Source organism: Amblyomma americanum, chromosome 1 (genome assembly GCF_052857255.1).
Source record: "Amblyomma americanum isolate KBUSLIRL-KWMA chromosome 1, ASM5285725v1, whole genome shotgun sequence".
Classification (NCBI taxonomy): domain Eukaryota; kingdom Metazoa; phylum Arthropoda; class Arachnida; order Ixodida; family Ixodidae; genus Amblyomma; species Amblyomma americanum.
The window spans coordinates 169588389-169659208 of NC_135497.1; the positions used below are offsets into that span (position 1 = coordinate 169588389).

The 70820-nt window shown below is 51.3% G+C and overlaps 2 protein-coding genes across 2 annotated transcripts; both read right to left on the reverse strand.

The window, feature by feature from the left end:
- Positions 1-22217: 22217 nt before the first annotated feature.
- LOC144093471 (uncharacterized) lies at positions 22218-31860 on the reverse strand. The gene is made up of 3 exons (XM_077626885.1): positions 31761-31860; positions 27541-27949; positions 22218-22720 (listed from the first exon to the last, which is right to left on the reverse strand). The coding sequence occupies exons 1-3, from the start codon at positions 31829-31831 to the stop codon at positions 22454-22456; spliced, it is 747 nt and encodes a 248-aa protein (XP_077483011.1). The 5' UTR covers positions 31832-31860; the 3' UTR covers positions 22218-22453.
- A 27283-nt stretch (positions 31861-59143) lies between these two features.
- Positions 59144-62105, reverse strand: LOC144114802 (uncharacterized). Its single transcript, XM_077648775.1, has 3 exons — positions 61529-62105; positions 60423-61099; positions 59144-60370 (listed from the first exon to the last, which is right to left on the reverse strand). Exons 1-3 carry the CDS (start codon positions 62103-62105, stop codon positions 59144-59146), a joined length of 2481 nt encoding a protein of 826 aa, XP_077504901.1.
- Between the last annotated feature and the right edge of the window lie 8715 nt (positions 62106-70820).

The following is a 70820-nucleotide window of genomic DNA, read 5'->3' on the forward strand; positions in this document are numbered from 1 at the left end:
CAGCCGATTCGACCGCCGTCAAGACCTTTCCAGGAGGTCGGTATGGACCTACTTGGCCCCTTCCCAACATCAACGACGGGCAACAAGTGGATTATTGTGGCGACCGATTATCTCACCAGGTACGCCGAAGCAAAGGCCCTCCCGAACGGCACAGCAGCAGAAGTCGCCAAATTCTTCGTCGAATCCATTCTTTTACGACACGGCGCCCCCGAAATACTGATAACAGACAGGGGGACAGCGTTCACGGCGGAGCTAACCCAGGCCATTCTGCAGCACAGCCATACAAGTCACCGGAGAACAACTGCGTACCATCCGCAGACAAACGGGCTTACAGAACGCCTCAACAAGACCATCGCCGATATGCTTTCTATGTACGTAGACGCAGAACACAAGACATGGGACGTCATTCTTCCCTATGTGGTGTTCGCCTACAACACCGCTGTGCAAGAGACCACCCAAATGACACCATTTAGTCTCGCCCACGGGAGGGAGGCCACGACCACACTCGACGCCATGCTGCCCGACGTTACCGACGAAAGTAACCTCGACGTCGCCGCCTACCTGCAGCGCGCAGAAAAGCTCGACGACTTGCCCGTGAGAGAATACAAGACCAGCAGTGCACCGACGCCCGACGCTACAATCTTCGAAGACGCGCAGTGCAATACAAGCCAGGCGATAGAGTTTGGGTTTGGACGCCGATTCGCCGCCGCGGACTGAGTGAAAAACTTCTGCGCCGCTATTTCGGCCCGTACAGGATTCTTCGCAGACTGGGTAATCTGGACTATGAAGTCGTCCCTGACGGAGTTACAGCATCCCAGAGACGCCGCACACGCTCAGAAGTTGTCCACGTCGCCCGTCTGAAGCCTTACTATTCGCGGTAATGGCTCTTTGTGTTTACATTATGAGTATTTATTTTGTATGCTCTGTATCTTTATGTCCGTTATCCCTGTTTTTAAGCATCGGGTCGATGCTTCTTTAAGGAGGGAGTAATGCCGCGAAGCTTGCTTTTTGTCTGATCTTCTTATCGCGGCAGGCACGCCGCATTATCAATTTTCTGGGACGCGAGACGCGACCAGAGTTATCTCGATTTTTCCTAGCCTCGCGCAAGTGTGCCTACTATGTTCTGGGACTTTGCTTGCCGCCTTTAAAATCGAGCACGGTTAAGAGCGGCGGGCATTCTGTTAGTCGACGACCGCCGAGCACGTTCGCTGCTATTGCCGCCGCTGAGTTTTCAGAGCTGTTCTTAGTGGGCGTAAGCCAGCCTATTAAAGTATTCGCTTACGAGCTGCTCTGCGCCTTCCTCAAGACCGGACCCCAGTCGGTGCTACGTGACCCCGGCGGAGTTCCCGTCACCACTTCGTGACAATATGGATGCATGCACAGTAGACACTTGTTCAGGGAACTGAAATAAGAGAGGTCTATTTGGCTTATCGAATGCTTAGAAGCTAAAGCAACAAAACTCTAATCATGTCAGAATTGCTACTGCAAATTATAAAATAAATTAAACACTGTCACAGAAAAAAAAACCATGTTGGAAGCCTGTTGGCAATGTAAAACCTACTTGTGTCAAGGACAAAAAATCACCTCTGAAGATCTGTAATTGGGGTGAAACTCCTTTGTAGTCTGCCCTGGCACCTAGCTGTCTCCCAAGTATGGCTTTGGATTGAGGTAGTTGGTCTGTTTGCAGTTCATGCGTGGTTCAATGGTTGGACATAGACATCCAACACTGGATACAATGATGGATACAATATCGTTCAACTAAATTTTGTGAAAAATTGAGCTACGTCTACAGTCTGGTGGAAAGTGCCGTAGTCGAGGGCCAACACACTGAACTCCTAGCTATAAATGTGCCTTGTGTCCCTTTCTTCACCATCATTGCCCTTCCAATCAATAAGGCCCAAAAAATGTCAACATGTTTACCGCAGAAAGGTGCCAAGAAAATTTTTTTTCTGCTTACCAAATGACTATTCCATGAAGCACACTAAGCAAAATGATTAAGTCTTCCTTCGTGCTAGCCTGCAAATTGTCGAGAAATGCAGAAGCATAATGCTTTTAGGATCATGCAGATACTGTCGTACAGCTTATGGTGTGTTCACCACCCACAGTCTGTCGCTAGTAATATTTTCTAGAAGACAGCAATGGCTGCTAAATATGTGGCAGTAGTGCATTGGTTCTTCTTTCGTAATGGCAGATAAGAAGTATGGGAGATTTCAATCTTAAAAAAATAAAATGAAGGGAGAGCCTCAGTCCAGCGACCAACGTTCCAACAAGAGGACTTGTCTTTGTCAGGTCAAGTGCGGTCATCATTGGCGGGGGTTATATAGGCCCATCACTCTAAGGAGGATGGACTGGGGTTATTGTGGGGTGTGGAGTGAGGAGGGTGGGAAGGTGGCATGCTTCGTGTTCAAACAGCTCTTGTCTGGCCATGGAGGCGGTCACCTACAGGTAGGAGAGAAGCAGGTTAATAGCCATACTGACATGAAAAGAATGCAAAAACAGACCCCCCTTTTTAAAAAAATGCAACAGAATCAAAATAAACAATGGCAATAAAACAGTAAAGGGTAAAAAAGCTAAAGGAAAAAAATGCCATGGAGGAAAGAATAGAGGCGTTTAAGTGGTTATCAAGGTTGCATTCTTTTCCTTTATAATCTACGCAATCCCCAGCATATAGTGCACAGTGGTCTACATGCTTTCTAGTGGCTGCATGATTTTGCCTACACTGCTTTCTTATGTTTAGTAACATCTGTTTTTCTTTTTTTTTGACGAACCAAACATTTTGGTAACTAGTTTTCCCTAATTAAAGTATACGGTGCATGTCATCATATCCTTTGCTGTACATTTTTACCTGTCACAATGGCTATCAAGTCACATTTAGATTTGGGACATGCGGTAAACCCCCATACTACTTACCAGTATTTTCCCTGCAGATTGTAAGAAACTGATCATTGTGTGTTGAACCTTGACTTTTTTTTCTCGACCAGCTTCTCTTTTGGGACCTTTGGCAAACTGCTGCTGAGTGGTGGATGAGATTCTGGAGCAGTTGTCCTCTGCTGAGGCTGCATGCTGTCAGCCATGGCCACAACTTTGTCGAGGAGGCGATTGACATAACCTGTGTGTGCATTTCATCTTGTACCTTGTGCAATATTCACTTTCTTCGTGATCAAATAAACTAGGTGGTGCAAGCTTACCATGAGTGGGTGGCTCCTTTACTGGACAAGCTGTTGGGTCACCACCTGCTGCCTTTTGGTAACGCACACACCATCGAAGTGTGCCATCCTTTGTGCGTGCCTGACCACGTCCACTGTTCTCGTTGTAGTGAAGTACAGCGAGTTGGGTCCTGAAAAAGTTGCACAGGACAGTGTGAAAACGTGTTACCTTGTAACATATGTAAACAGTCCAACTGTAAAGATCATGTGACAAAAGAAGGTCACTGATGGGCGTTGAGCACAACACCATGTTAGCAATTAGTGCTTGAAAGCACAATGAGCACGCGTGATGAAAGTACTGAAGGAGCAAAGTACTACTTTTGAAGAGCTATGAGAACAAAGCATCGCCTCAGTTGCCGGGGTGATTGAAAATGAAAATGCAGTGCTTGCATTGTGAACACAGCCGAAACTAAATGCTCACAAAGTGTCGGCATGTAAAATACCTTACGATTCGGTCGATTGTGTTTTTAATTTCTGTTTAGACGACATTAGAAATGATACAGCTATTGACAATTCCAGTAAGTGTAATTTAAGATGGGCACCTTTTCATATAGTTGTGGCACGTGCCTACATGCCTTTCACTTTTTCTACAGATACATGTTTAACATATGTTTTGTTTGACACAATTGTTTTGTGATATTGATGGCTTCTGACTAAATGTAGAGAATAGAAGATAACAGCTCACCTGGTCCTCATTCCCCAATACAAATAATGGTAGGACTTCGGTGCAAAATGCACTAGAAGGCTATTAAAAGCCTCTAATCCATATGTTTGATGTCCAGTAGATAGCCGCGGCATGTCTTGCTGAAGGGCCTTAGAATTTGCAATGTCTTGAAGCTTCTGGAAAGCCTGTGATTCTAAAAAGAAATGGCCGTTTTCATCTCTGTAAAGCTCTAAGTGTGCGGCTTGCTGTATACTCTGCATCAACCAGTTAAAAAGTGTTTCAGTGCACCTGTAAATAAACTTGTGTTCAGTAATGCACATCTTATAAGTTTCGATAGATTTAATAAACTGGAATTTGAGGTGCACTGTAGAAAAATGGTATGAAAGAAACTGAAACAGCCATTATTTACTTAGCTCGTGAAGCTTTTCATTGAAATCCTGCTGCACTGCACAGGTTGCTGAAATCTTGGAATCCTGTCTACTACCCTCAACAACCATAGGTTTCCAGCCTCTCCATTGCATTCCCTTCCATTTCCTCTTGATTTCTACTAGGATGTCATTAACTCGTTTGTTCACTTACCCACTCTGCTCTCTTCATATCATAATGTTACACTTTTCAATTTCACAGCTTGCAACATTGTACTCAATCTAAGTTCAACCTTCTTTGCTAATTTTGTTTCTGCGCCATAAGTGAGTGCTGGTAGGTACAGCTGTTGTACAATTTCCTCTTGAGGGATACTGGTAAATTACCATTCATGATTTCAGCATACTTGTTAAATGCACTGCTCCTTATACTTATCCTATTTCTTTCACTCTCATGGTCTGGATCTGCGGTCATTACCTACACTAATTAGACCTCTTCCCTTCCCTCTTTTAATGCTTCGCTGCCTATCATAAACTACTGCTCGCTTCAGAGACTGTTGGACGTTGCTTAAGTTCTGTGCATTAAGTTTTTAGACCCACTGTTCTGCTTTGCCTGTCGAGGTCATCGGTCATGCTTTGCAGTTTGTTCCGAGCTCATTTTTCGAAAGCGCTAAAACAAAACGGACAAAGAAGGAACACACATGAACAAGCGCTCGTCCCTGTCTGTTCCTTCTTTGTCCATGTTGTTTTAGCGCTTTCGAAAAATGACAAACAGGCACCAACTAGCCCGATCTGCCACTCTTCTGGAGTTCCGAGTTCTTTAGCAAGGCAACGTGATCACCAAATTTCATTAACTCTTATTGCCAGTTCTTCTCATTTGAGGTCTGTGAATACCTCCTGTAAACACGCAGTGAATAGTACTCTAGAGATTATGTCTCCCTACCTGAAACCCTCTCTTATTGGAACTTTATTACTTTATATATCATAGCTAGATGTGCCTAATTATGCTTCGCTAGGGCCTTTCACATATTTTCATTACAAAATGTAATATACCTTCTCTGAGCCACTGCTTGGGTTCGATGTCACCGTGCAAGCACGTGGGGAATGATGCCTGGTCGTGTGTGTGGATGTCCCTTATGTGGTTAAGAAGTGACAGCCATTTGGGCACAATGAGTTCTGCTTTGCCTTCGCTGGATGCTGCCGCCCAATACATATGGTTGCACACAGACTTAATCCAGGGTGCAAGTTCCTTGCAGTTATTTTGTTTTGCAGCTGTGTGCAGTTTCTTGGTGATACCTAAAATGCATATTAAAAAATATAACTAATGTAATATATTCCATAAATATGCTGAAAATAACATTTTATCAGCCACCGTAAAGCCGCAGCTGCTAGATACCTTTTGCCATGTGCCACACGTCGAACTCATGGGTGATTGCAGCTTTGTTGTTGCGGAGAAAGCACTTGATCTGTGTATGACGGTCGGTCACCAGCACTGCTACCTTGATGTTCTCACTCTCCAGAAAACAAGGCCTAACTCCATGCGACAGCAGCCACCAGCATCATTAGACCGTGGAATGATAATGACAAATGATATTGAGTGATGTGCTGCATGCCTACCAATTAAAAAAAAGACTGCATGTATTGAGGTCTCTCCTTCCCAGCTGTAACTATTTTTACGAAAATAAATCTTTGTATTTCTAACAATGGTAGTGCTGTGCTGATGCTTCATCTACCAGCACAGGGATTCAAGGCTAAGCCAATGATAATGCATATGCTGTAGAAAGAAGTCATGATATTTAAGTGTTGCATTACCGTTCATTTGGCAGCATTAGTGAGGTATAGAAATTTACAGAGCGTTGTAGCAAAGTGGAAACGCACCTGCACGACTTCAAAATGCAAGATTTTGTGGCGTTCAACGTCCATCAGAGTATATGTGCCATATTTAGCACTAAATCCTGGTGAATCAGCCCGTCCATCTCCAGCAAGGTTCACCTGTTGGCCTTGCAGCTCTTGCAGCAGACTTTTCTGCTCTTCTTTTCAAACCTGAAAAAAAAAACAGTGCGCATTGAACCTTGACCATGCAAAGAAAGCTGGAAACTTCTTCACAATGACTCCTTACCCTGTCAATTGCAGGCCACATATATGAACGCTGGATTCCAAAAAAGTACCTGTTGCTTACAACTGGCACACCAATTGAAGCCAGCATTCTCAGTGTAGCTGTTGGGTTGCTTCCAGAGAAGTGCTGCGCAAAGCTGCAGGTTGAGCATTGGCTGCTGTTTTTCGACGTCCTAATTACACCAGTAAATGAAATGGCCAGATGCACACACCCCATAAATTTCTAGAAGTGTGTCTTCACACTCGAATCTGACTGTATGAGGTGCGAGGCACTCTGTGCACAGTTGAAAAAGCTTCCAAAGGTACTTCTCGTGCACGCAGGCAACAGGAGGAACAACGCGCGCTGAAAGCACGTTCGGTTGACTCGGAGGGTCTCCGGTGGTTGATTCTATGGGTTATTCAGGGAAGGGGGTACTGGTCCCGACGTATGTTGGCCCTTAGGGCATCACTCTTGGCGACCAGGGGAAGGGGTAGGGGGATGTAGGGGGAGGGGAGGGGGAATTGGTCGCTGCCGTGTCCGGTGGAAGCCGTGGCCAGGGGTAAGTCAGGGGTTCTTGCGGTCAGGCCGCCGCAGCAGAGACTCTAGCTCGCACCTGTGAGGGGGAAGCCGCGGTGCACTGGGAGTGTGTGCAAGCATCGGGCGGGAGGGGGAGAGGCCTGGTGCACTGGGATAGTGTGCAAGCACCAGGCGGGGGAAGGAGCCTCGGTCCTCTTAGAGCCAACGCCCCGTGCTAGATGGGCGGATCCGAGGTCCAGAGGAGGACGCTCAGGCCAGTCTCCCCAAGGAAGGAGAAGAGGACCCGGTGAGCCTTTAGTTGGTTGCTGGCCGGGAAAAGAAGGTCGTTCTTCGTGGTGGATGGGAGACCAAGTTCCCGGTAGCCCGACTACAGGCTTCGCCTGGGGAGATCATGGGTCGGGCACGCCAGCAGAAGGTGGCCGAGAGTCCCCGTGTCACCGCAGGAAGGGCAGGCAGGGGAGGAAGCATTGCCACGCACGTATAGCCTGGAGGGCGTCCACGTGCATCCGGAGCGCATACGATGGAGGAGGGCTCGGTCCCGCCTGCGCAGCTGGTCCGAGAGCCGGCGAAACGGCTTTCGGGCCGCAATTCTCCGGTCCGGGTGAAGGGTCTGCACCACCTGCAACAGGAGATGGCGGGCAAAATCATGCTGGGTCACTGCTAGGGAAACTGGGGACCCGTCGGCGTGAGCTGACTTGGCCGAAGCATCGGCGAGGTCGTTGCCCTCAATGCCGGAGTGGCCCGGCACCCAATGCAGCGTGATCCGGCGGCCCGCATCCTCCAGGGCGTGCAGGCGGGCCCTGAGCTGGGAGGTAGTGGCCACGTTGTTGTAGGGCCTGGACAGCAGCTGGAGGGCTGGCCGGGAGTCGCAGAGGACTGCCACAGGGCCAGCTGGGATAGCCGCAATCAGGTCCTCCGCCAGGTGCAGCCCCGCCAGCTCGGCCGCAGTGGAACTGCCCGGCGGGAAGGAGAGCCTGCAGGTCTTGGTCACGCCCAGCTGCGGGGCCACGAGAGCCGCAGCCGCTCGACCTGTGGCCGTCAGCACCGACCCATCAGTGAAGAGGAGGGTGGAGCCTCCGCACTCCTCTAGGAAGGCAGCAGCAGTCTGCCTGATGGCTGCAGCCGGTGTGTGGCGCTTGGACGTGCCTCCAAAGTCCAGGGAGACCTGCAGAATAGGACGCGTAGGCAGCGGGGGGAGGGCCAAATGGCTGTTAGGTCTGCCCAGGGACTCCAAGTAAGCACCGGAGAGCATGCCCATCCGGGAGTGGGGGCGTCCCAAGAGGCGTGCAAAGAGGGCTTCACCGTCAGAAACATGGTGGAGCCGGTCCGTGTGCGTGAGGCCCCTCTGTAAGAACAGGAGGTTCAGCGGGAGCACCCCCGCTTCGGCTAGGGTGGCCGGGATCTGTGTGTTCCGTGGGACTCCTAAGAGACGGCGGATCCATTTCCGCCGAATGATCTCGAGGCGGCTGAGCCGGGTGGTCTTGAGAGTCACCAGAGGGAGGACGTAGAGGACTGCCGGAGTCACGGCAGCCTCGAACAGCCGGATGGCCAAGTTAGCAGAGCAGCCATTCCCACGTGCCAGGAGGCGCTCGGCTGCTCGGCCGACGCGGTCCAGGTGGAGCAGGAGAGGCTTCTCCGCCGGGATCCAAGTGAGGCGATGGTCGATGGTGAGCCCAAGGTACTTGCCGTCTCCAGCGCAGGTCGGTGCCATCGATCTGCACGGTGCGGATCCTGGACGTGGCCCGTGCACCTTCTGGGTGGACGAAGAGGGCCTCCGACTTTTTGGCGGAGAGAACCAGGCACTTGGAAGTCAGGAAGGACTTCACCGCGTTGAGGGCTCGCTGGAGTGCCTGCCTGTCGGAGATGATGTGCCTGCGGGGGGCGCGAACCCAGAGGGCAATGTCATCTGCGTAAAGAAAACAAAAAACCCGGTGGCGATCCTGCTGGATGGCGCTCGGGAGGCCGGTAATGACCAGGTTGAAGAGGAAGGGGCTGAGGACAGAGCCATGTGGGACCCCGGCGGTGATGGGGCGGGGAGAGCTCAGTGTGCCCCCAACCTGAAACTGCATGAATCGATTGGAAAGAAAGGCGGTTACGAAGCGGCGCAGCCGCCCGGTCACTCCGAGTTCGTCCAGAGCCTGCTCGACGGTGGAGTGGGGCAGGCTGTCGAAAGCTGCCTGGACGTCCAGGAGGGCGACTCCTCTATGCTGCTTGGCCTCCTCCAGGCAGGAGACCACGTAGGCGATAGAGTCTGCCATGTAGCGGTGCCTGCGGAAGCCCGTCTGGCACTCGGAGAAGTCGCTGGCCCTGGCTATCCAGGAGATGCGTTGTAGGGCCACGAACTCCACGGACTTGCAGGCTGCCGAGGTCAGCGAGACAGGTCGGTAGGAGGAGAGAGCCCTGGGGGTTTCCTGGCCTTCCGGATCGGGACCACGATTGCCGAGGGCCGGGGGGGGGGGGCAGAGGGGGAATGGAAACCGTGAGCCCAGTCGAAAAATGGTCAGCCAGCTGCTCAGCCATGGCCAGGTAGGAGACACCCCTGGCGATGGCTGCACCCAGGGCAGGGTGGCGGCTGGTGGTCACCTGCAGAAGGGACCGGAACAGTCGCCAGGCCCTGGAAGACTGCCGAGCGGACTGGAGTGAGCGGCAGATGCCGGCCCAGCTCTCTTGTTCGTCGGTTAGCCTGGCGGCGGCAGGTGGCGTAGATCCTGCGGTAGGCCTTCCAGTCCTCGGGGGACCACGTCCTCTCCTCCCTGCGTTCCGCACGGCGTCTGGTAGCACGGAGACCCAAGAGGCGGAGGTCAGGGACAGGGGCCTGCGCGTGACACGACACAGACACCGTGGCCGCCTGGGCGCAGGACTTCAGGCAATCCAGGAAGTCACCTGCGAATGGGATTTCTTTAGTGAGCTCCCTGAATTGGGGCCACTTGATGAGGCGATACTCCCTGTCCTTTTGACGCTGCTGTTGGCCAGGGCTCAGGAAGATGGGGAAATGGTCCGAGCCAAGGGAGTCTGCAGCCCGTTTCCATGAGTATCGGCAGGCTTCCGAGTGGAGGGCCAGGTCGATGACCGTGGAGTGACCTGGGTGGATGAATGTGGCCGCCCTGGGCCGCAGGAGGTGGAGGCCGGCAGCCGATACCGCGTCCAGGAGCTTCCTGCCGCGGGTGGTGGTTGTCTGGCCGCCCCAGTCTCTGTGGTGGGCATTAAAACCGCCACAAATTAGGGCATCCTTGCCTAGGCGGGAGTAAAGCGCGGTTAGGCAAGAAGGGTCCCAGGGGACGCTGGGGGAGACATAGACCGAAGCCACCGATGTGTCCGTGTCACCGAAGCGGACGCGGATGGCGGAGACTTCCATCGGACCCATGTCTGGGGATCGTGGTGGTGAAAAGCCTTTATTTAATGAAAGAGGTGAGGCTCTTTAAAGAGCCCCGCAATGGGTGGAGTCCTTATTCCGGGACCTCATTGGTCGAAGCCGCCAGCTTAGACCCCTTGACCAAAGCCTTTTGGTACTGAAGGTCCGAACAGCCAAGCAGGGCCGCCTCCCATTCCTCTCTGGTAGGGTTGGAGGGGGGGGGGAGAAAGCTGAGTTGCGCTGGCAAGCCCAAACCATGTGGTAGGTGTCAGCCACCTCCCCACAGTGTTTGCACCTGCCACTGAACGCGGGATCGAAGTGTTTTAGTACTGCCGGGCACTGCATTGTGTTCGTGAATAATCGGAGTAGAACCCGTTCGTTTGCTTTCCCCAGTCCCTTTGCAGGGGCCGGGTAGAGGCGATGCCTATACTTATAATAGGATGTGATACCTTTTAAGGAGAGTAAGTAGCTACCTTCAGGTTCCAGGTGCTCAGGAGCCAATGGGAACGCCCGGGGAATGAATGCTCGGACCGCCGCGTCTGCAGCTTCGTTTCCTGCTAGGCCCTTAATGGCTCGGAGTCCAAACCAGGCAGCGGGGTGTAGGATCGGTATCCCGGCTGCAGTTCCTTAGTATTCGTTCAGCTAGTGGAGTTATCCAGCCAGCCTCACAACTGCGACATGCCGAACGCGAGTCTGTTATTATGTGTTTGGATTTTGAATCAGAAGCAGCTAGGGCGATGGCAACCTCTTCAGCTTGTGTTGTGCCTGGGGCTCGAAAGGAAAGCCCATCCACCTGTATTTCTTGATGTATGACCGCGGCCGTGTACCACCCCCCGTGGGTAGGCCCAGCTACATCTACGTAAAAGACACCATGTTTGTTCCCATAGTGGTGCGCTAAGGTTTCTGCCCTAGCCTGACGACGACCACTATGATCCTCCTTGTCCATCTTATGGTGACTTCCAATCGCAGAGTTGGAGCAGTTCTGCAGCAACGTTTCCTGCTCTTTTCGGAGCAACTGTATTCCAAACGCAGATCTGAGGCACGGATCGCGTCTTCCTATCGTAGACAGGGAGCGGTTGCGGCGCCGAGATTGCTCCGTGGAGCAGTCGGGACTGCTCCGCCAAAATCGGCGGATCCGGCCGGAAGTTTGCGTGACGTTCTTTTTCAGCGGCGCTAGCGGCGCCCTACATGCTCTGGCCTGCATGCTCTGGCCAGAGCAAGTGTACTCCAATCGCAATTTCAGGTCGCGCGCTCTGCGCCGGATTCAGGCGCTCTGTCACAGAGCGTGCAGACCGCTCTGGGCCTGCGATTGGAATTCACCATTAGTGGGGAGGGGTCGAACTCTGATGGCGCATCTCCAGAGTTCGGGCACTCGGACCCGCTCCTGAATGTGAAAATCATGTTGGGTGTGAATGCGGGCTAGCAAGTGCCGACCCGACTTCGTTTGGGATAGCCTCGTGTATTGATTTTTGAGATGGGCTTCCTTGAGTTCCTGAAAAGTGTTCGCCACTCCCAATGCAAGAAGTCTCGCATTGGAGGTGGACACAGGAAGGTCAAGTGCCCTCTTCATCATTTGCGGAGTATTACCTCAAATTTGTCTTCGTCGTGTTTCCGCAAGGGTAGATAAGGGACCGAATAGAGGATTCGGCTGATTACGAAAGCATGGGCCAGCCGCACAGCATCCCTGCTTCGCAAACCCCCTCTCTTGTTGGAGACGCGACGGACCATACGGTCTACTTGGTCTCCAACTTTGCGGAGTTTGTGCAATGTTGTGTCTACTCTTCTTTGGCTATGGATGAAGAGCCCGAGTATTCGAATTTCTTTGGCCTCGTGTATGGGGCCACTTGTTAAGGAGATATGTATTTGGGTAGTGTCCTTAGGGGATGCCCTAAGGTGCACAAATTCAGACTTGTTCTGTGCGCATTGGAGACCACAGTGCCCTGCGTAGCGATCCACTACGTGAGCGGCTGTTTGCAGGCATTCCTCCATGCGCCCTAAGTTTCCCTCTGCGGCCCAGATCGTGATATCATCGGCATACAGCGCATGCCGTGTGCCTTCGATACCATTCAACTTGTCTGGGAGATGGAGCATCGCCAAATTAAAGAGTAGGGGGATAGCACCGCGCCTTGTGGTGTCCCCCGCGTACCCATTTGATACGGACCAAATTCTTCCTCTTGGATTCTGATTAGTGCGGCTGGATCGGTCAGGCAGTCTTTGATATATTTGAAAGTGTTGCGGCCACAGTTGGTTTCATTGAGGTGTGTCCGTATGACGCTGTGTTTGATGTTGTCGAAGGCTCCTTTCAAGTCCAAGGCCAGGACGACCTTGTCGTTGTGTGGGTGTTCGACTGGTTTTATTATGTCTCTGTTGAGCTGGAGGAGTACGTCCTGTGCCGACTTATGTGGGCGAAAGCCGAACATAGTGCCTGGAAATGTGTTTCGTTGCTCCAAGTATTCGGAGAGCCTATCCCGCACCATGGTTTCCATCAGCTTGCCCACACACGAGGTGAGCGAGATAGGCCTCAAGTTGTCTGTGTTGATTTCCTTTCCCGCCTTGGGGATGAAGGTTACTAGGGCTGTTTTCCAATCAAGGGGGAGCGGATTCTCGCCCTCCCATATAGTGTTGATGTATTTCAGAAGAGCCCCATACGCCTGGTCAGGGAGATTGGCCAGCAGTTTAACTGTGACCTTGTCCCGTCCAAGCGCAGTGCCTCTCCTCATTTTGGTCAGGGCTGCCTTGAGATCAAATAATTGGAACGGTTGGTCCAACTCAGGATTATTTTGCCTGCGTAAAGATACTCCTGACCGCGAGGGTCCTGTTTGCAGCAGAGACACTTGTCCCTGAGTGTCTCTGCAAGTTGTGTTTTGCTGCCCTTGAAATCATGAAGTGCTCGTTGTAATTGGCGCTGTGTTTCGCCCCGGGTCTGCGCGGGGTCTATAAGGCTGCGGAAAAGCCTACAAGTGTTCTTGCCGGACATCTGTCTGGCAGCCGTATTACAGCGATCTATCCAGTTGGCGTCAGCAAGCTGCGAGGCATACTGAGCTGCTTTGTGAGTGAGATCTAGGATGCGCTTCTTGAGTATTCTGTTATGTCTCTGTCTTTTCCAACGTTTGGTTAGGCGGCGGCGGGCTTCCCAGATATGTAATAGATGGTTGTCCACTGCCGGACAGTCTTCCGTGGTCTGCATCTGTGTTTCGTGTTGCTTGAGTGTTGTCAAGAGTGTTTGGGCCCACTGATCGTATCCATCTTTAATCAGGTTGGCTGAGGGCAGGGACTTTCTGAAAGCCTGCCAGTCGGGGAGTCGAGCTTGTGTGAGGGCTTTTTGAGGGGCCGCGTGTGAATAAGTGTGTTAATGATGCAGTGGTCATTGCCTAGTGTCTCTTCCGTGTTGTTCCATTCCACGTGTTGGATGTGTTTGGAAAGTGTGAGATCAGGACACGTGTCCCGAGTCACAGTTTCCCATTCGTGTGGGATGCGCTGGGTCGGTCTGGAGGGTGATACCTAGCGTAGAGATAAGCTCCGCTAGCTTTCTATCTCGCGCCTCCCCCTTTTTGTAGCCCCATAATTGGCTGGGGGCATTGAAATCTCTCACAATCAAAAATGGGTCCCGACCCGCTATCTTCAGTGCCCAGTTGAAGATATCTGAGAAAGTAATATGTTTGAGCTTGGGAGGACAGTATATGTTCAATATGTGTACAGGGGGGTCAGAGCGTCGCATAGGTAACACGGTGACCATAGTGTAAGAATATGTTATCTCTATGTCGAGGTCTACCTCCTGTGCTGTGTACGACTTATGTACAAGAATACAGGTGGATGGGTCCCTCTGAAAAGTGTTGTATCCAGAAATTTTGGCCGATGCCCCAGGTTCTTGAAGCGCGACAATGGCGGCATGAAAGTCCAATGTTTCAAGGTAAAGGTGTAGGTGTGCTCGTATCGCGCGGTCGCGAAATCCTCTACAATTCCATTGTATTATGCCCAAAGGTTCCTGTTTTATTTTACAAGGTGTCCTCTTAGTGCCCTGAGCCATGATGAAGGCTAGAGGCTGGCTGGCTCACCCCACCCACTGCGCTAGTACCTGCATGGTAGCGAGGGGGTTATCCTGATTTTCTTCCTCAATAGTTTCGCGGCAAATTTTGGATGGACGGCCTACTTTTCTTACGGGTCCTGCCCGCCTAATCAATTTTGGGTTAGCCTGTATCCAGGCTTTAATGTTTTGTGTCACTTGTTGCGACGGACACAGTCAGTTGCTGAGTAATGCTTGTTACCAGCTGCTGCATTTGTGTTTGGATGACTTGTGTAATAATCGCTGGCAGTTGGATCATGTGATCAGCCACATTTTGCTCAATAGCCGTCATGCGGCTTTCCAGATTTGCAGTGAGCGGAGCACCTGACAATGGAGCGACGCTCGAGCACTCAGACGCCGATTCATCAGCGACCTCCATTGTTTCCGATGGAGGTGGCTCTGCCCTAGCGTTTTTTAGTGCGTTCAATTTGGATTCTAACTGCGCGTTCTGGTTTTTGAGAAACGCTAGCTATTTTCTCAGCTCAACTTCGAGGGGGCAAAGGGGAAGGAGAGGAAATAGAGGCGACGCCCGCCCAGCTGCTTACCTTTGATGTTGAAGTTGGGCTGTTGCCAAGGGGAGGAAAATCCCCGGCTTGGAAAGCTGGCGGCTTGTCACCGGTCCCGAATTTCGCCTTTTTGGAAGCGGGAGGTGGTTGTTTCCTGCTACCTTGTTTCTCAGCCGCTTGGCCGGACTTGCCCGTCTTGTTCCCAGGGGACTTGCTTGACTTGTTTGGTTGCTCCCCTTGGTGCTGCTGGGCTAGCGGTCTCGATCGCTGGAGACGCCGAAACTTGCCCTTGCAGTCAGCGGAGCCAGTCAGGTGGGCTTGCCCGCAGATCATGCAGCATGGGGTACAGTCATGTTAGTTAAGACCCTGCTCGGAGGCACCCACATGTTGCCCGCAAAATCCACATCTTCCGATGTCCGGGTGTGGGCAGTTGTCAACCCGGACGCCGATGGTCCCGCAGCGGAAGCATGCAGGGATCGTCCGTTTGTATTCTCGCACAAGCGTGCATTCACAATTCTAGTGCACGTAGCGCGGTACCTTGCGGCCCACAATGGTGAGCACCGCTATATTTGATTTTCCCAGTTTGCGCACAAAGGCTATCTCACCTTCGCGCCACTTCACCTTGTTCTTGAGGGAAGCCGTCGTCTCATCAGCCCGCACCCTGATCACACCTCGGCTCACCTCACCGTTAAGCTTTACGTGGCCCCGAAATGGATGGGAGTCCGCTCCGGTATTGAGTTCAAAGTCTTTAGTCAGCTTATTGGCTGCTTCGATGTGTTGGGTCACACAAACGACGAGGTTCTGGGTCCAGACTGGCCATATGATGAGCGCGGCGCCAGCGTCTCCTCCCACGTACTGGGCAATAGCCGCTCCCAACTCGCCGTGCTGGAAAATTTCCTTGAGGTTCATGGTTTGCCTTGGCTTGAGAACCACGATTATATCTTCTGAGCTCATTTTTGGCGTCTCTTTCGGGCGCCATAAAGCAGCCTTGTTATCCAGCGGCAGCGCAGCGCGATCGCTGCCGAAGAAGAGGCGGCCGTTGAGCCCAGCTGCCTGTGTTTGCTTGAGCGACGCCATCGTGGAACCGTCCTTGGATGTCTTGGAACGCTGGGTCCGCTTACGCATGGAAATCAGCGTAAAGAGTCCTTCATCTTCAATGGGTTGAGACCTGTCTTCGGGTTGTTGAATGTCGATTTCAGCCCAAGCCCTTGCAGTGGGATCGTACCCGCGTTGAGTAGTGGTCGCCATAGCGTTCCGCGGCGTGGCAATGATGAAAAATTGTCATATAACAGCCCGTTTCGGGCCTACCTTCTCCGGACCAGGACCAGTAGGTTCCTCTCGATGTTGGGGAGGTGATAGTGACGGTTTCGATGGGGTCACACGAAACGTTCCAAGTTCCTGGGGCAAATAACAGGAGCCGATACGGCGCTCGTCTGGTCGCTTCGCGCGCTCGCAGCGCCGCCCCCCCCCCTGTCTGGGGAGGCCACGTCCAGGACGGTGTGGGGCAGGTTGCTCCGCACGTAGATGCCAACACGGGGCCTCTCCTGCGGGTGAGAGCTTTCCAGGCAGGGGGCCGCACTGCAGGTCTGCAGTGCGCAGCTGGAGCAGCCTGCATAGCCCGTGTACCCAGGGAGGCGGGCGGTATCGACTGGGACGCGGGTCTCCTGCAAGGCAAGCACATCAAAATTTAATGTGCCCTGCAACAGGAGGTCCCTGAGCTCGGCGTGGCGCGCACGCAGGGAATTCACGTTCCACTGAAGAACGTGCGGCCGTGCCCCGGGACCGTTACGCCTGGCCATGACTACCGTATGTGGGGCTCGCTCCAGCGAGAGCTGCCTCACACAGCCGACATGACCCTGAGTTATGGGGGAGCTGTGGCAGGAGGGTCTGCACGGCCATCAGCAGGGCAGCAGTCACCGTCTGCTGGGCGTCCTGGACAGAGGCCTGGGTAGGGGCTCGAGCCTGAGCAGTAGGGCGGGAGGGCCTGGAGCTCCGTGACCGCAAGGCCATTGCCTAGCTGAGGCCGCCGGTGGTCCTGGTTGACGGGGACCTTTGATCCCTGTTGAGCTGCTGCTGGCGCACCTCTGCCATGACTGCACGGCGGGCGGCAGGGTTGACTGTCCCCCGGAGGGCAGTGGTGACCTGGCTCTGCTCCTTCCAGTGGGGGCAGGTGTGGTCCACTGCGCTGTGACGCCCTCTGCAGTGGAGGCACCTGGGAGTCTGTGCAGTGCAGGACCTGCGGTGGTGAGGGCCGCTGCAGAAAGTGCAGCGCTGGGGTCTCGTGCAGGAGGCAGCCACATGATTGAAGCAGCCACACTGGGAGCACAGCAGGGGCCGGGCCTTGAAGAGGCGAACCTGGAACGGCATCCCAGCGATCAGGACCTGGTCAGGCGGCGCAGCACCAAATCGGATGGTCACAGCGTCGCCGCGGCGCCGAATACTCTGGATATCGACGGTGGCCTCGATGGTGTCCGCGATGTCCCTGTCCGGCACAGCAGAATCCACGCCGCAGACGGTCCCGAGGCAGCCATCTGGTCGAGATGCCTCGAAAGGCCTGACCGGCATGGTGAGGATCGATCTTAGGCCCATGAGACCGGCCAGGGACTCCTCACAGGCGACGTCGGCAGCGATGATGTTACGCCGCCGGTTTATCCTGACCTCCAGGACTCCCGGCAGGGAGTATAGGAAGGCGCTGTAGTCCTCCCTCACCACGTCACGGAGAGAGAGGGACCTCTGAAGGGGCTGGAATAGCACCGTTGAGTAGCGGGGACGTCTCCGAGCCGCTGGGCGCCTGGCCTTGCGCTGGACCGGGATCCAACCTCCCTCGCCGCGGTGGTCCTGGCTGCCTGCTTCAGGATGGGAGGAGTGAGAAGGGGCAGACTCCCTGCCCCTCAGGCTGGGCCTCGCACGGTGGTTGGGCACTGGCATTAGAGGACTGTGGGTGGAGCTGCTGGGTGGCCGCAGCCAGCAGGGACTGCAGGGCACTGGAGCGTTCGGCGCTGGCAGCAGGGGTTGTGCTTGGGGCAGCAGCGTCCGCAAGGCTGACTGGCTCTGCAGGGGGCTGGCCTGGGTCCTCGTGGGAGGCTCCTGCAGGGGCAGCGGTGAGATGGGTGACTTCCGCAGAAGGGCTCACTTGCTCCTTGTACTGTTTCATTGCTAATTATCATTACTACGATACAACATATTTTGGCGACGAGGATGCTGTTTTGATTCGGGACCTTCACGTGGCCTGCTCACCATCCGTCATGAGCTTTTCTGGTCTTCAGCCACCACCACCCTTCCTGCCGACTCCTGGTCGTCCTGCCCTTCCATGGGAGTAATGGGAGCTGGCGTTCCGGAATTACATGCTGGCCTCTGGTGCCTCTACTCTGGGCCCGGACAGGCGGAAGGCCATCCTGCTGAATTGCCTCGGACTGGAAGGTCAGCGCATTTTTTATACATTGGCGCCGCCATCGTCCACTCCAGCGCCTACAGCTGCGGCTTCGCACTCCGGTGACGAGGCGCCCCGCCTTGACGAATTTGATGCGGCGATATCCATCCTGTCGGAGCATTACAAATCGTCCGTGAATGTAATCGCCGCACGTCATCGCTTTCGCCGTCGAGTTCAGGCTCCAGGAGAGACAACCGATGAGTACGTCGCTGTCCTTCGCAGCCTTGTCGGCGACTGCGGGTTTGGGACCATGGCGGACGATATGATCAGGGACGAGCTGGTGGAGAATACAGTTCGGCTCGACCGTATGCTACGTGTACTGTTTCATTGCTAATTATCAGTACTACGATACAACACTCCTGTGTGTCCGCCGTCGCGTTATTGGGCCTGGGCTTGGCGCCGCGTGGCTTCTTAGGCTGGCGCCTGGGAGCTGGTCTGGGTGCTCCTTCAGGTATTGGGCCCGCTGACACGTCACCATCGGGGAAGGAGAACGGGACGGGGGCCTGAAGGCAAGGGAGGCGTCCAAGGAGTCCTCGTCAGCTAGGCTGACCGTTGCTGGTAGTGGAGAGTTCTTGGGGGGCCCGGGAAGTTGGGCGTTTCGAGGGCTCGTTGTCCCTGTTGTATTCCTCCAGGAGGAGTCCCACCCGCAGGCGAAGGTGGCGCAGGATGAAGCGGGATTCACCCTCCTCGCTAGCTAGCCGCTGGTGGTAGGGCGTGCGCCCCAGGCTGCGGGGGGCGTGGCCGGTGTTGGGTTGCGGCTCGCTTCCCTCGGAGTGGTCCTCAATAGTGGTATGGGACCCCTTGCGAGTGAGAGTAAGCGAGGCACAAAGAGAAAGAATCCCAAGAGAAAAGGCGGGAAGGGAAATAATCAGTGAAAAGGATAGAGAAAAGGGGTTAAGATGTGGGGAGAGGAAAGCGTGGGCAAACTAAGCAAAGACGAGGCAGTGGAGTGGGAAAGGTCAGAAATGCACGAAAAGAGAGAGAGAGACACGGAAAAGGAAAAGAAAATGCGGAGAGAAGTACCACGCTGAGCGCAACGACAAAGAACAGCAGTGAAAGAAATAACAAAACAGGAGAGAACTGCCCAGGAGAAAAGCGGGAGGAGTATTCACGAAAAGCGGAGGTGTGAAAGGGAAAGGGTTTAGAATGCGTCTCCGGCTCCTCATAATGTCGTCTCATGGGCCGACAACGAGGAGGTTTTCCTCTCTGCTGTTCTTCTCTCCTGCGCTCTGTCGGGACGCGGGAGATTTGAATGGCGCGCATTCAATCTGTGATTGTGGCGGTGCTTTTGCAACAATTGAAAAAATAACTTCACAAGCATGACAACAATGAGTATACTTCAAAAGCCTAGAAGGCTAGCAGATTTGAAAACCGCCTCAGTTCCCTTAACCACGAACTATAGCATATATCGATTTGTGAACATCTTTATGAGCATCTTGTAATCATTTTTCTGTACTTTTTCCCAAATTTAATGACCAGCAGTTGTTTTTTAATGTTGTCAGTTTATTTCTGCAGGTTACAGAGCATTCCAACCTGCAGGAATGGTAGTGAATGAAATTATATGATATGCTAGAATATTTTTCATTGTCTCAAAAACCTTGCAGTATGAGTTGCAACATCATAAATATGGCAGAAGCTCAGTTCCTGAAGCAGTGAGAGTCTGTAAATATATGAAATTAGCTGTGAATAAAAAGAAAAAAGCACACTGAAATTAAGTTGGGTGCATTACGTGAGAAGCATTGATTTACTATAAAGCAGAAGGCTCAGTCTGTTCGTACTCATACTTAATCGGTTCAGGCATATTGAGTGTGGAGTGCATTTTTGCATGACTGCACTAAATTGAATGGTAGCACTTGCTATTTACCTTTGCACTGAGATCACTATGAGGGTGTATTTCATAATAAACGTAATTTTTGTCTCTTAATCTTCAGGCATTGTGGCTACACACAGCTGGGTTCAAGCTGCCATCAAGACAATGGAAGACATTTCACTTTTTCACTTTCTAGGAAAAGATGCACGCTATGACCCAAGGGGCCTCCAGCGTGACTCAGCCAGTGCTTTCATATACCGGTAAAGCTAAGGGTGCTGTTGGGCAAATGTGAGCGTTTTTTTTCTTCTTTCAGTACATGCTTGCTCTTCATGTTTGGCAAGAGCATGAATCACGTAATTATGTGCATGCTCCTATCTACTATTGTTCTCAAAATTAAGAGACCTCTGTGAGCGCGTACCAAACTGTGGCAAACTGCATGCGGGTGCCGCCTGACGAAGCAGTCCTGTTGCTGAGACCGACGCCCATATGCAATTTGGCACATTTCAGCATACACTTGTGGTGGTCTCTTAAAGGAACTATGCAATAAATTAATTGAGGTTACATAAAGCAGGAGAGAGATAGGCATTTTATTACTCGTCACCCCAACGCAAGAATTTTTGAGCTAGCATCAATAACAAGGAAGATATAGACGATTAAAAATTACGCTTCTCTTCCCCCTCAACTCGTACACGCGGGGCACTAGACAACAAAAAAGAAAACAGCTCTGGGACTGGGCCCCGCCCATGAATACGCCCTCCGCTGACGTTCCTTTTGCAACTTCCGGTTGTCGCTCCTAGCACACCAGCAGCAGCGTCGGCGGCGTGATTGCCGCGCACGTCGGGTTTATTTGCTTGTCGTCTGATCGACCCGGACCTCGAGGCGCGACTGCTTGCTCTTACGGCCGCGATGGGCATCGAGACCTACGGCTGACCGCCAGCGATGACGACTCGGCGAGCCACTGCGAGTGGCTCCAGAACTCCCGACAGTAGGAGGCGGCGCAGTAAAATTGAAAACATATGTGCGAAGGTAATGCCCTGGCTCGCGCATGCCCGAGAAGGTCGCGCGGCGGCACGAGCAGACGATTTTCACGGCTACCGGAAGTGTGCCCGTGACGTCGTGGCTCCAGCGAATGAGAGCATGTGGTGGCCTGGTGACGTCATGGGTACAGTGACGTCTTTTTTTCACGGTTTTAGTTTCAAATTCGGTCACTACGAGCACACCAATCGGCCCGCGAATTTTAAAAAACACGGTTTTTAAAAATTCATAATAAATTGCCGGCTCAGTTTCGAAGACTCATACTTGGTGTGAATGCTTCTTAGCATCATTTCTAAGCAGTGAAAACATTTACAAGCGACTTTTTCATTGCATAGTCCCATTAATTTTGTTCATGATGGTATGTCCAAACATTGAGAATCACTCTAAAGACATATTAGGTAACATATTTCTTTCTGGATGCTTGCTTTCTTAGACATAACCAAAATGGTACACCGACCACACCAGGAAACAGGAAACGAAAGCTCGCCAGAGCTTGTATGAGCCGGCCGGGTCCCGGCCACACCAGATGAGAACACACTACACCACGTCACAGAACCCATGTATGAAATCCCGGTCTTGCAAAACCAGACACGATAAATGCCAAATTTCTTTTGTGCAAGAGTATCACAGTATTCTAATTTATGATCACCACACGCACACAGTGGATGCACTATTTATATAGCTTGGAACACTGTGGCAAGGTAATAAACACCCAATAAACTATCGACCGGATGTATTTACACCTTTCCATAAACAGTCAATTAAATATGAACTGCAGATCAATTAAATAAAAATGGCATGTAATAAACTGGCAAATAAATATTAACTTACAGGCTATTTAACATGAATTGAGTGTTAATAGACATGCATATAAATGTGAACTGCAGGTTTATAAACAGTCAGTTAAATGCGTATTGCCAGTCGATAAAATCTCGATTTGGATCTATCGAGTTGAGTTATTAAACAGTCAGTGTGAATACGGTGGCCAATTTTAAATTGTAACTAAAGAAAATGTCTGTAAGTTCTCAATTGTATCGCGAAAGAATTTATTGCCGAAAGTCAATAGCGTTTATTAAAACTAGGTAGAAATTTTTGTAATTAATTATATATATATATAAGAATCATATTATTAATATTGTGCTCGTTAGGTCCCGGCGGTCAGAAGAACGAGCGTCTAACCGGCGCCAGCTTGATCGAGGAGCCGTGCCTCAAGACGATGTCGATGGCCTGGGGCACAGTGTTTACGCAGTTTTGGAAGACGCCATGCAGGGCGTCCAGGTTCACGGTAGCCGCGTACTGGATGTTGATGATGAACTGGATTCTCTGGTCTTCCTAAAGGTTCACTGTGAATGTCCGCTCGCGGAAGTTGAGCTGGCAGCGCGTGTACAGGTTCTTACGGCCTTCGAAAGCCGGGATGCAGTTTGCCAGGTCTTGCCGGTACTTCTTTACTAGGAGCTCGATGACTATCCTGTTGATCTTCGTGCTGATGCATCGGCTTCGTCTCCATGGCAGTCTCCGAGAAGATGCCAACGACATAGTGGTAGACACTGCCGGTTGGTATCCCAATGTTGAAGTGGTTGGCATAAAGTAGGATGGGCCGGCCCAGATGGCCGTGGGCGGGCCGCCGCGGGAACTGAGAGGCCACAGTGCGCCCGAGCTCCTGCAACATCATTGGTGGTAATGAGAGCACGGCACAAACTTTAAGTATGCACACACGCATTGTCTCGTGTGTTGAGCATCACATAGGTTTGGCCGAATGGTCTTCGATCTACACTACAGTGCAGGACTGGTTCAGGGGGTTCTTAACGGAAAAAGCCTCCTGCATTCCGTGTGTTGTAGCGAGTCCACTAAAGGACGGCACTTCATGAACATCCACCAGTGAGAAGGTTTTAAATCTTTTGTGCAAGCGAATTTACCTGTAGTCAAAATTTAAATTTCAGCGTCTTCGAGCCTTTCCATCTTTCGTTCAACGTTTCTTGCTCACTGGTCGGCACTTTTCAGCCAGCCCTGCCCACTCGGCCCCACCGCCGGCTGCTGACCCGTTCGGGGATTCCCCCGGTGTGTGTTTGTGTGTGTGTGTGGGGGGGGGGGGGCTTCCTGACCCGCTGAACCGACGCTTAATACTGGCACCGGCCATAGTAGCTGCCTTACTCTTGAATCTAACCGAAAGACAGATCTGAACAGAAATACGCACGAGAGCGAGGCGGAGAAATGCGCGGGCGTGAAAAACTCGCTGGAAAGAACTCGCCAAACTCGCTCCATGTAGAAATATTTGGTTCAGGTGTTTGTGACGAGAGAACGTAGTGGTTGAGCGAGGCTATGTACAGGGTTGAACAAGAGTTCAGGGGTCATAGGGTTTGCTTTGATATGCGGCATATTGTTGCATTGTTGACAATAAAGCTATCAGGGTTCGCAGAGTATAGAACGATATACCTCTTCCGCCCTCTACGGATATTTTGAGTCTTTGGGGGTGTCATGTCTTCCTGATTATGCAGCTCAAAAACAAACCCTATGGCCTGAAAACTTCTGACCGACCCTGTACTTTCCTCGGAAGGTATTTCAGAGCCTTGTGCCATCTTGAGCACCTATGACAGGGACGATAGCAAAATAAGGAAACCGCACTGCGTGGTCGGGGTCTTCATCAAAAGCGAGAGAGTAATTAATAGTTCTTTCTCTGCCTTAATTTATTTATTCAGGGATCCAAGGTCATATGGCGCCACGGCTGTAGAAGCATTTCTTGCAAAGTTTCTGAACCACTCAAAGGGCAACTGTGGGTGAGTTTTAATGTGTTTAGACGTGGTATTGTGTTCCCATTCGCATCTCACATCCCTTAAGAGTCTCTTCTCTGTGCCTCAAAAACCGCCTTTCAAAATCCTGAGTAGAAGCCCTTTAAAACAGCAAAAACAAGGAACGCGGAAGCCAAAACTGGGTTTCTCCTAAAGAATGGCGTCAAAATAGAAGCTTGTCGTCATCCATACTGTCACAGAACCTCTCGGCGCGTTGACTGACTAAACTGGACACTGTAAGCGACAGACCACTGTTTGTGTGAAATGACCACAAACAAAGGTCTTAATTTTCCTCTTGAGCAAACTCCGAGCAAATATCGAAGGGCGCGCAGCTGGTGACGTCACACGTCCAAGGTCGCCCACAGAAATCGTTCCGATTGGGGCGAAAAAATCTGAAAAATTTAATTGTTCGTGATGAAACAAACCGGCGCCCGCTGGCGAAGATCGGCACAAGGAACTACCGTGGAAATTTCGACATTCGTGGAGGTCGGAAATACGCCGCAGGCGCCAATTAATAGCGAAAGATGAATAACAAGCAGGAATCTTTCTGTGAAATGAGAATGTGCAGACGTGTAATTTAAAAGAATCAACAGCTACAGGCCAAGGAAACATCACTTCGCCAGAGTGTATGTTTGGGCCCGGCGGTGCACCACTTCGCTTGGAGTAAAAGCGCATTTAACGCATGATGAAAAAAGACAATACACTCATAGCGGTGGCTCAGTGGTTAAGGCGCCCGGCTGCTGATCCGGTGTTCCCAGGTTGGAACCCGACTGCGGCGGCTGCGTTTCGATGGAGGCGAAACGCTAAGGCGCCCGTGTGCTGTTCGATGCCACAGCATGTTAAAGATCCCCAGGTGATCGAACTTATTTCGGAGCCCTCCACTACGGCACTTCTTCCTTTCCTCTTTCACTCCCCCACCCTTGTCCCTTCCCTTGCGGCGCGGTACGGGTGTCCGCCGATATGTGGGAGAGGTACTTCGGCATTCCCTTCCCCCGCCCCAAAAAAATGTGCATTATCCCAATAATAATTATAACTGTTTTTTAGGGAAAGGAAATGGCACAGTATCTGTCTCATATATCGTTGGACACGTGAACCGTTCGGCAAGGGAAGGGATAAAGGAGGGATAATAATAATTGGTTTTTGGGGAAAGGAAATGGCGCAGTATCTGTCTCATATATCTTTGGACACCTGAACCGCGCCGCAAGGGAAGGGATAAAGGAGGGAGTGAAAGAAGAAAGGAAGAATAGGTGCCGTAGTGGAGGGCTCCGGAATAATTTCGACCACCTGGGGATCTTTAACGTGCACTGACATCGCACAGCACACGGGCGCCTTAGCGTTTTTCCTCCATAAAAACGCAGCCCACCGGGCACCAGTCATAAAGGAGGGATAGAAAGAAGAAAGGTGCCGTAGTGGAGGGCTCCAGAATAATTTCAACCACCTGCGGATCTTAAACGTGCACTGACATCGCGCAGCACACGGGCGCCTTAGCGTTTTGCCTTCATAAAAGCGCAGCCGCCGCGGTCGGGTTAGAACCAGGGAACACCGGATCAGTAGCCGAGCGCCCTAACCACTGATCCATCGCTAATCCAGGATATACAAAACGAGATTGAGGTCTCCACTGACCCACGGAGCCGGTTGTGCGCCTTTCTTTTCGTGAAAATGAACGGTCTTTGCAAAGTTGTCAACGCCAATGAACTCTATGAACGCCTCGGCTCACTTGTTTTGTTTGGTTTTTGAGGAAAGGAAATTGCACAGTAACCGGCTCCGATCTCGGTGGACACGCGTACCGCGTCGTGAAGGAAGGGATAAAGGAGGCAGGGAAAGAGGAAAGAGGAAACAAAAAAGTTGGATTTTGAGGAAAGGCGCAGAGGTGCGCAGCGGCGGAACACCTGCGGCTCGGTACTACTAGTGGCGCAGTAGTGAGTAGGGAGCGAGAGAGAGAAATGCGCCCCGTGTCGTCACTGCTCCTCGTGCATGCGTAGCACGGTTCTCCAGGAATCGCGAAACTGCTCAACCTGTGCCCAGTAAAGCTTTCGCTTTAAAAACAATCTCACGTTGGCAACACAACACTCGGCCGCCGGTGTGTAAGTACTGAACCCAAATGCTAAACATGACGACGCACCGCTTGAGCCACCCTTTATCCAGGCGACGAATGAGGCTCTGAACCTCACGGAAGAAACTGTGAAATTTGAAAATTAGTTTTCGGGGAAAGGAAATGGCGCTGTACCTTTCTCACATATCGGCGGAAATTGCCCCGCCGCGGTGGCTCAGTGGTTAGGGCGCTCGACTACTGATCCGGAGTTCCCGGGTTCGAACCCGACCGCGGCGGCTGTCTTTTTATGGAGGAAAAACGCTAAGGCGCCCGTGTGCTGTGCGATGTCAGCGCACGTTAAAGATCCCCAGGTGGTCGAAATAATTCCGGAGCCCTCCACTACGGCACCTAATCTTCCTGTCTTCTTTCACTCCCTCCTATATCCCTTCCATTACGGCGCGGTTCAGGTGTCCAAAGATATATGAGACAGATACTGCGCCATTTCCTTTCCCCAAAAACCAATTATTATTATTATTATTATTATTACACCTGAAACGCGCCATAAGGGAAGGGGAAAAGGAGGAAGTGAAAGAGAAAAGGAAGAAAGAGGTGCCGTAGTGGAGGGCTCCGGAATAATTTCGACCACCTGGAGATCTTTAACATACACTGACATCGCACAGCACACGGGCGCCTTAGCGCTTCGCCTCCATCGAAACGCAGCCGCCGCGGTCGGGTTCGAACGACTCATCTAAATACGGTCGTTACTTCACAAACTTCGCTTTTATATTTCACGCACTCGCCTTGTCCTCCTCTTGTTGGCCAAGGAACCCGTAGCGGTTCCGAAACGTTGTTGTTGATCTTGACTTTGTCAGCGGCTAAATCTTATGTTTCACTTCCAGAGCGCCCTATACGTGATGCACTACCACGATGCTTGCTACCCACAGCACTTTTCAGTAGTAAAAACTAAGCCCTGCATAGTCGGCTGCAACTGCTGAAAGAAGCGAGGGATGCCCTACGAAGAACGCTTTCCAGCCAACGGCGCTGACAATCTCATCAAACGGTGATTCATCTCCTTTCATCTGCCACTCTCTGAGATGTCACACAGGTCCAAGACGATTGACTAATCATGGCGTCATGAGAACCAGTCGACGCCATTTGCTGGAGGGCTTCTTTCGAGAGGCACATGCCGCTTCGTTCTTGAGTTGTATTATACCGGGGTTCGGTTTTTATACTTTCCGTGTAAGTCGATGTTTTGGAGAGGTGAGGTTTCCTCTAGCCTTGAAGGTAACAGTTGAACCTCTTTGTAACGAAGCGGTTTATAACGAAACAACTGACATAACGAAGAAATTATGTGTGCACGTGAAAGCTCGGTAAATAGGGGCTATAACGAAGCTACAGCTATAGCGAAGTAATCGCCGGAAACCAACTTCGTTGTAGAGAGGTGCTACTGAACATGAACCGCTGGCATTACGAGCTGTACAGCATGGATTATAACGAAATAATGGATGTAACGAAGGAATTACGATTTCCCTCGGAAGCTTGGTCAACACAGCATATAACGAAGCAACAGCCAGGAACGAACTTTCTCCTTTGTTATAACGAGGTTAAACAAGCTGCATGGCACTGAGCGAGGTGAAGCCCTTTTCGACAAACAGTACGCACCTTGATCTTGACATCGTCGCCGGGAGTGTCCCGGTCGCCAGCTTCGGGGGTGTGCTCTGTCACCGCAACGGGCGGCGCGCACGGCTGCGACGGTGGTAGGGCAGCTGCTGCCGGCTGACTGCCACTCACGGCGGCTGCTGCGGATGCAGGCCGTGGACTGCTGGCAGCTACGTTGGCGGCACCAGCGGCGGCGGCGGCGGCCCCGTAGCTGGGTCGGGAGCCGATGGGCTCCGCGCTGTGCGCCACGGTGGGCTGAGTGCTCGGCGCCGCGATGGGCTGAGCGCTGCGCTCCGCGGCAGGGGTCTGGCTGTCGCTGTCGGCGCGCGGCTGCTGGCTGGCCGCGACGCCCTGCTGCAGGGCGGCGGAGCAGGAGCGATGGCTTGGTTGCCACCGCTGGCCGAAGGCACCGCTGCGAGCCGAAAATGCCCATTTGACGTCGGCTTGATATATCTGCTGCGTTTTCGATCAGAGCGATCGTTACGACACGCATATGTACACCGCCGAAAGCAGAAGACTGGACAGCAGTCGCTCTAGCTCAGTTGGTAGAGCACCGGACGCGAAATTCAGAGCTCGTGGCTTTCGGGTCCCACCGGTGGCAAATGGTTTTTCTTTTGCTTTCTAATCAATCCTCTTTAAAATGTTTCGTTTTTTATGGGAGTTTAACGTCGCAAAGAGACTCCTTAATAAGTTATTGCCCTATTAAGCCTCCACTGATGGACACCACAAATTATTTTATAAAAACATCCCCAATGCTTCTTGGTTCGGTCACTGTTGGCTTGAGTCATGTATGTCATAACGAGCACCTCTTTTCCCTTCCCTTGTCTGCTCAACGGGAAAAGACAGCTGGTGTAGAGTACTTAGTCGAGGCTTTGACGAAATGCCATCTGGTCATGTCAGCAGAATGAATCTTCGGTTTACTTAAGATGTGAAAGTGGTCAGCTGACTGCAATTCAAGTATTTGACATGTCAGTGACCGAAAATTCAGTATACTGTGGTTGAGAGCATACGTTGCAACAGCCGTCCAAACACAACAGCCGTGCAACACCGGGCTTCGCGTGAGCCACACTACAGGTTTGCCACAGCTGCGCAAGCGCGAAACCGAGTGACGTCACGTGGTGCGCAGGTGGTCGCTGCTGCCGCAGCCGTCGTAGCCACCGCGCGCTGCCTCCGTCGTCTGACCTTTCGCCATGGAAGGAGGAGAAGACCCAGAAGTGGTAGCATGGGAGTTGGCTCAAAAGCAGCGAAGATATGAAAAGTGCAAGGCTAGACAATCGGCTAAAACGACAGCATAATGAGAAGCACGCCTTGCTAAACGGTGGCAAAAGGATCAAAAACCAAACAAAACAAGGGAGCCGACAGCGTTCATAGAGTTCATTGGCGTTGACAACAGCAACTCCGTTCATTTTCACGATATGAAAGGCGCAAAACTGGCTCCGTGGGTCAGTGGAGACCTCAATCTCGCTTTTCGCTTTGTATATCCTGGGCTAGCTCGGCCTATTCATTTTTTTTTCATTTATATATCTCCCGCTTTATATATCTTCCCCGGTAAGAATGGTGCATATATATATATATATATATATATATATATATATATATATATATATATATATATATATATATATATATATATATATATACGGACCTTTCTTACCGCGGACAACGCTTGCTGTCACGGAGAATGTCAGCACATGCTGGTTGTGAGAGACGTTTTCCCAATTTCCTTCCTTTCCTCAAAATCGACCGAGTCCAGAACATCGTGAACGCCAATGCCAATGATCACAATGAACGCGACGGTGGTGGCTGAGTGACGTCATAGCTGTCACGTGAGGTTCAAGGTCAAACTCGCGTACACGGCGAAGAAGCTACGGAGGGTAGTAGTGAAGCCTTCACTTCACGGGAAGGGGACGAGGAGGTGGCTGCCTGGCCCTACTGAGCTCGATGTAGGAGCTCTCGCACATGTCGCGAGGGCTGCTTGTCACCGGGGGTACCTGTTGCTAAACCGTCGCTGTCGCTTCAGATGACGCGGTTGTTGCGACGCGCGTCCTTTCTTCCAATCTTTCCTATCATATATCTCTCCTACTGTCTGCCCGTGGCAGAGATTATCTGCAAGTGGCAGCTGTTGTGGATCGGCTTCAGCCAGTGCGTGGGGCCGTGAACTTTTCATTATTCCCTCAGTCGCAACAACAACAAAACCCTGCCACTCATCGCGCCACACAGCGGGACGCCAAGTTGTTAAGCCGGCTTGATTTCACCCGGCTGCCCCATAGAGTGCACACTCTTACCTAGGAGCAAAACACACGCAGTCGCGATAAATAGCGACCACAATCCGGGGAAAGATAGACATTAGCTGAAAATTGAAAATTGGTTTTTAGGAAAGAAAATGACGCAGTAACCGTCTCGCATATCTTGGTGGACACCTGTACCACGCCGTAAGGGAAGGGTTAGAAGGACGTAGAGCCGAAAGAAAAAAAAGAGGTGCAGTAGTGGACGGGACCGCAATGATTTCGACCACCTGGGCGTCTTTAATGTGCACCGATATCGCACAGCACACGGGCACCTTTGCGTTTCGCTTCCATCGAAACGCGGCCGCCGCAGTCGGGTTAGAACTCGGGTACTCCGGATCAGTAGCCGAGCGCCTTAATCACTCAGCCACCGCGGTGGATAATGCGGATAACCCAAGCAAAAATGCAGAGGAAACAGAGTAAGGACGCTGAAACACGATACCCGAAAGACGCGGTTTCTATCCCGACCGCGGCGGTCGAATTTTGATGGAGGCGCCATGCTAGAGGCCCGTGTTCTGTGCGATGTCAGCGCACGTTAAAGAAGCCCCAGGTGGCCGAAATTTGCGGAGCCCTTCTCTACGGCGTCCCTCATAGCCTAAGTCGCTTTGGGACATTAAACTCAAATAAGCCGTAACGAAATCGTAAATGCGCTTAGGGGATTGGGGTGCGGAGCTGCGGAAGGGTTGCTATGCACCAAGAAGAACCGACTAAAACAAGAGAGCAGGGCTCGGAAGCGTGCCGTGGGTCAAGGCACTGACCACGCGGAAGAGGGTTCCACAGCACCCGCCCCGTGTCAGGTCAGCCACATGGGCGGACCACACAGGCGCACGGGCAACGCGTGCAGAAGTGCGTGCTCGTGGAGCGGCGAGACGCACAGTGCGCATGCGCAAGGCGAAAGTTCGACAAGGCATTCACGGCAGGAACGCGCCGCCGGTCACAAATGCGCGGCTGGGCTGGACCCCCTCTTATTGGTCCTCTCAGAAAAACTTTAAAAAAACATGACGTGAAGCGAAGCCACGCGATCCTTTGCATTGGATTTGCGTTTCGGTTAGGGACTTCACATACCCGTTAGCACTGACGTTCGTAGCATCCCTAGAATTAAGTAATTTAGTTCATTCCGCATACATCCTGTCGTATAGCAATGCTACCGCTAGATCATATATTCCCGAGACTGAAGCGTCAATGCAAAACGTTGGTGGTTCTAACAAGAGAGACGAATATTAATGATATCGAAAGAGTGCACTGTCTACAACGCAGGTTCGAGATTGAGCAAGCTGAAGGCTTTGCCATTTCACTAAGCGTGCGCGCTTTGTTCGAAAAAAGCAAGGCTCTTCGCAGCCCGAGGGCAGCGCGCACATTACCGGCGTTGCATATGGCGACACTACGAAGCACGAGGACCGGAGACGCGCAAAGAGTCGCGCGAGCCATAAGCTCGAGCGACGTACTCAGTCCAAAGGCCACTTCACATACAAGCGAAAACGCTAGCAATTTCTGCCGCCGCGGCGCACGAAGCCGTTTCGGGCGGTCGCGGCAGGTCAAGCGGCCAGAGTGAACAGGATCCAAAAATTTGCACATTTTTTGCTGCAACGCGCCGCTCAATCGCTATATGCGCTCTGTTGCTTGCACGTGAACCGACCTCAACGCAATTTAAAGGCTGGCGAGGTCGCTTCGGCTCAACAAAACCAAGTTTTTTCTCTCGAGTCACGGTCACTCACGCTAACATAAAAACGACGGTGCATAATAGAGAAACAAACCGGCTAGCCAAGCTCATGTATTTCGTTCAACCCGCTCGCAAGAATATAATGGTTTAGAACACAATCATCATAGCCTACTAGGTTAGGCCTAAAGCAGCAACCAAGTGACGGCAGGTGAACAAAGGGAGCACACAAACCGGACTGCGGCGAAGGCCACAGAACCGAAAGGAAATTCGCTACGTACCTGGACTCCCACCAGCTGAGTCGCCTTTCTTCTTGTCTTTGCGCATTCCTTTGCCCAAGCACACCTGGCATTCACGGGAGCAGAGGTATCACTTGACTACTTGCCGTGCCCCTGGAGAATGGTAGAAATGCTGCGCTGTTACTCTTTCATAGTGACCTTCTCCGCTCTGCGATTGGCCCATATGCGAAGCGTGTTTCGTCGTCATTGGCTGCTCTTGGAGACGTCATGCGCGTGCCGGCGCTTCGAACTGATTCCAAGAACGCATAAAAAAAACTGTATAGATCCAAATGGAATTCTCTTATGAGACCGCATTATTACTGCTCCTTATGGGAACGGAAAGCCCCGACGCGTCTCGAGCACGCGCGCTGTGGAACTCGAAGACTACAAGTGGAGGGTAAATCCGCTTCGAAACCCAACTAGTCCTAGAGGTTGCTTTGCTGAGAGAGACTAGTTCGGAAAAATACAGAGGCGCATGCCAAGGTCAGGGACGTAATAGTAATAATAATTGGTTTTTGGGGAAAGGAAATGGCGCAATATCTGTCTCGTATATTGTTGGACTCCTGAACCGTGCCATAAGGGAAGGGATAAAGGATGGAGTGAAAGAAGAAAGGAAGAAAGAGGTGCCGTAGTACAGGGCTCCGGCCGTACAAAGTGAGAAAATGGGACGAATGCTACTAGCATTCATTTCCCATTTTGTCCAAGTCCGTGGTTTTCGCTCAGAGATCCAGATGACTGAGCCACCAGAAAGCGGAAAATAAAGAACTAGCGAATTCTCAAAAATTCTGGCTTTTATTTACGTCTCTATGTATTTGTTAATGCATCCGGTTAATTCATTTTATCGCCACGTGCTAGCATGGTTAAGTCTCGAAGTAAGGAGTGTGTTTCGCTGCCCACATGTGAGGCGACAGTCTGAAAAATTGGTTTTTGGGGAAACGAAATGCGCAGTATCTGTCTCACATATCTGCAGACCCCTGAACCGCGCCGTAAGGGAAGGGATAAAGCAGGTACTAAGAGAATGAAGGAAGAAAAAGGTGCCGTAGTGGAGGGCTCCGGAATAACTTGGACGACCTGGGGATCTTTAACTTGCACTGACATCGCACAGCACACGGGCGCCATTTTCAGAATTTATGTCCTGTCATTGCGGTGGCCATTGCTCTCAATGAAGGTCTCGATGCACGGTTGGCTGGTCACAACCATAGCACTCGCTCGGTAAAGAGGAGCCGCCAAACTTTGACGTCTCCGTGTGTGCGAGGCGACAAAAAAAAGTCGGCGACATTAGCCTAGGCTGAGCTCAGTCGGAATATCTGATACGCGTCTCGCTGGCAATCTCCAACGCTGGCGTTTGGTAGTATTGTAAGATTATCGCAGACATCCATGTCCGAAGTTATACATTCCCTAAGCTATCCATGTTGTTGCGATTACAGGACGATAGAGGAAAGTGCACGGGCCTGCCGATGGGCTCCAGCTATGCTTAACCACTGCCGCGTGCAAAGGACAGTTCAAAGAGGTTTGAGGGGAACTACTGAAAGGAGAATGGTGCGTTGCATCAACTGCGTCCGCAGAACCGACGATGGCTGTTTCAGCAAAAGATGCTCTTTTTCACCCCTGCTCTATCCATGCCCGACGCAGCTGTAGCGTAGGACATTTGGAACATTAGCGCTGCGTTGGTATCCATTGCATAGGCGGACCTTGGATTGTTACGCTGCTCAATCGAGTAGCTCTGTTTATTCCAGACACCTCAGGGGACCTTTATATCGCGAAAAATCCCGTGTGTTGTGCAACATGCGTGCTCGTAATGAACGCCAAATCCTTAATTAGATTGAGCATGAAGAAATCGAATTGAAAATCAAGGAAACAAGCGGTGCGAGTAGAATAATTGAATTTTGAGGTTTGATAAGAAAGCAAATAATTTTGAGAGAGACGAAGAGGTAACGAGAGGTTAACACAAAAATCTCCCGGTTGCAATGATATACTTGTGGAGTATCTGACACACCTGCCAAATGGCATGCCCTCTGACGGTTGCACCAAATGAGAGGAGGACGGGAAGAGTAAACGGCAGACCTAATTGAGCGAGAGGATTTACCAAAAACTGAATGGAGTTCCACCATCATCACCACCATCGTCACGTGGCGCTTCCTTAGTAGTAGTAAGTGGTTTTTATTAAAATAATAATAAAAAGGAAGGAAAAGATTTCTGATACCTTCGACATCTGCCATCGATACTGAGGCACCTGAACTGGGCAGCGGAAATAAAGGATAGAAGGCACAATGGAGAAATAAAATGAAAGAGGTGGGGGGAAAGGAAGAGAGGATAGGAGGAGACGTAATATACACATACTATTTACACAATAAGAAATGTGTTCAGGTTGTGCGCGTGATTAGTTGGAGCTATAGAAACACGCGCACACATGTTGACTATACAACTGGAGTAGGGCGTCCAGTTGTGAATCGTCCAAAGTGGAACTAGCGGAGCGTTCGGTCACTGCGTGTAACTACCTGGCGGAGAACAGACGGGACGTCAAGCCCGTTTGTTCGAGGAACGCACAGAGGCTCACCAAGATTCGCTCACGGGTACACGCACTGCCCTGCGGCCACAATAGCGTCTTGAGGGAGTCTGGTACTATGCCCAGCGCCCTATAGTTCTCAAGCATATCGCGACGAGCATTCTTGGAGCTGGCGTTGCTGCGCACTTCCTGCGCTTCCGGTGGAAGAAGCACAGGCTTTTTCTGTTCTTCAGCTAGAATCCACCGGTGTTGAGTTCCCGTGTTTTTTTTTCTTTTTTATTAACTGAATACAGGTGAATAGCCACCCGATTCTTGGCCGATCCCCCAGTGTGGGTATGTGCGTCTTTTGATAGGCTAACAACAACAACGTTGCTGTGGTCCGCAGCAGTGTTGAACCCAGCATCGCCTCTGTCCCGAACACAAGGTAACTACAAGCGTTTGGTTGGTTGGTAACAACTTTATTTAAAAGTCCTACAGAGCTTTCGCCGACGGGGCCTTAGGTCTCCCACGTGGGGACGTCGAGGTGTTGCCTCGCCGTCGCCTCGCGGGCCTGCTGGACGGCAGAGAGTTGGTCACCGAAGCTGGGGCTGCGCAAGGCAGCGGCCCACCGCGGCGGGAGGGTTCCGGAGATAGCACCGTCAGGGTTTTTGCTACAGTCTCAGAGCATGTGGGGTAAAGCTGCTATTGCAGTGGGGCAGACCTTGCATGTATTCGTCGGGTATATTCCGGGGTAGAGTCTGAGCATGGTGTTGTGCCGGGTTGGGGTACGTGAGCGTCTGCAGTTGTCTGAGGGCCACCGCGTGCGCCCTGTCCAGCTTGTCGTTGGGCGGAGGGAAGGTTCGGCGGACAAGGCAGAGGGCCTCGGTAATTTCGTTGTAGCTGGTCAAACAGTCTTTGGTGCTGTCCCATGGACGACGGCCGCCGGCGCGGTTCGCGAGCTCGCGCGCCTTGGCGTGTGCCGTCTCGTTTCGCTTGCGATATGTGTTCGATACTTCTCCCATGTGCGCCGGGAACCACTGGATTCTGGTTTGAAAAGCTTCCTCCCACTGGACTTTTCGATTGCTCAGGATTCGGGCCGCTGTCTGTGAGATCCATGCTTTGGCGAAGTTTTTGACCGTTTGTCGCGAGTCGCAGATGACTGTGGTGCAAGTCGGATCCGTGAGGGCGAGGGCCACCGCCGCTTCCTCCGCTTCTGCGCGCTCGCACGCTACACTTGCCGTTATGCGTGTTTCGCCACTCGAATCGACGACCGCAACCGCGAATCGCGAGCGTTCTGTGTATTCCGCGGCGTCAACGAACCTTGTCCCCGTTTCGTCTCCGTGGCTGTGAAGGAGAGCTCTGGCCCTGGCCACTCTTCTTCACCGGTTGTGTTCTGGGAGGACGTTCCGTGGAATCGGGTCGACTCTTAGGGTTTGTCTGATCGCGTCCGGAACAACGACTTTCTGGCAATGTTGTGCATGGTAACGGATGCCGACACTTTCCATGATCTGGCGTCCTGCTCTCGTGCCCGTTAATTTTTCTACTTGTGAAGTGCGCTGCGCCTCGGCGATTTCGGTAAGCGTGTTGTGAAGTCCGAGCTGGAGCAAGCGTTGCGTGGTATAGTGGACTTGTACCAGTTGTGGAATGCCGCGGCGTACGCAATATGGCTGATAGAAAGTTAATTTACCAGAATATTATTAAAACTGAAGCAAGAAAAATCAATTCGCAGCCAGTTTCTCACAGATCATTATAGAGTGAATATGTTCTTGACTTATATGACCTAGTACAAAAATAATTGACTGCACCTTAATTGAAGCTAAGCAACAAAAATCAAATTTACAGCCGATTTCTTACTGATTATGGAGCCAACCGCAACCACAGCTGAAATGATTCCCATTTCAGCTGAAAAGATTTTATTCATGTTATATCAGCTATGGGAGCTATGTTATATCAGCGCCTGAATCCGGCGCAGAGCGCGCGGCCTGAAATTGCGATTGGAGTACACTTTCTCTGGCCAGAGCATGTAGGGCGCCGCTATCGCCGCTGAAAAAGAACGTCACGCAAACTTCCGGTCGGATCCGCCGAATTCGGCGGAGCCGTCCCGACTGCTCCATGGAGCAATCTCGGCACGGCAACCGCTGCCTGTCTACGATTTGAAGACGCGATCTGTGCCTCAGATCTGCGTTTGGAATACAGTTGCTCCGAAAAGAGCAGAAATCGTTGCTCCCGAAGAGCTCCAACTCTGCGATTGGAAGTCACCATAAGAAATTTTTAATCAACTTTTAACTAGTAGAGCTAGGTGTCTAGCTGCAATTAGATATTTGTAACTGGTCGTTAGTATTAGCCATATCTGTTTTTAAAATTTCGGAAACGCGATTACCCTTGGCGCTGCGGCTCGACAAAATTTGGCTTTTTCGATAAGTTACGTGCACTGGAGGGTTGCTTTGCCTGCATGCTTTCGAAACCGCACGTATTTTCGCACAATGCAGCCGAATTTTGTCCACAAACAGCGGCGAGGGTAATTGCGTTTTCTAAATTCTAAAAACTTATATCACTCTCACTATCGACCAGTTAGAAATATCTAATTGCAACCAGTTGCCTATCTGAGATAGCTAAAAAGTTAGTTATCAGAAATTAGTAACCAGCTTACTTCTCAAAACAATTCAGCAGCTTTCGTTGTCCCCGCCACCGGTAATACTATGCAGCAAGAGCAATAGTTTTTCTCCAAAAACTTCTATTTGAAAATTTTTGAATCTTCTCTGAAACACCTGGTATGATGGCATCATCTTGATTGGTGCATGGTGTAAAAATATACATAATGTCAAAATGCCTCGAGAGACCAATATTCAGCACACCAATTGAGAGACCAATATGCAGCATACCTACTGCAACCAATATGCAGCATACCTATTGCAACATGTACCCCGCGACCGCACCTCGCGGACCTCCTAACGCCACTTACGCCGTTCAAATCAAGCGCACAGTCTGGCGGGTCACGTGGCTTTACGCGTCATCTGGTTACTACGCGACCACGCCGTCCGTTCAGGCGTGCTGCTGTGCCGTTTGTGTTCTGACGTTTGGAGGTGGTTTTCTGTTATTGGTTTCAAAATCGCTTCTTGAAGCTCGTGTTTGTGTTGGCTGGTGATGGTAGTTTTCAGCGCCACTTGAAGAACAACCTCCAGCCCTTCGTGTACTTCCTGAAAAAGTGACCGCGCCGGGAAGCCTGCTGCCTTTTTGTCTTGACTGCAGTACGTAGTACGTTGGACCTCGACAATGGAAGCCGCTGCGTCTTTTGTCTTACCGGAACCGCATTACAAAAGAAGCGGAAACTGGAAGGCGTTGATTCTTCGTTTTCAGGCAAGTACCATAATGCTGCGCAGGAATGCGCGCAATTTGCCTCCGCGCAAATTAACTAAGGACAGAACGGAAAGGTTGAGGCGCTGTCGCGTTTGCAAACCCGTCGACATTGTGCACGGTTATTTCTGCGGTGGCAAAATGCACTCTACACTTAGTCACTAACTACCTGGTCAATCTGTGTTCATAATGTATGTACCGGTTTCGACGCGAACGCCTTGAAAATAACTTAAAATCAGTGTTCGGCGTGGCTGTGCACTGCTGCCTGCATGCATGTTTTTCTTCATTATCCGGTCGCAGCGGTTTTCCGATAGCGCACGCCGCTTGGCCTGTTTAGCGTTGCATTATGTGCTGCGCGTATACGCGTCAATATAGTTTCATAATGTGGCTTAGTGACATTTGAACACACCTCTGCGAGATGGTTACCGACTGTCGAGCTGAGCTAACCGCCCGGCTTGGTTGCCGGTAGCGCGCGCCATTCGGTCTCTGACGCTGCATGAGTACGCGTCACAGGGCTTGACATCCGATGTACTCTGGTAGATACGACTTCGACTCGTGTTCGCTGCAGCGGATTGTGCAACACCAGGCCAAGCGACATGGCACTGTGACGGGCGGTTAGTCGCGTTGGAATGAAAAACAAAATCAACACATCGCACCAAAGGCTGGACAGTTAGTGCAATCGCCTCGCAGTGATGTGTTATAAGCTCAAGAAGCCGCTTACAGTAACAGGCTATCTGGACACGTATTAGCGTAAATGGAGGAGTGATGCGGCTTCCCCAACAAGAAAACTGCCTATTCGATTATCAGTGTAGCTGTGAAATGCTGGTGGCAGGCGACCGTAAAGAAAAAAAAAATCATTGTTGGACATTGAAGAATAACCAGCCCAAAAATAGGTGTGCATTGTAGACTTTTCATACAGCCCTTTCAGGTTAATTATTTTTGAAGAACCCTAAACACTGCAGAGCTTATCGTGGAGGCAAGTGTGAGCAAGTGAACTCTCGTCTGTTTAAAATTTGCCTTGTGTTTATGTGAAAGGCCAGCAGTATGAATCCTTACCCATAAGTGCAAGTCACTGTGGATACTTCATCTTCCAGAGAATACACAGACTGAAATTGAAATTATGTTATTCAGGTGAAGTGCCTGACTGTTCAATAGCGAACAGGCCTGAAAAGAGCTGTCACTGAAGAGGATGTCTCCGCCGTCCAAATGTGGGGCTGTTCTCCTTGTCTGTGCCCGTTCAACGTGTATTGCAGAGCACATGTATGTATTGAGTTTTCTAAAATGTGTTCTTCTAGGCCTCGATGTTGAGATCAATGTGTTGCACTAGTCTGCCTTGAACCAGAGCGTTGACTGCATATGTTGGCATTCCCCTTTTAAATACTATACATGCGTTTCTTCTCAATAGGGCAACATCAAATCTTACAACTTTTATGCTCAGTATAAAGTGATGGGCTGCAGAGCAGAATTGTAAGGCGATATTACAGCAGGAGTACAACCTTGTCATCGTTCTACTCTAATACCTGTGTCACATAGCACTCCTCATAAACAGTTGTAGCAGTAGGATAACTGTCATCCTTCTACTATAACGTCAGTTTCACATGGCACTCCTCAGAGACCTTTCCAACAAAGCATCTGATTTCACTTGAGGGGCAAGAAATGAAAGGCATCATAGGCAGCCAAAAAAGTAATTGAACTATAAGCCTTACTCGGACCCGCTTTGCTGACAACTTCTCTCGTAATGGGCCACAGATTTTATTCTGGCTACTATGTATGGACTCTTACTGTATTTACAATATCTTTACTGCCCCCAGATCTGAGTGTGAAGTAAGTACTGTCTACTGTCGAGCAGTCTATGCACAGAAAAGCTAAATGTGGTAAATGGAAAATGGTGCATATTAAGTAGTCATATTTGCATCACTCTGCATGTTCACCTCAAAACATTCCCTCAGTGAGGTTTAGTGCTTCTTTTCTATTTCAGTGAGTATACTTGTTCTAATACACATACATTCCACAAGAAGCTTGTAGTGGCCTGGTTTGCTCAGCTTTTTGGCTTGCTACCTGATGGCATGGTTAAACAAAACTCGAAAAGAACAGCATATAAGGCATGAATGCATTCCCTAATATATGGGTTCTATTGCCCATACTCAGAAATAGAATAGAGCCAAGTACAAAGAAAAGCAAACCGAAAAAAAAACATGCTAAAATATTACCTGTTTTTCTCATGCACCTAGCGGCAATGGTCGTAGTGAAAAATGGCATAGCAATAACGAATCATTTTACGTGTAACATGGACACATTTTTAGAAATACTAGAGTATAGGTGTGCTTCTGCCACACTAAGAAACTGCCTTGTCTTGCTTGCTCTGCATCTTGATGTCAGAAGAACCAGCGCTAAAAGAACAACAGACAAGATAGAGAAGGAGGACGACACAGACAGAGCCGGTAAACTTTCAACTTTGAAAGTTGAAAGTTCAGCGCCTCTCTCCGTGTCATCCTCCTTCTGTCTTTTCAGAGGTTCCTTTTTGCGAAGGTTCTTCTGAGATCATAGCTTACCAACTAGCTCAACAAGTTCTGCACCTTGACGTGACTAAGGCCATCATATTTTGTTCTGATTGCCAATGTGTTGTAGCGCTGGTTATTGCATTACTGTTTCTACTTCCTCTTCCTACTAGTATGTCATTTGTGTTACAGTTTCTGCTTTATCAAATTTAAATTTCTTTAGGTATTTCACATTTCAGTGCTATCAATTTACAAAAACAGCAGTGTTTATTGCTGCTTGCTGTCTTTAGGTTGGTCACCTTTAATGCATTCTTTGTATCCTGTTTTCATGTGTGTGTTTTTTCATTGTGTCGCATAGTGCACCGTTCCACTTTTCCATTTCTGTGTCCCTTTTCTCTTTTTTCCACAAAATATTCACAAGTGGCTAGCATATTGAGGACATGTTACATTACTCGAGGTTAAGCAGCATTAGTGCCTTCCTTGATAAGGGCATCTGGAAGAGCTGGAATTGCAGAATTGCTCTTAGCAGGCCAAGCCTCTTGTGTGAAACATAGCAGTGCTCCTACTGTTGCATACTCTTTTTATTTCTAAGTGTTTGCTACTACACACGCTAATCTGGGATTTTTCATAAGCATGAAGTCATTTTCTGAATGATTTGTACAGTTAAAGTTGCAAACAAAGAAAGGCAAAGCACGCAGTTACCTTTTGCATTTCTCTCTGCTACCAGAGTGTACTACAATTCCATGACACCATAAATATCAAGGTGCAAGTTTTGTATTGATTTAAAATTACTAAATGTTTTTTTAGTTCTGTTCTTCAACAGGCATTAAAGCGTAGTGCCATATGACACTATGCAATCAACAAATGCAATTAACGTTTCCATCTTGACTGTGAATATAGCATCGAATTTTTATGTTTGTGTTCTTTTTCCTGTAGGTGTGCATTTATTATTTTGAGATGAGAAGCCTATATGCACACCCTGAACGGAATCCCAAAAGATGCAGTACTTCTCAAGACGGCCACCACAATGGTCTGGTCAAAATAAGCAGTGGCGCAACGCAGCTTCATTGGCAACTGCTCAGGAGGGCGACATTGGAAGGCAAGGAAGAGGCTCTGCACAAGGCACTCACTCAAGTGAAAATGGATGCACTCACAGGTGATTACTGGTTTTAGCTGGATTTAGCACAGAAGTATATATTCACTCCTTCAATGTACTCCAGCATTGCAACTCAGGTTTTGTTAGTAGTTTATTAAGAAGCGCAAGACAAAGAATGACGAGCACCATATGGGGCAGGAGCTAGTGACTAATTCATTGTAGGTATGTCATGTGAAGGTTTGTGCGCAGGAGGTTAATTGATAGGCACAATTGGTAGCTCGGGTGAAGGATAATATAAACAGCTTAATGGATGAGGCTCTGAGAGTAATTGGGCAGTGCATGAGCTGTCGAATTAGCCAGGAATTAACAACTTTTCATGAACACTTAGCTGTCATGCTTTAGAAAGAAGGCTTGACAGTCATGTGCTGTGAAGCTTGGGATTTTAGAAGCGTTGAGACCTAAGGGATTCTGATTCAGTGTGGGCATTCATAGGTTTTGTCACATTGACCATCTTCCTTAAGTGCTCCAGTTGTTTCTACTTAATCTGTGACAAAAATGAGTAAACCGTACAACTTGTAGCTATCACTAAGAGCATTTTCCAAGAAAATTAGCTTGAAATGAATGTTGGCTGGCCTATTATCTAGCTCTTATACGTGCATTGTTTCAATTCATGTTCTAATTACCTTGGGCTACTTCAGCTTATATGTCAAAAAATATGCGGCTAGGTTTTACTCAAGTATATTTGTGCTCGAGCCATTGCCTTGCTATACTTCAGGACAGCTTTTTGTGGCTAGGCAGGCAAGGAGATGAACGGGGCATTGTTCCATTGTCATGGAGAGTGGCCTATCTCAGCTTTGGCCACATTCTCCAACCCACCCCCCACATTTCGTGGACAAAGGTGTGCCTCCTTCCCTTTCCTGCCTACTTTGGCTGCATACCCACAAAAAACTGTCTGCGAGTATAGCTAGTTCTGCTGTGCGCTTTGTAAAATAGTTTTTGCCATTATATATGGCAACATATCATGGCCACTTTGTGCTACACTTAGCAGGGACGTCCCAGCGTGGTTCTGTAGAGAATCAGCTGGAAAACGCTTGGGATACCTGATGTATATGTTGGGGGGTAATGCTACTTTTGCGTCATGTACTTAGCATGACAGTAAAACCACACGGGTCCCAAAGTGGCACAATTCGCGGGTTCCCAAAGCGACACAATTCGCAGCTTTACTATAAGCCTTGCTGCAGGATGTGCCCTCGTGCAAGTGATCTGCCTGCTCAGAACCAGGCAGCCACCATGTTAAGGTTATTCATATAAGTTTATTCCACTCAGACACTTTTTATAGCTCAAGCCTTAACACATCGATGGGCCAACAGAAGTTCATCTTGCTGCAAGGCAGGGAGTGCCAGGCACCATAGCGGATAGTGTCCAGTAAGCGTACTCTTTTGTGAGGTTTTGTATGTGTGCAAGTGCCTGCAGGTACTGTGCAATGAACTGCCCAATATGCTCTTGATCTGTACAACAGGCTATACCTAAAAAAACTGGATTGCTCAGGCAGCTTTGGTTTGCATATAGTCTTCGTAAAGAATGATCTGTCAGCTTTGGTTTGTACATCTGCTGTGGTTTTCCGACTGTCAGGGTTCAGAGCAGCTTGTTCAATGTGCATTCAGTTGCGTAGAAGCAAGGTTTCCTTTTCACTGCTTAACATTCTAGCCTTGTTGCTTTGAGTGTGGCACAATGCTTGATATAAATTTGCACAACTTTACTTCTATATTCCTCTAGTCAACTCTTTATGCTTCTCTGCCAAAATAGCAATGAAGAATGGTCTTCTAATAGAAACAGCCAGCCAGCGCTTTACTGTTCAGCACCCTGTGCAGATGCAAAAAAGTGTCAGTTCATGGATTTTCTCGCCATGAAATGTACTCATATCAAATCTGTCTTAAAGGGAGACTGAAGCACTTTTTGCGAAAAATGGGCTTGCAGCGGCCCCATAGAGTTTTTGATGCTGCAAATTCGAATCTCGAAATAAAATTGGGTAAAAACAAGCGCTAATTGTTGTTTTTAGCAGAAATACGCAGCCGGCGCCTTGGGGCACATTGCGGGTCTTGCCGCCGCCACTGGTTGACCAAGAATACGTGACGACATTTCGAGGACCGGTGAAGCTGCTGATATGGCTCTCGTGCTGCGTAGGCTGCGTTGTGGGCTGATTGCAGCTCTTCGCGGTGTTGTAAAAGTGATTATAGGACACCTTTGACACTCACGTGAACATCGGGGTGCCACTGTATGTGCTCATACCAGTTTCGCACACAAACAACGCAGTATCGCCATTGCGGGGAGCGAAGAGCAGCCGGGAACGTCTACTGGCATTGGAAACTTGCTCTGGTACGTAGTACGTCATTTTTCGAAGTTGCATGTCGTTATAGGCAGAAGCTTGACGACTGTCCGATAACTTTCTCGCGATAAGCCACTTCGCACAATGCCTTTCGGACTTTGAGAAAAATTTGGAAGATCGTGACGGTGCGCCTATAGTCCACAGCAATGACTAAACCTGAATGTGTTTGCTTTCGCTTGCCCTACGATGTGTTCTTGATCGTGCCGTGGCATGGTGTGTGAAAAGGCCCGCGACCACATTTTTCTCGCCTTGCAATAGCACCACGTACAAAGCGTTGCATGGAGTAGAAAGTATTATGTTGCTGCACAATTAATTGTGCGTGACCCGAGTGCGTTCGTCTGCTGTGATGTGATTCGAAATATTGCTTTGGTTACTCTGGAGAGCGGCAGTTAAACCCAAAGCTTGATGCAACGGAAAGGCGAGTTCGCTAGCTCACATGTACTGCGCCAAGACTCGCTGCCGTCGGTAGAGGTCTCCCTTTCAAAAGGAGCCATCCACAGTGCTCTCGTAGTTGTGCATGTGCCGGCCAGCACCATTCGCGAAAAAATTTCCGGTACGTGTCTGATGCCGGTACGCGATTTTTTCGCATGTAGGGTGGCACCCAGTTGTGCATAACCGTATTTTCGCTGTGGCTGCAATATTACTCATTCATAGCAGGTGTTTGTATGCATGCACACAATGGAATATGAGTACTTCTGCTGCATTTATTATCAAGTGCCAGAAATCGCTAGGAGAGACCTGCTCTGTGCGGCTACTGCGAAAGTTATGATAGACTGTGGTTTAACGCACCAAATCTTGAAAAAAAACAGCAAATGCTCCACTAGTGAGTGAGAAATTTGAATCAACCCAGGGGGAAACTTTAACACTTTTCATTCACAGGCTACAGCGAAATGCAGCGTACTTGCTGTTTGGATAATCTGAAAACAAATGAGAAACAGTCGACGCTTTCTACCAAGTTGTCTCCTGGATACAGTCTGAGAAAACCAACTTTTTGATGGGTTTCTGCAGGGAGAGGTTTCTAAAGAGGTGCGTGTTGTTTTCAATCCTTGAGGCTTTTGCAAAGTGAGAGCAAGAAAAAGGGCTGTTTGGAGTGAGGACTAATTTAAATTAGCTGGGTCTGGTGAGTTCTGGCTGGTTTTCTTGCAATCACTGTGCAGGAACCTGACACTAATGTGATTGACATGAAGAAACCACATGGCAAAAAAACAGAATTTCATTTCGCTTTGAAGCCAGGAAAAAGTATTTTTGGTCCTCTAAAAATGTTAATAAGGTGCATTAATTTGTGAAGATTGGTAGAACATCTCTTACCATTCAGAAAGGTCACACAAGATAATTGTGTCCCAATACCAGCCTGCAAGATATGACAGCAGGGATTACACAGGTTGTAACTTCAGTCTGACCATTGCCATTGATGAGCAGTCATGTACAAGCTGGCCGAGCGTTGTTCTGCTATAGGCAGTAGGTGACAACCTCCTGGCATCCAGCATTTCAGTGTCTGCTTGTGATGATCCACTACGCCAGCAGCAACAAAACAGTTAGGCAGATGTTGAACCAATATCAAGTTGCATTTTACTACACTGAATAGCTGTAAGCAAGTATGTCCGAGTTAGCAAAACTTCATTCTTTTAAGGGGGGTTGATGACGCTGCCCTAAAATTCTCGATCACATGAGGCTCTTCAGTATGACAGAAAAAATAAGGCAGGCTGAACTAACACCAACTTGCAAGATGCAGCTGCAGGGATTAAACAAATCATAGCTTCTACAGCTGAGTGAGTTCGCAAGTTCACTTCAAATAAGATTTTACGTCAGCTAAATTATTTTTTTAAATCTTGGGCGTAAATTCAAATATGAGGGTTCCATGTAGTAATTATACGCTAGCAGCATATTGCCGCCAAGCTTGCCTTTTGTCTGGTCTTCTTATCGCGGCAGGCACGCCGCATTATCAATTTTCTGGGACGCGAGACGTGACCAGAGTTATCTCGATTTTTCCTAGCCTCGCGCAAGTGTGCCTACTATGCTCTGGAACTTTCCTTGCCGCCTTTAAAATCGAGCACGGCTAAGAGCGGCGGGCATTCTGTTAGTCGACGACCGCCGAGCACGTTCGCTGCTATCGCCGCCGCTGAGTTTTCAGAGCTGTTCTTAGTGGGCGTAAGCCAGTCTATTAAAGTATTCGCTTACGAGCTGCTCTGTGCCTTCCTCAAGACCGGACCCCAGTCGGTGCTACGTGACCCCGGCGACGTTCCCGTCACCACTTCGTGACATCTGGTGGAGGTGCTGGGTACATGCACCCAACCCAACCTGGAAGATCCACCGTAGAGAACGAGAGCCAAGAAGATCCCGAGGTACGACACAGCCGCCGTCTTCAAGGCCTGCAAGCTCAGCACGTATTACTACCGGATCCTACTCGACAACGACAACAAGCTCCAGCGCCCACCATGACCGAGCCAGCGACGTCCACCCCTGTCATGCTCCACCAGCCACGGGTGCCTCCAACCTTCCACGGCTACCCTGGCGACGACCCGGAAGATTGGATAGACAACTTTGAGCGCGTGGCCACATTTAACAGGTGGGAAGATGACATGAAGCTCCGCTATGTTTTCTTTTCTCTTGACGGTCCTGCAAGAACGTGGTGCGAAAACCACGAGACTACCTTGAAGACCTGGAAATTATTCACGTCTGAAGTCGTGAAGGCGTTTAACAACATTCTCCTGAAGGAAAAGGCGCAGATGCTGCTGGACTCATGAATGCAGCACCCAAACGAAACTGTCAGCATGTACGTCGAAGAAATGCAGCGTCTTTTCCGCCGAGCTGACCCGAATATGACGGAGGAGAATAAAACCGGATATCTAATGCGGGGCGTAAAGGAGTCTCTTTTCGCTGGCCTCGTACGAAATCCGCCCAAGACTGTCGCCGAATTCGCCGAAGAAGCGTCAACGATTGAGAAGACCCTGGACGCCCGCACAAGGCAGTACAACCGACCACCGCAGGTCTGCTCCAGCTTTCCGGACACGACGACTACAACCAGCGACTTGCGGGAGATCATCCGTGAAATCGCCCGCGAAGAACTACGCCGGCTGCTGCCATCATCTTCACAACCTCAAGTAGCGAGCCTGACGGAAGTCGTCCGTGAAGAAGTGCGGCATGCGCTTGGCTCCCCTTCTGCGACGACTGAACCTCAAGCTCCAGCCATGAGTTACGTCGCTGCAGTACGCAAGCCCGCGCCTCGACGTGCCACCCCAAGCCCTATTCGACGTGAGCCAGCAGTGCTGGACCGCCGCCCTCCGGGCCCCGCCCACCCGACCTACGAACAACGTTCGGGCCCAAGGAAATGCGACACCTGGAGAACCCGTGACAACCGTCCGCTGTGCTTCCACTGCGGTGAAGCCGGTCACGTCCTGCGTCACTGCCCGTTCCGACGCATCGGTCTTCGCGGATTCGCCGTTGACGCACCACGACCACGCTTCGGCCAACATCCACAAGAAATCGACGACTACCTGCGCCGCGACGAATACGTGTCGAGCCGATTTTCCCGCTCACCCTCGCCGCGAGCCTCGCGCTTCACGTCGCCCGGCCACAGCTACGCAGCGGCTGTGCGAGGAAGGTCCCCCAGGACCCGTAGGGGAAACTGAAAACAGCAACCTTAGGAGGTGAGGTTGCTTCCCGGCAAAAAAACGAAGACCCTCCAACGACGAGAACTCACGGCGACGCCGCACCGACGACGACACGACGCAACTTAGAGACCCCCAGGCCACCGACATCGACAAGCCCCTGCAGCCGCAGTCGCAATCACCGACCAAGCCGTGACCCGACGCCGAAAGTTACGTGCAACGCAAGAGCAAGGACTTCCGATCTAGAGGTGACTGTCGACGGCCGAAACGTTACTGCTCTAATCGACACGGGAGCTGACTATTCCGTGCTGAGTGGTTCCTTCGCCGACCGGATCAAGGAAGTGACGACGACTTGGGATGGCCCGCAGATACGCACAGCAGGCGGACACCTCATCACGCCATCAGGAAGGTGCACTGTGAGACTGACTGTCAACGGACACACATATCCGACAGTATTCGTCGTACTTCAGAAATGTTCCCGTGACGTCATTCTGGGGATGGACTTCTTGACACAGCACCGCGCAGTCATCGACCTCAAGTCCAAGTCCATCACGTTTTCGAAGGACGAAGCTTTACCACCGAAAACGACCCCAGAGCAGTCAAAGGCCCTCAGTGTTCTCGATGAAGAACTAACCATCCCACCCCGGTCCAGCGTCATCGTCGCCGTCTGTGCCAGAAATTTCGAAGACGCAGAAGGCATCATCGAGGGAAACACGCAGTTGCTCTTAGACAGACGACTTGGCGTCGCAAGAAGCATCGCTCATTTTCGGCATGGAAAAGCCGAAGTACTGGTCACGAACTTCAGCGAAGAATACCGACACCTCAACAGAGGCACTACAATTGCGTTCTTGGACGAAGCAACTGATTTACTGGACGCCTTCATCATCTCCGACGAACCTGCAAATGACAGCCTAAAGCAAGACCATGCTCCCACGTTCGCCATCAACCCAGCATTACCCCGGGACCGACAAGAGAAAATCACCCTTCTTCTTCAAAGTTACAGCGAATGTTTCGGCTCGTCATCAAAGGTGCGACAAACGACGATAGCCAAACATCGAATTATAACCGACGAACACACCAGACCTCTCCGCCAAAGCCCTTACCGTGTGTCGCCGCGAGAACGACAGGCCATCCGGGACCAAGTAGAGGAAATGCTTCGCGACGACGTCATCCAACCTTCGAAGAGCCCATGGGCGGCACCGGTCGTTCTAGTGAGAAAGAAAGACGGTGCTCTTCGATTCTGCGTCGATTATCGGCGACTGAACAAGATTACGAAAAAAGACGTCTACCCCCTCCCGAGTATCGACGACACTCTGGACAGGCTCTGCCACGCCAAGTATTTCTCGTCGATGGATCTCAAGAGTGGATATTGGCAGATTGAAGTCGACGAAAGAGACCGGGAAAAGACTGCCTTCATCACACCGGACGGACTGTACGAGTTCAAAGTCATGCCATTTGGGCTTTGCTCCGCACCCGCAACTTTCCAAAGGGTAATGGACACAGTGTTGGCAGGCCTCAAGTGGCAAACCTGTCTCGTCTATCTAGACGACGTTGTAGTCTTCGCAGCGAGCTTCGAGGAACACCTCCGGAGGCTGAAGGCAGTACTCGACGCAATCAAGTTATCCGGACTTACCCTGAAGCCTGAAAAGTGCCGGTTTGCCTACCACGAACTATTGTTTCTCGGCCACATCATCAGCAAGGACGGCGTGCGCCCCGACCCGCAGAAGACAGCCGCCATTGCCAATTTCCCGCAGCCTCATGACAAGAAGGCGGTCCGCAGATTTCTGGGATTGTGTGCTTATTACAGACGCTTTGTGAGGAATTTTTCGCGCGTCGCGGAACCTCTGACCAAGCTCTCCAATGCAGACGTACCATTCACATGGAATTCGGCACAAGCGGAAGCCTTCAACGAACTTCAGCGTCTCCTGCAGTCTCCACCGGTGCTAGGGCACTTTGACGAAAACGCCGAGACACAAATCCATACCGACGCAAGCAGCTTTGGTCTAGGCGCCGTGCTCGTCCAGAAAAACGAAGGAGTCGAAAAAGTAATAGCATATGCAAGTCGTTCATTGTCGAAAGCAGAAGCGAACTATTCGACCACTGAAAAGGAGTGCCTTGCGATCGTCTGGGCTACATCGAAGTTCCGTCCCTACTTGTATGGACGCCCGTTCAAGGTTGTGAGCGACCACCATGCATTGTGCTGGCTGGCTAACTTGAAGGACCCCTCTGGCCGTCTCGCTCGATGGAGCTTGCGCCTCCAAGAATTCGACGTCACGGTGGTCTACAAGTCTGGGCGAAAGCACTCCGACGCTGACTGCCTGTCACGAGCCCCTGTCGACACGCCGCCAAAAGACGATGACGACGACGCTTTCCTTGGACTGCTAAGTTCCAGCGACTTCGCACGACAGCAGCAATCTTATCCTGACCTACAGCGCCTGCACGAGTATCTTGAGGGGAAGTCTCCTTCACCTCCTGCCCTCTTCAGGCGTGGACTATCGTCCTACTGTCTGCAACAGGGAATCGTCGTGAAGAAGAATTTCTCACCGAACAAGGCTGCCTACCTTCTCGTCGTCCCGAAGAGCCTTCGGGAGGAAATTCTGCAGGCTTCGCATGACGAACCAATGGCTGGCCACCTCGGGTTTACTCGCACCCTCCGCCGAATCCAAGAGAGATATTACTGGCCTCGTCTATCCTCCGACGTCGCGCACTACGTTAAGAGTTGTCGTGAATGCCAACGCCGGAAAACGCCACCGAAAAGACCAGCAGGGTTCCTGCAGCCGATTCGACCGCCGTCAAGACCTTTCCAGGAGGTCGGTATGGACCTACTTGGCCCCTTCCCAACATCAACGACGGGCAACAAGTGGATTATTGTGGCGACCGATTATCTCACCAGGTACGCCGAAGCAAAGGCCCTCCCGAACGGCACAGAAGCAGAAGTCGCCAAATTCTTCGTCGAATCCATTCTTTTACGACACGGCGCCCCCGAAATACTGATAACAGACAGGGGGACAGCGTTCACGGCGGAGCTAACCCAGGCCATTCTGCAGCACAGCCATACAAATCACCGGAGAACAACTGCGTACCATCCGCAGACAAACGGGCTTACAGAACGCCTCAACAAGACCATCGCCGATATGCTTTCTATGTACGTAGACGCAGAACACAAGACATGGGACGTCATTCTTCCCTATGTGGTGTTCGCCTACAACACCGCTGTGCAAGAGACCACCCAAATGACACCATTTAGTCTCGCCCACGGGAGGGAGGCCACGACCACACTCGACGCCATGCTGCCCGACGTTACCGACGAAAGTAACCTCGACGTCGCCGCCTACCTGCAGCGCGCCGAACAAGCTCGACGACTTGCCCGTGAGAGAATACAAGACCAGCAGTGCACCGACGCCCGACGCTACAATCTTCGAAGACGCGCAGTGCAATACAAGCCAGGCGATAGAGTTTGGGTTTGGACGCCGATTCGCCGTCGCGGACTGAGTGAAAAACTTCTGCGCCGCTATTTCGGCCCGTACAGGATTCTTCGCAGACTGGGTAATCTGGACTATGAAGTCGTCCCTGACGGAGTTATAGCATCCCAGAGACGCCGCACACGCTCAGAAGTTGTCCACGTCGCCCGTCTGAAGCCTTACTATTCGCGCTAATGGCTCTTTGTGTTTACATTATGAGTATTTATTTTGTATGCTCTGTATCTTTATGTCCGTTATCCCTGTTTTTAAGCATCGGGTCGATGCTTCTTTAAGGAGGGAATAATGCCGCGAAGCTTGCTTTTTGTCTGATCTTCTTATCGCGGCAGGCACGCCGCATTATCAATTTTCTGGGACGCGAGACGTGACCAGAGTTATCTCGATTTTTCCTAGCCTCCCTCAAGTGTGCCTACTATGTTCTGGAACTTTGCTTGCCGCCTTTAAAATCGAGCACGGTTAAGAGCGGCGGGCATTCTGTTAGTTGACGACCGCCGAGCACGTTCGCTGCTATCGCCGCCGCTGAGTTTTCAGAGCTGTTCTTAGTGGGCGTAAGCCAGCCTATTAAAGTATTCGCTTACGAGCTGCTCTGTGCCTTCCTCAAGACCGGACCCCAGTCGGTGCTACGTGACCCCGGCGGAGTTCCCGTCACCACTTCGTGACAATATGGATGCATGCACAGTAGACACTTGTTCAGGGAACTGAAATAAGAGAGGTCTATTTGGCTTATCGAATGCTTAGAAGCTAAAGCAACAAAACTCTAATCATGTCAGAATTGCTACTGCAAATTATAAAATAAATTAAACACTGTCACAGAAAAAAAAACCATGTTGGAAGCCTGTTGGCAATGTAAAACCTACTTGTGTCAAGGACAAAAAATCACCTCTGAAGATCTGTAATTGGGGTGAAACTCCTTTGTAGTCTGCCCTGGCACCTAGCTGTCTCCCAAGTATGGCTTTGGATTGAGGTAGTTGGTCTGTTTGCAGTTCATGCGTGGTTCAATGGTTGGACATAGACATCCAACACTGGATACAATGATGGATACAATATCGTTCAACTAAATTTTGTGAAAAATTGAGCTACGTCTACAGTCTGGTGGAAAGTGCCGTAGTCGAGGGCCAACACACTGAAATCCTAGCTATAAATGTGCCTTGTGTCCCTTTCTTCACCATCATTGCCCTTCCAATCAATAAGGCCCAAAAAATGTCAACATGTTTACCGCAGAAAGGTGCCAAGAAAATTTTTTTTCTGCTTACCAAATGACTATTCCATGAAGCACACTAAGCAAAATGATTAAGTCTTCCTTCGTGCTAGCCTGCAAATTGTCGAGAAATGCAGAAGCATAATGCTTTTAAGATCATGCAGATACTGTCGTATAGCTTATGGTGTGTTCACCACCCACAGTCTGTCGCTAGTAATATTTTCTAGAAGACAGCAATGGCTGCTAAATATGTGGCAGTAGTGCATTGGTTCTTCTTTCGTAATGGCAGATAAGAAGTATGGGAGATTTCAATCTTAAAAAAATAAAATGAAGGGAGAGCCTCAGTCCAGCGACCAACGTTCCAACAAGAGGACTTGTCTTTGTCAGGTCAAGTGCGGTCATCATTGGCGGGGGTTATATAGGCCCATCACTCTAAGGAGGATGGACTGGGGTTATTGTGGGGTGTGGAGTGAGGAGGGTGGGAAGGTGGCATGCTTCGTGTTCAAACAGCTCTTGTCTGGCCATGGAGGCGGTCACCTACAGGTAGGAGAGAAGCAGGTTAATAGCCATACTGACATGAAAAGAATGCAAAAACAGACCCCCCTTTTTAAAAAAATGCAACAGAATCAAAATAAACAATGGCAATAAAACAGTAAAGGGTAAAAAAGCTAAAGGAAAAAAATGCCATGGAGGAAAGAATAGAGGCGTTTAAGTGGTTATCAAGGTTGCATTCTTTTCCTTTATAATCTACGCAATCCCCAGCATATAGTGCACAGTGGTCTACATGCTTTCTAGTGGCTGCATGATTTTGCCTACACTGCTTTCTTATGTTTAGTAACATCTGTTTTTCTTTTTTTTTGACGAACCAAACATTTTGGTAACTAGTTTTCCCTAATTAAAGTATACGGTGCATGTCATCATATCCTTTGCTGTACATTTTTACCTGTCACAATGGCTATCAAGTCACATTTAGATGTGGGACATGCGGTAAACCCCCATACTACTTACCAGTATTTTCCCTGCAGATTGTAAGAAACTGATCATTGTGTGTTGAACCTTGACTTTTTTTTCTCGACCAGCTTCTCTTTTGGGACCTTTGGCAAACTGCTGCTGAGTGGTGGATGAGATTCTGGAGCAGTTTTCCTCTGCTGAGGCTGCATGCTGTCAGCCATGGCCACAACTTTGTCGAGGAGGCGATTGACATAACCTGTGTGTGCATTTCATCTTGTACCTTGTGCAATATTCACTTTCTTCGTGATCAAATAAACTAGGTGGTGCAAGCTTACCATGAGTGGGTGGCTCCTTTACTGGACAAGCTGTTGGGTCACCACCTGCTGCCTTTTGGTAACGCACACACCATCGAAGTGTGCCATCCTTTGTGCGTGCCTGACCACGTCCACTGTTCTCGTTGTAGTGAAGTACAGCGAGTTGGGTACTGAAAAAGTTGCACAGGACAGTGTGAAAACGTGTTACCTTGTAACATATGTAAACAGTCCAACTGTAAAGATCATGTGACAAAAGAAGGTCACTGATGGGCGTTGAGCACAACACCATGTTAGCAATTAGTGCTTGAAAGCACAATGAGCACGCGTGATGAAAGTACTGAAGGAGCAAAGTGCTACATTTGAAGAGCTATGAGAACAAAGCATCGCCTCAGTTGCCGGGGTGATTGAAAATGAAAATGCAGTGCTTGCATGGTGAACACAGCCGAAACTAAATGCTCACAAAGTGTCGGCATGTAAAATACCTTACGATTCGGTCGATTGTGTTTTTAATTTCTGTTTAGACGACATTAGAAATGATACAGCTATTGACAATTCCAGTAAGTGTAATTTAAGATGGGCACCTTTTCATATAGTTGTGGCACGTGCCTACATGCCTTTCACTTTTTCTACAGATACATGTTTAACATATGTTTTGTTTGACACAATTGTTTTGTGATATTGATGGCTTCTGACTAAATGTAGAGAATAGAAGATAACAGCTCACCTGGCCCTCATTCCCCAATACAAATAATGGTAGGACTTCGGTGCAAAATGCCCTAGAAGGCTATTAAAAGCCTCTAATCCATATGTTTGATGTCCAGTAGATAGCCGCGGCATGTCTTGCTGAAGAGCCTTAGAATTTGCAATGTCTTGAAGCTTCTGGAAAGCCTGTGATTCTAAAAAGAAATGGCCGTTTTCATCTCTGTAAAGCTCTAAGTGTGCGGCTTGCTGTATGCTCTGCATCAACCAGTTAAAAAGTGTTTCAGTGCACCTGTAAATAAACTTGTGTTCAGTAATGCACATCTTATAAGTTTCGATAGATTTAATAAACTGGAATTTGAGATGCACTGTAAAAAAATGGTATGAAAGAAACTGAAACAGCCATTATTTACTTAGCTCGTGAAGCTTTTCATTGAAATCCTGCTGCACTGCACAGGTTGCTGAAATCTTGGAATCCTGTCTACTACCCTCAACAACCATAGGTTTCCAGCCTCTCCATTGCATTCCCTTCCATTTCCTCTTGATTTCTACTAGGATGTCATTAACTCGTTTGTTCACTTACCCACTCTGCTCTCTTCATATCATAATGTTACACTTTTCACTTTCACAGCTTGCAACATTGTACTCAATCTAAGTTCAACCTTTTTTGCTAATTTTGTTTCTGCGCCATAAGTGAGTGCTGGTAGGTACAGCTGTTGTACAATTTCCTCTTGAGGGATACTGGTAAATTACCATTCATGATTTCAGCATACTTGTTAAATGCACTGCTCCTTATACTTATCCTATTTCTTTCACTCTCATGGTCTGGATCTGCGGTCATTACCTACACTAATTAGACCTCTTCCCTTTCCTCTTTTAGTGCTTCGCTGCCTATCATAAACTACTGCTCGCTTCAGAGACTGTTGGACGTTGCTTAAGTTCTGTGCATTAAGTTTTTAGACCCACTGTTCTGCTTTGCCTGTCGAGGTCATCGGTCATGCTTTGCAGTTTGTTCCGAGTTCATTTTTCGAAAGCGCTAAAACAAAACGGACAAAGAAGGAACACACATGAACAAGCGCTCCTCCCTGTCTGTTCCTTCTTTGTCCATGTTGTTTTAGCGCTTTCGAAAAATGACAAACAGGCACCAACTAGCCCGATCTGCCACTCTTCTGGAGTTCCGAGTTCTTTAGCAAGGCAACGTGATCACCAAATTTCATTAACTCTTATTGCCAGTTCTTCTCATTTGAGGTCTGTGAATACCTCCTGTAAACACGCAGTGAATAGTACTCTAGAGATTATGTCTCCCTACCTGAAACCCTCTCTTATTGGAACTTTATTACTTTATATATCATAGCTAGATGTGCCTAATTATGCTTCGCTAGGGCCTTTCACATATTTTCATTACAAAATGTAATATACCTTCTCTGAGCCACTGCTTGGGTTCGATGTCACCGTGCAAGCACGTGGGGAATGATGCCTGGTCGTGTGTGTGGATGTCCCTTATGTGGTTAAGAAGTGACAGCCATTTGGGCACAATGAGTTCTGCTTTGCCTTCGCTGGATGCTGCCGCCCAATACAGATGGTTGCACACAGACTTAATCCAGGGTGCAAGTTCCTTGCAGTTATTTTGTTTTGCAGCTGTGTGCAGTTTCTTGGTGATACCTAAAATGCATATTAAAAAAATATAACTAATGTAATAGATTCCATATATATGCTGAAAATAACATTTTATCAGCAACCGTAAAGCCGCAGCTGCTAGATACCTTTTGCCATGTGCCACACGTCGAACTCATGGGTGATTGCAGCTTTGTTGTTGCGGAGAAAGCACTTGATCTGTGTATGACGGTCGGTCACCAGCACTGCTACCTTGATGTTCTCACTCTCCAGAAAACAAGGCCTAACTCCATGCGACAGCTGCCGCCAGCATCATTAGACCGTGGAATGATAATGACAAATGATATTGAGTGATGTGCTGCATGCCTACCAATTAAAAAAAAGACTCCATGTATTGAGGTCTCTCCTTCCCAGCTGTAACTATTTTTACGAAAACAAATCTTTGTATTTCTAACAATGGTAGTGCTGTGCTGATGCTTCATCTACCAGCACGGGGATTCAAGGCTAAGCCAATGATAATGCATATGCTGTAGAAAGAAGTCATGATATTTAAGTGTTGCATTACAGTTCATTTGGCAGCATTAGTGAGGTATAGAAATTTACAGAGCGTTGTAGCAAAGTGGAAACGCACCTGCACGACTTCAAAATGCAAGATTCTGTGGCGTTCAACGTCCATCAGAGTATATGTGCCATATTTAGCACTAAATCCTGGTGAATCAACTCGTCCATCTCCAGCAAGGTTCACCTGTTGGCCTTGCAGCTCTTGCAGCAGACTTTTCTGCTCTTCTTTTCAAACCTGAAAAAAAACAGTGCGCATTGAACCTTGACCATGCAAAGAAAGCTGGAAACGTCTTCACAATGACTCCTTACCCTGTCAATTGCAGGCCACATATATGAACGCTGGATTCCAAAAAAGTACCTGTTGCTTACAACTGGCACACCAATTGAAGCCAGCATTCTCAGTGTAGCTGTTGGGTTGCTTCCAGAGAAGTGCTGCGCAAAGCTGCAGGTTGAGCATTGGCTGCTGTTTTTCGACGTCCTAATTACACCAGTAAATGAAATGGCCAGATGCACACTCCCCATAAATTTCTAGAAGTGTGTCTTCACACTCGAATCTGACTGTATGAGGTGCGAGGCACTCTGTGCACAGTTGAAAAAGCTTCCAAAGGTACTTCTCGTGCACCAAAAATATTTTGTTGCCAGGTTCATCTGTGGAGTTTCCGACACATCCCTGCCTTGAAGAGAATGGGCAAATTTTTAATCGCACTGGACGGCCTAAACACGCTACCTTGCATGAAAAACACTAGGAGTGAATGTATATGGCACCAGAGTAAAAGTAGGGCAAACAGGTTTTTATCATAGTTAATAAATCGCATACTTCTCTTCAAAATCTTCGCATGGACTGTAGTCCTCATCGTAGTTCTCATCTCCACCTTTGTCTTCTGTGCTGTCATCATTTTCAATGGCCTCGCGATTGGCATGGTCGTTTGAGTGGCTACATTTATCATGGGGCTGCCAACCTGAATGCCTAAAAGTCATGTGATATGTGCAGCGGCATTTAGTAGTTGTTACCACTGCACGCAACATAGAATATGCAGAAAGTTTAGTACAACTGAAAACCTGTAGCGCTTTGCCCCCTTCCCCGTCATTATTGTACAAATGCATGCATCAAAAATGTACACTGATTGTGGAGGCACATACCAATAGATACAGTGTGCGGTTTTGTCAGAGTGGTGTGATACCATGCTTCTTTTCACACATGCCTGTACAGCTGTGCTTTGTGTTGCTGGCCGCACCATTGCTTGGACAGACTTGTCTTCTCTCACAAGACTCTGTCAGTTTGACCTCCAGCGTTACATCATGTGCTGAATCTGCAATAATGAGCAGGTTATCATATAATCTGTAAGGCGTCACTGCCTTGCATTACTCTGCTTGCTGAACATTGGTCATTACCAGGGAGAGCGTGGATACTTAGTGAATTTTCCACACCGAAGTTTTCATGTGGCATTGCACAGAGATCTGCTCCAGCTTCTGTTGTGACATCTGCAACACAGACTGAGGCATGATTTGATGCACAGTATAGCCGTGCATAACTAAATGTTCAGACTGAATGTAGCCTCATTACCTGTTGAGTAAATAGCGGGACTGCCCAATTTTGGATCAAGTTTTTCCACGCTTGATCCTACACCAAGCAGTTCTGCAAGGACCTGAAAGGATAAAAAGTGTACTGGATTACTGAATTGCTCTTTACTGAAAATTTTTCTATCAAAGCAAGAAAACCGCGTATGTGAAGTCATTCTAGGCAGTTTGGTGATCATCGAAATGTATGTTTACCTCGTAAGAATAGTATGACGCCTGTCGACTTATCGCATTTGCATATCCACATCGGAATTGGACAGATTTAAAAAGTGTGAAGCTATCGGTTAGGGACATAGGGGAATAGCGAGGCGCATGTGCAGGGCCATTACCATTACAATTGCCCGTCCCATCTGCACGCGAGGAATCATCAGCAGTGTTTCGCTGATGAGCTAAGGGATGTTTAGCACAGGGGTCTCTATGGCATAACCCCTTGCGCGAGAAAAGGAAACCCGAGTTCAGCCGCGCGGCGCTGTGCCCGTACCATCGCGGGATCGCTCTCCGCGTGGGCTACTCGCGGACAACGCTTCATGCAAAGCTCCACACACAAATGAGACCAGAATTGCTGCAGAGTAATGAATTTAAATTTGGAAGTTGAAGCACTCACCTCATGTTACCTTCTTTTAGCAAATACACTTCTTGGCGGTGGTGGCATGCTTCTTTTGTGCAAAAATAGTGAAGGAACCGCGTCATAGTTCAGCCATTCCCCTTTGACAGAAACCCCTAGCGATCGCATTAGGGACAAGCTCTGCACGTAGTCGCTGTCACGAAAGTGCTTCGAGCAGAGTACACTTGCTTTGGTCGGCTTGAAATTCTCCCTCTTCACAGCAACGACCCACTGCGCTGCGAGCTTTTGATCTTTCGGGAAAGTGTGGAAGACGACATCGTCGCGGCCATAGGTGCTCGTACACCCGAACGTACAGCAGTACCTCATGTTAGATCTGCTTCACGTGGTCAGATGCTCAAAACTTGTCCGAAACACTGGGATTACGACCACAACGCAGGCAACAGAAGGAACAACGCGCGCTGAAAGCACGTTCGGTTGACTCGGAGGGTCTCCGGTGGTTGATTCTATGGGTTATTCAGGGAAGGGGGTACTGGTCCCGACGTATGTTGGCCCTTAGGACATCACTCTTGGCGACCAGGGGAAGGGGTAAGGGGATGTAGGGGGGAGGGGAGGGGGAATTGGTCGCTGCCGTGTCCGGTGGAAGCCGTTGCCAGGGGTAAGTCAGGGGTTCTTGCGGTCAGGCCGCCGCAGCAGAGACTCTAGCTCGCACCTGTGAGGGGGAAGCCGCGGTGCACTGGGAGTGTGTGCAAGCATCGGGCGGGAGGGGGAGAGGCCTGGTGCACTGGGATAGTGTGCAAGTACCAGGCGGGGGAAGGAGCCTCGGTCCTCTTAGAGCCAACGCCCCGTGCTAGACGGGCGGATCCGAGGTCCAGAGGAGGACGCTCAGGCCAGTCTCCCCAAGGAAGGAGAAGAGGACCCGGTGAGCCTTTAGTTGGTTGCTGGCCGGGAAAAGAAGGTCGTTCTTCGTGGTGGATGGGAGACCAAGTTCCCGGTAGCCCGACTACAGGCTTCGCCTGGGGAGATCATGGGTCGGGCACGCCAGCAGAAGGTGGCCGAGAGTCCCCGTGTCACCGCAGGAAGGGCAGGCAGGGGAGGAAGCATTGCCACGCACGTATAGCCTGGAGGGCGTCCACGTGCATCCGGAGCGCATACGATGGAGGAGGGCTCGGTCCCGCCTGCGCAGCTGATCCGAGAGCCGGCGAAAGGGCTTTCGGGCCGCAATTCTCCGGTCCGGGTGAAGGGTCTGCACCACCTGCAACAGGAGATGGCGGGCAAAATCATGCTGGGTCACTGCTAGGGAAACTGGGGACCCGTCGGCGTGAGCTGACTTGGCCGAAGCATCGGCGAGGTCGTTGCCCTCAATGCCGGAGTGGCCCGGCACCCAATGCAGCGTGATCCGGCGGCCCGCATCCTCCAGGGCGTGCAGGCGGGCCCTGAGCTGGGAGGTAGGGCCACGTTGTTGTAGGGCCTGGACTGCCACAGGGCCAGCTGGGATAGCCGCAATCAGGTCCGCCGCCAGGGGCAGCCCCGCCAGCTCGGCCGCAGTGGAACTGCCCGGCGGGAAGGAGAGCCTGCAGGTCTTGGTCACGCCCAGCTGCGGGGCCACGAGAGCCGCAGCCGCTCGACCTGTGGCCGTCAGCACCGACCCATCAGTGAAGAGGAGGGTGGAGCCTCCGCACTCCTCTAGGAAGGCAGCAGCAGTCTGCCTGATGGCTGCAGCCGGTGTGTGGCGCTTGGACGTGCCTCCAAAGTCCAGGGAGACCTGCAGAATAGGACGCGTAGGCAGCGGGGGGAGGGCCAAATGGCTGTTAGGTCTGCCCAGGGACTCCAAGTAAGCACCGGAGAGCATGCCCATCCGGGAGTGGGGGCGTCCCAAGAGGCGTGCAAAGAGGGCTTCACCGTCAGCAACATGGTGGAGCCGGTCCGTGTGCGTGAGGCCCCTCTGTAAGAACAGGAGGTTCAGCGGGAGCACCCCCGCTTCGGCTAGGGTGGCCGGGATCTGTGTGTTCCGTGGGACTCCTAAGAGACGGCGGATCCATTTCCGCCGAATGATCTCGAGGCGGCTGAGCCGGGTGGTCTTGAGAGTCACCAGAGGGAGGACGTAGAGGACTGCCGGAGTCACGGCAGCCTCGAACAGCCGGATGGCCAAGTTAGCAGAGCAGCCATTCCCACGTGCCAGGAGGCGCTCGGCTGCTCGGCCGACGCGGTCCAGGTGGAGCAGGAGAGGCTTCTCCGCCGGGATCCAAGTGAGGCGATGGTCGATGGTGAGCCCAAGGTACTTGCCGTCTCCAGCGCAGGTCGGTGCCATCGATCTGCACGGTGCGGATCCTGGACGTGGCCCGTGCACCTTCTGGGTGGACGAAGAGGGCCTCCGACTTTTTGGCGGAGAGAACCAGGCACTTGGAAGTCAGGAAGGACTTCACCGCGTTGAGGGCTCGCTGGAGTGCCTGCCTGGCGGAGATGATGTGCCTGCGGGGGGCGCGAACCCAGAGGGCAATGTCATCTGCGTAAAGAAAACAAAAAACCCGGTGGCGATCCTGCTGGATGGCGTTTGGGAGGCCGGTTATGACCAGGTTGAAGAGGAAGGGGCTGAGGACTGAGCCCTGTGGGACCCCGGCGGTGATGGGGCGGGGAGAGCTCAGTGTGCCCCCAACCTGAAACTGCATGAATCGATTGGAAAGAAAGGCGGTTACGAAGCGGCGCAGCCGCCCGGTCACTCCGAGTTCGTCCAGAGCCTGCTCGACGGTGGAGTGGGGCAGGCTGTCGAAAGCTGCCTGGACGTCCAGGAGGGCGACTTCTCTATGCTGCTTGGCCTCCTCCAGGCAGGAGACCACGTCGGCGATAGAGTCTGCCATGTAGCGGTGCCTGCGGAAGCCCGTCTGGCACTCGGAGAAGTCGCTGGCCCTGGCTATCCAGGAGATGCGTTGTAGGGCCACGAACTCCACGGACTTGCAGGCTGCCGAGGTCAGCGAGACAGGTCGGTAGGAGGAGAGAGCCCTGGGGGTTTCCTGGCCTTCCGGATCGGGACCACGATTGCCGAGGGACGGGGGGGGGGGGGCAGAGGGGGAATGGAAACCGTGAGCCCAGTCGAAAAATGGTCAGCCAGCTGCTCAGCCATGGCCAGGTAGGAGACACCCCTGGCGATGGCTGCACCCAGGGCAGGGTGGCGGCTGGTGGTCACCTGCAGAAGGGACCGGAACAGTCGCCAGGCCCTGGAAGACTGCCGAGCGGACTGGAGTGAGCGGCAGATGCCGGCCCAGCTCTCTTGTTCGTCGGTTAGCCTGGCGGCGGCAGGTGGCGTAGATCCTGCGGTAGGCCTTCCAGTCCTCGGGGGATCACGTCCTCTCCTCCCTGCGTTCCGCACGGCGTCTGGCAGCACGGAGACCCAAGAGGCGGAGGTCAGGGACAGGGGCCTGCGCGTGACACGACACAGACACCGTGGCCGCCTGGGCGCAGGACTTCAGGCAATCCAGGAAGTCACCTGCGAATGGGATTTCTTTAGTGAGCTCCCTGAATTGGGGCCACTTGATGAGGCGATACTCCCTGTCCTTTGGACGCTGCTGTTGGCCAGGGCTCAGGAAGATGGGGAAATGGTCCGAGCCAAGGGAGTCTGCAGCCCGTTTCCATGAGTATCGGCAGGCTTCCGAGTGGAGGGCCAGGTCGATGACCGTGGAGTGACCTGGGTGGATGAATGTGGCCGCCCTGGGCCGCAGGAGGTGGAGGCCGGCAGCCGAGACCGCGTCCAGGAGCTTCCTGCCGCGGGTGGTGGTTGTCTGGCCGCCCCAGTCTCTGTGGTGGGCATTAAAACCGCCACAAATTAGGGCATCCTTGCCTAGGCGGGAGTAAAGCGCGGTTAGGCAAGAAGGGTCCCAGGGGACGCTGGGGGAGACATAGACCGAAGCCACCGATGTGTCCGTGTCACCGAAGCGGACGCGGATGGCGGAGACTTCCATCGGACCCATGTCTGGGGATCGTGGTGGTGAAAAGCCTTTATTTAATGAAAGAGGTGAGGCTCTTTAAAGAGCCCCGCAATGGGTGGAGTCCTTATTCCGGGACCCCATTGGTCGAAGCCGCCAGCTTAGACCCCTTGACCAAAGCCTTTTGGTACTGAAGGTCCGAACAGCCAAGCAGGGCCGCCTCCCATTCCTCTCTGGTAGGGTTGGAGGGGGGGGAGAAAGCTGAGTTGCGCTGGCAAGCCCAAACCATGTGGTAGGTGTCAGCCACCTCCCCACAGTGTTTGCACCTGCCACTGAACGCGGGATCGAAGTGTTTTAGTACTGCCGGGCACTGCATTGTGTTCGTGAATAATCGGAGTAGAACCCGTTCGTTTGCTTTCCCCAGTCCCTTTGCAGGGGCCGGGTAGAGGCGATGCCTATACTTATAATAGGATGTGATACCTTTGAAGGAGAGTAAGTAGCTACCTTCAGGTTCCAGGTGCTCAGGAGCCAATGGGAACGCCCGGGGAATGAATGCTCGGACCGCCGCGTCTCCAGCTTCGTTTCCTGCTAGGCCCTTAATGGCTCGGAGTCCAAACCAGGCAGCGGGGTGTAGGATCGGTATCCCGGCTGCAGTTCCTTAGTATTCGTTCAGCTAGTGGAGTTATCCAGCCAGCCTCACAATTGCGACATGCCGAACGCGAGTCTGTTATTATGTGTTTGGATTTTGAATCAGAAGCAGCTAGGGCGATGGAAACCTCTTCAGCTTGTGTTGTGCCTGGGGCTCGAAAGGAAAGCCCATCCACCTGTATTTCTTGATGTATGACCGCGGCCGTGTACCACCCCCCGTGGGTAGGCCCAGCTACATCTACGTAGAAGACACCATGTTTGTTCCCATAGTGGTGCGCTAAGGTTTCTGCCCTAGCCTGACGACGACCACTATGATCCTCCTTGTCCATCTTATGGTGACTTCCAATCGCAGAGTTGGAGCAGTTCTGCAGCAACGTTTCCTGCTCTTTTCGGAGCAACTGTATTCCAAACGCAGATCTGAGGCACGGATCGCGTCTTCCTATCGTAGACAGGGAGCGGTTGCGGCGCCGAGATTGCTCCGTGGAGCAGTCGGGACTGCTCCGCCAAAATCGGCGGATCCGGCCGGAAGTTTGCGTGACGTTCTTTTTCAGCGGCGCTAGCGGCGCCCTACATGCTCTGGCCTGCATGCTCTGGCCAGAGCAAGTGTACTCCAATCGCAATTTCAGGTCACGCGCTCTGCGCCGGATTCAGGCGCTCTGTCACAGAGCGTGCAGACCGCTCTGGGCCTGCGATTGGAATTCACCATTAGTGGGGAGGGGTCGAACTCTGATGGCGCATCTCCAGAGTTCGGGCACTCGGACCCGCTCCTGAATGTGAAAATCATGTTGGGTGTGAATGCGGGCTAGCAAGTGCCGACCCGACTTCGTTTGGGATAGCCTCGTGTATTGATTTGTGAGATGGGCTTCCTTGAGTTCCTGAAAAGTGTTCGCCACTCCCAATGCAAGAAGTCTCGCATTGGAGGTGGACACAGGAAGGTCAAGTGCCCTCTTCATCATTTGCGGAGTATTACCTCAAATTTGTCTTCGTCGTGTTTCCGCAAGGGTAGATAAGGGACCGAATAGAGGATTCGGCTGATTACGAAAGCATGGGCCAGCCGCACAGCATCCCTGCTTCGCAAACCCCCTCTCTTGTTGGAGACGCGACGGACCATACGGTCTACTTGGTCTCCAACTTTGCGGAGTTTGTGCAATGTTGTGTCTACTCTTCTTTGGCTATGGATGAAGAGCCCGAGTATTCGAATTTCTTTGGCCTCGTGTATGGGGCCACTTGTTAAGGAGATATGTATTTGGGTAGTGTCCTTAGGGGATGCCCTAAGGTGCACAAATTCAGACTTGTTGGGTGCGCATTGGAGACCACAGTGCCCTGCGTAGCGATCCACTACGTGAGCGGCTGTTTGCAGGTATTCCTCCATGCGCCCTAAGTTTCCCTCTGCGGCCCAGATCGTGATATCATCGGCATACAGCGCATGCCGTGTGCCTTCGATACCATTCAACTTGTCTGGGAGATGGAGCATCGCCAAATTAAAGAGTAGGGGGATAGCACCGCGCCTTGTGGTGTCCCCCGCGTACCCATTTGATACGGACCAAATTCTTCCTCTTGGATTCTGATTAGTGCGGCTCGATCGGTCAGGCAGTCTTTGATATATTTGAAAGTGTTGCGGCCACAGTTGGTTTCATTGAGGTGTGTCCGTATGACGCTGTGTTTGATGTTGTCGAAGGCTCCTTTCAAGTCCAAGGCCAGGACGACCTTGTCGTTGTGTGGGTGTTCGACTGGTTTTATTATGTCTCTGTTGAGCTGGAGGAGTACGTCCTGTGCCGACTTATGTGGGCGAAAGCCGAACATAGTGCCTGGAAATGTGTTTCGTTGCTCCAAGTATTCGGAGAGCCTATCCCGCACCATGGTTTCCATCAGCTTGCCCACACACGAGGTGAGCGAGATAGGCCTCAAGTTGTCTGTGTTGATTTCCTTTCCCGCCTTGGGGATGAAGGTTACTAGGGCTGTTTTCCAATCAAGGGGGAGCGGATTCTCGCCCTCCCATATAGTGTTGATGTATTTCAAAAGAGCCCCATACGCCTGGTCACGGAGATTGGCCAGCAGTTTAACTGTGACCTTGTCCCGTCCAAGCGCAGTGCCTCTCCTCATTTTGGTCAGGGCTGCCTTGAGATCAAATAATTGGAACGGTTGGTCCAACTCAGGATTATTTTTGCCTGCGTAAAGATACTCCTGACCGCGAGGGTCCTGTTTGCCGCAGAGATACTTGTCCCTGAGTGTCTCTGCAAGTTGTGTTTTGCTGCCCTTGAAATTATGAAGTGCTCGTTGTAATTGGCGCTGTGTTTCGCCCCGGGTCTGCGCGGGGTCTATAAGGCTGCGGAAAAGCCTCCAAGTGTTCTTGCCGGACATCTGTCTGGCAGCCGTATTACAGCGATCTATCCAGTTGGCGTCAGCAAGCTGCGAGGCATACTGAGCTGCTTTGTGAGTGAGATCTAGGATGCGCTTCTTGAGTATTCTGTTATGTCTCTGTCTTTTCCAACGTTTGGTTAGGCGGCGGCGGGCTTCCCAGATATGTAATAGATGGTTGTCCACTGCCGGACAGTCTTCCGTGGTCTGCATCTGTGTTTCGTGTTGCTTGAGTGTTGTCAAGAGTGTTTGGGCCCACTGATCGTATCCATCTTTAATCAGGTTGGCTGAGGGCAGGGACTTTCTGAAAGCCTGCCAGTCGGGGAGTCGAGCTTGTGTGAGGGCTTTTTGAGGGGCCGCGTGTGAATAAGTGTGTTAATGATGCAGTGGTCATTGCCTAGTGTCTCTTCCGTGTTGTTCCATTCCACGTGTTGGATGTGTTTGGAAAGTGTGAGATCAGGACACGTGTCCCGAGTCACAGTTTCCCATTCGTGTGGGATGCGCTGGGTCGGTCTGGAGGGTGATACCTAGCGTAGAGATAAGCTCCGCTAGCTTTCTATCTCGCGCCTCCCCCTTTTTGTAGCCCCATAATTGGCTGGGGGCATTGAAATCTCTCACAATCAAAAATGGGTCCCGACCCGCTATCTTCAGTGCCCAGTTGAAGATATCTGAGAAAGTAATATGTTTGAGCTTGGGAGGACAGTATATGTTCAATATGTGTACAGGGGGGTCAGAGCGTCGCATAGGTAACACGGTGACCATAGTGTAAGAATATGTTATCTCTATGTCGAGGTCTACCTCCTGTGCTGTGTACGACTTATGTACAAGAATACAGGTGGATGGGTCCCTCTGAAAAGTGTTGTATCCAGAAATTTTGGCCGATGCCCCAGGTTCTTGAAGCGCGACAATGGCGGCATGAAAGTCCAATGTTTCAAGGTAAAGGTGTAGGTGTGCTCGTTTCGCGCGGTCGCGAAATCTTCTACAATTCCATTGTATTATGCCCAAAGGTTCCTGTTTTATTTTACAAGGTGTCCTCTTAGTGCCCTGAGCCATGATGAAGGCTAGAGGCTGGCTGGCTCACCCCACCCACTGCGCTAGTACCTGCATGGTAGCGAGGGGGTTATCCTGATTTTCTTCCTCAATAGTTTCGCGGCAAATTTTGGATGGACGGCCTACTTTTCTTACGGGTCCTGCCCGCCTAATCAATTTTGGGTTAGCCTGTATCCAGGCTTTAATGTTTTGTGTCACTTGTTGCGACGGACACAGTCAGTTGCTGAGTAATGCTTGTTACCAGCTGCTGCATTTGTGTTTGGATGACTTGTGTAATAATCGCTGGCAGTTGGATCATGTGATCAGCCACATTTTGCTCAATAGCCGTCATGCGGCTTTCCAGATTTGCAGTGAGCGGAGCACCTGACAATGGAGCGACGCTCGAGCACTCAGACGCCGATTCATCAGCGACCTCCATTGTTTCCGATAGAGGTGGCTCTGCCCTAGCGTTATTTAGTGCGTTCAATTTGGATTCTAACTGCGCGTTCTGGTTTTTGAGAAACGCTAGCTATTTTCTCAGCTCAAGTTCGAGGGGGCAAAGGGGAAGGAGAGGAAATAGAGGCGACGCCCGCCCAGCTGCTTACCTTTGATGTTGAAGTTGGGCTGTTGCCAAGGGGAGGAAAATCCCCGGCTTGGAAAGCTGGCGGCTTGTCACCGGTCCCGAATTTCGCCTTTTTGGAAGCGGGAGGTGGTTGTTTCCTGCTACCTTGTTTCTCAGCCGCTTGGCCGGACTTGCCCGTCTTGTTCCCAGGGGACTTGCTTGACTTGTTTGGTTGCTCCCATTGGTGCTGCTAGGCTAGCGGTCTCGATCGCTGGAGACGCCGAAACTTGCCCTTGCAGTCAGCGGAGCCAGTCAGGTGGGCTTGCCCGCAGATCATGCAGCATGGGGTACAGTCATGTTAGTTAAGACCCTGCTCGGAGGCACCCACATGTTGCCCGCAAAATCCACATCTTCCGATGTCCGGGTGTGGGCAGTTGTCAACACGGACGCCGATGGTCCCGCAGCGGAAGCATGCAGGGATCGTCCGTTTGTATTCTCGCACAAGCGTGCATTCACAATTCTAGTGCACGTAGCGCCGTACCTTGCGGCCCACAATGGTGAGCACCGCTATATTTGATTTTCCCAGTTTGCGCACAAAGGCTATCTCACCTTCGCGCCACTTCACCTTGTTCTTGAGGGAAGCCGTCGTCTCATCAGCCCGCACCCTGATCACACCTCGGCGCACCTCACCGTTAAGCTTTACGTGGCCCCGAAATGGATGGGAGTCCGCTCCGGTATTGAGGTCAAAGTCTTTAGTCAGCTTATTGGCTGCTTCGATGTGTTGGGTCCCACAAACGACGAGGTTCTGGGTCCAGACTGGCCATATGATGAGCGCGGCGCCAGCGTCTCCTCCCACGTACTGGGCAATAGCCGCTCCCAACTCGCCGTGCTGGAAAATTTCCTTGAGGTTCATGGTTTGCCTTGGCTTGAGAACCACGATTATATCTTCTGAGCTCATTTTTGGCGTCTTTTTCGGGCGCCATAAAGCAGCCTTGTTATCCAGCGGCAGCGCAGCGCGATCGCTGCCGGAAAAGAGGCGGCCGTTGAGCCCAGCTGCCTGTGTTTGCTTGAGCGACGCCATCGTGGTACCGTCCTTGGATGTCTGGGAACGCTGGGTCCGCTTACGCATGGAAATCAGCGTAAAGAGTCCTTCATCTTCAATGGGTGGAGACCTGTCTTCGGGTTGTTGAATGTCGATTTCAGCCCACGCCCTTGCAGTGGGATCGTACCCGCGTTGAGTAGTGGTCGCCATAGCGTTCCGCGGCGTGGCAATGATGAAAAATTGTCATATAACATCCCGTTTCGGGCCTACCTTCTCCGGACCAGGACCAGTAGGTTCCTCTCGATGTTGGGGAGGTGATAGTGACGGTTTCGATGGGGTCACACGAAACGTTCCAAGTTCCTGGGGCAAATAACAGGAGCCGATACGGCGCTCGTCTGGTCGCTTCGCGCGCTCGCAGCGCCGCCCCCCCCCCCCCTGTCTGGGGAGGCCACGTCCAGGACGGTGTGGGGCAGGTTGCTCCGCACGTAGATGCCAACACGGGGCCTCTCCTGCGGGTGAGAGCTTTCCAGGCAGGGGGCCGCACTGCAGGTCTGCAGTGCGCAGCTGGAGCAGCCTGCATAGCCCGTGTACCCAGGGAGGCGGGCGGTATCGACTGGGACGCGGGTCTCCTGCAAGGCAAGCACATCAAAATTTAATGTGCCCTGCAACAGGATGTCCCTGAGCTCGGCGTGGCGCGCACGCAGGGAATTCACGTTCCACTGAAGAACGTGCGGCCGTGCCCCGGGACCGTTACGCCTGGCCATGACTACCGTATGTGGGGCTCGCTCCAGCGAGAGCTGCCTCACACAGCCGACAAGCCCCTGAGTTAGGGGGGAGCTGTGGCAGGAGGGTCTGCACGGCCATCAGCAGGGCAGCAGTCACCGTCTGCTGGGCGTCCTGGACAGAGGCCTGGGTAGGGGCTCGAGCCTGAGCAGTAGGGCGGGAGGGCCTGGAGCTCCGTGACCGCAAGGCCATTGCCTAGCTGAGGCCGCCGGTGGTCCTGGTTGACGGGGACCTTTGATCCCTGTTGAGCTGCTGCTGGCGCACCTCTGCCATGACTGCACGGCGGGCGGCAGGGTTGACTGTCCCCCGGAGGGCAGTGGTGACCTGGCTCTGCTCCTTCCAGTGGGGGCAGGTGTGGTCCACTGCGCTGTGACGCCCTCTGCAGTGGAGGCACCTGGGGGTCTGTGCAGTGCAGGACCTGCGGTGGTGAGGGCCGCTGCAGAAAGTGCAGCGCTGGGGTCTCGTGCAGGAGTCAGCCACATGATTGAAGCAGCCACACTGGGAGCACAGCAGGGGCCGGGCCTTGAAGAGGCGAACCTGGAACGGCATCCCAGCGATCAGGACCTGGTCAGGCGGCGCAGCACCAAATCGGATGGTCACAGCGTCGCCGCGGCGCCGAATACTCTGGATATCGACGGTGGCCTCGATGGTGTCCGCGATGTCCCTGTCCGGCACAGCAGAATCCACGCCGCAGACGGTCCCGAGGCAGCCATCTGGTCGAGATGCCTCGAAAGGCCTGACCGGCATGCTGAGGATCGATCTTAGGCCCATAAGACCGGCCAGGGACTCCTCACAGGCGACGTCGGCAGCGATGATGTTACGCCGCCGGTTTATCCTGACCTCCAGGACTCCCGGCAGGGAGTATAGGAAGGCGCTGTAGTCCTCCCTCACCACGTCACGGAGAGAGAGGGACCTCTGAAGGGGCTGGAATAGCACCGTTGAGTAGCGGGGACGTCTCCGAGCCGCTGGGCGCCTGGCCTTGCGCTGGACCGGGATCCAACCTCCCTCGCCGCGGTGGTCCTGGCTGCCTGCTTCAGGATGGGAGGAGTGAGAAGGGGCAGACTCCCTGCCCCTCAGGCTGGGCCTCGCACGGTGGTTGGGCACTGGCATTAGAGGACTGTGGGTGGAGCTGCTGGGTGGCCGCAGCCAGCAGGGACTGCAGGGCACTGGAGCGTTCGGCGCTGGCAGCAGGGGTTGTGCTTGGGGCAGCAGCGTCCGCAAGGCTGACTGGCTCTGCAGGGGGCTGGCCTGGGTCCTCGTGGGAGGCTCCTGCAGGGGCAGCGGTGAGATGGGTGACTTCCGCAGAAGGGCTCACTTGCTCCTTGTACTGTTTCATTGCTAATTATCATTACTACGATACAACATATTTTGGCGACGAGGATGCTGTTTTGATTCGGGACCTTCACGTGGCCTGCTCACCATCCGTCATGAGCTTTTCTGGTCTTCAGCCACCACCACCCTTCCTGCCGACTCCTGGTCGTCCTGCCCTTCCATGGGAGCAATGGGAGCTGGCGTTCCGGAATTACATGCTGGCCTCTGGTGCCTCTACTCTGGGCCCGGACAGGCGGAAGGCCATCCTGCTGAATTGCCTCGGACTGGAAGGTCAGCGCATTTTTTATACATTGGCGCCGCCGTCGTCCACTCCAGCGCCTACAGCTGCGGCTTCGCACTCCGGTGACGAGGCGCCCCGCCTTGACGAATTTGATGCGGCGATATCCATCCTGTCGGAGCATTACAAATCGTCCGTGAATGTAATCGCCGCACGTCATCGCTTTCGCCGTCGAGTTCAGGCTCCAGGAGAGACAACCGATGAGTACGTCGCTGTCCTTCGCAGCCTTGTCGGCGACTGCGGGTTTGGGACCATCGCGGACGATATGATCAGGGACCAGCTGGTGGAGAATACAGTTCGGCTCGACCGTATGCTACGTGTACTGTTTCATTGCTAATTATCAGTACTACAATACAACACTCCTGTGTGTCCGCCGTCGCGTTATTGGGCCTGGGCTTGGCGCCGCGTGGCTTCTTAGGCTGGCGCCTGGGAGCTGGTCTGGGTGCTCCTTCAGGTATTGGGCCCGCTGACACGTCACCATCGGCGAAGGAGAACGGGACGGGGGCCTGGAGGCAAGGGAGGCGTCCAAGGAGTCCTCGTCAGCTAGGCTGACCGTTGCTGGTAGTGGAGAGTTCTTGGGGGGCCCGGGAAGTTGGGCGTTTCGAGGGCTCGTTGTCCCTGTTGTATTCCTCCAGGAGGAGTCCCACCCGCAGGCGAAGGTGGCGCAGGATGAAGCGGGATTCACCCTCCTCGCTAGCTAGCCGCTGGTGGTAGGGCGTGCGCCCCAGG

Excerpts from the sequence above, each read along its gene's own strand:
- LOC144114802 (XM_077648775.1), bottom strand. The coding sequence starts at position 62,105 with ATGGGTCCGATGGAAGTCTCCGCCATCCGCGTCCGCTTCGGTGACACG. Across the intron at positions 61,100-61,528 it reads CCCTGACCTCCGCCTCTTGG|CCTGCAAGTCCGTGGAGTTC; the intron begins GTCTCCGTGCTG and ends TGACCTCGGCAG. Across the intron at positions 60,371-60,422 it reads ACCTGCGCTGGAGACGGCAA|CCTCTCCTGCTCCACCTGGA; the intron begins GTACCTTGGGCT and ends CCGGCGGAGAAG.
- LOC144093471 (XM_077626885.1), bottom strand. The coding sequence starts at position 31,831 with ATGCCAGGTGTGCTTGGGCAAAGGAATGCGCAAAGACAAGAAGAAAGG. Across the intron at positions 27,950-31,760 it reads CTCAGCTGGTGGGAGTCCAG|CGGTGCCTTCGGCCAGCGGT; the intron begins GTACGTAGCGAA and ends TTCGGCTCGCAG. Across the intron at positions 22,721-27,540 it reads GCGACGATGTCAAGATCAAG|GAGCTCGGGCGCACTGTGGC; the intron begins GTGCGTACTGTT and ends ATGATGTTGCAG.